This window comes from Dreissena polymorpha, chromosome 5 (genome assembly GCF_020536995.1).
Source record: "Dreissena polymorpha isolate Duluth1 chromosome 5, UMN_Dpol_1.0, whole genome shotgun sequence".
NCBI classification, from domain to species: Eukaryota; Metazoa; Mollusca; class Bivalvia; order Myida; family Dreissenidae; genus Dreissena; species Dreissena polymorpha.
The window spans coordinates 49,886,782-49,943,919 of NC_068359.1; the positions used below are offsets into that span (position 1 = coordinate 49,886,782).

Consider the following 57,138-nt stretch of genomic DNA (forward strand, 5'->3'; position numbering starts at 1 on the left):
ACTACTTATACTGCAGCTGCCGCTACTGCTGCTACTGATGCTGCTTGTACTGCAGCTACTTCTACTACTTTTACAACAACTACTACTACTGCTACTGCTGCTTCCGCTACTGCTGCTACTGATGCTGCTGCTACTGATGCTGCTGCTACTGCTGCTTCTGGTTCTACTGCAGCTACTACTACTACTTATACTACTACTACTAATACAACTACTAAAAATACTACTACTACTACTACTGCTACTACTAGTACTGCTGCTACTTCTACTACTGCTGCTACTTCTGCTTCTAATGCTACTTCTACTACAATAACAACTACTACTGCTACTGCTGCTGCCGCTACTGCTGTAACTGATGCTACTGCTGCTGCTGCTGCTGCTACTGCTGCTGCTGCTACTGCTGCTTCTGCTTCTACTGCAGCTAATACTACTTCTACTACTACTACTACTATTACTTCTACTACTACCACTACTACTACTACTACTACAACTACTACTACTACCACTACTACTAATACTGCTACTGCTGCTGCTACTGCCGCTTCTACTACTACTTCTACTGCTTGTATTGCAGCTACTACTACTACAAAAAACTACTACTATTGCTACTATTGCTGCCGCTACTGCTGCTATTAATGCTGCCGCTACTGATGCTTCTGCTGCTGCTTCTGCTTCTTCTGCAGCTTCTACTACTACTTCTACAACTACTAATACTGCTACTGCTGCTGCTTCTGCCGCTACTGCTACTGCTTATACTGCAGCTGCTACTACTACTACAACAACTACTACTACTTATACTGCAGCTGCCGCTACTGCTGCTACTGATGCTGCTTGTACTGCAGCTACTACTACTACTTTTACAACAACTACTACTACTGCTACTGCTGCTGCCGCTACTTCTGCTACTGATGCTGCTGCTACTGATGCTGCTGCTACTGCTGCTTCTGGTTCTACTGCAGCTACTTCTACTACTACTACTAATACTACTAATACAACTACTACAAATACTACTACTACTGCTACTAGTACTGCTGCTACTTCTACTACTGCTGCTACTTCTGTTTCTAATGCTACTTCTACTACAATAACAACTACTACTGCTACTGCTGCTGCTGCTACTGCTGTAACTGATGCTGCTGCTACTGCTGCTACTGCTGCTGCTGCTACTGCTGCTTCTGCTTCTACTGCAGCTAATACTACTTCTACTACTACTACTACTATTACTTCTACTACTACGTCTACAACTACTACTTTTGCTACTGCTGCCGCCGATTCTGCTGCTTCTGATGCTGCTGCTACTGCTGCTGCTGCTACTGCTTCTGCTGCTGCTACTGCTGCTATTGCTGCTGCTGCTGCTACTGCTGCAACAGCTGCTACTGCTGATGTTGCTATTGCTGCTGTTGCAACTGCTTCTACTGCTGCTGCTGCTAGTGCTGCTGCTGCTACTGTTGCGACTGCTGCTGCTACTCCTGCTGCCGCTACTGCTGCTACTGCTACTGCTGCTGCTGCTGCTGCTACTGCTTGTACTGCAGCTACTACTACTTCTAGAACAACTACTACTACTGCTTATGTTGCTGCCGTTACTGCTGCTACTGATGCTGCTGCTACATATGCTGCTGCTACTGCTGCTTCTGTTTCTACTGCAGCTACTACTACTATTACAACTTCTAATACTGCTACTGCTGCTGCCAGTGCCGCTACTGCTGATATTGCTACTGCTGCCGCTGATGCTGCTACTGCTTCTAATGCAGCTAATACTACTACTACAACAACTACTACAACCGCTACAGCTGCTGGTGCTTGTACTGCTACTACACTGCTACTGTTACTATTACTACTGCTGATTCTGCTACTACTACAACTACTTCCACTACCACCAGTCCAACTACCACAACCACTACTACCAGTCTCACTACCACTACCGCTACTACTACCACCACTACTACTACTACTACTACTACTACTACTACTACTACTACTACTACTACTACTAACTACTACTACTACTACTACTACTACTACTACAACTACTACTACTACTACTACTACTACTACTACTACTACTACTACTACTACTACTACTACTACTACTACTACTACTACTACTACTACTACTACTACTACTCTACTACTACTACTACTACTACTACTTCTACTACTACTACTGCTACTGGTACTACTACTACTACTACTACTACTACTTCTACTACTACTTCTACTACTTCTTCTACTACTACTACTACTTCTGCTACTGCTGCTACTGCTGCTGCTGCTGCTACTACTGCTGCTGCTTCTATTGTTGCAACAGCTGCTTCTGCTGCTGCTGCTGCTACTGCTGCTGCTGCAACTTCTTCTACTGCTGCTGCTGCTTGCTGCTGCTTCTACTGCTGCTACTGCTGCTGCTACTACTGCCGCTGCTACTCCTGCTGCCGCTACTTCTGCTCAGGCTGCTGCTGCATCTGCTTGTACTGCAGCTACTACTACTACTACAACAACAAATACTACTGTTACTGCTGCTGCCGCTACTGCTGCTACTGCTGCTGCTGCTACTGATGCTGCTGCTAGTGCTGCTTCTGCTACTTTTGCTTCTACTGCAGCTACTACTACTTCTACTACAACTACTAATACTGCAACTGCTGCTGCTACTGCCGCTTCTGCTAATACTGCTACTTCTGATGCTGCTGCTGCAACTACTACAACAACTACTACTACCGCTTCTGCGGCGGTGCTGGTACTGCTACTACTTCTACTACTACTGCTGCTACTACTGCTGCTTCTGCTGCTGCTACTGCTGCTGTTGCTACTGCTGCAACAGCTGCTACTGCTGCTGCTGCAACTGCTTCTACTGCTGCTGCTGCTACTGCTGCTGTTGCTACTGCTGCTACTGCTGTTGCTACTCCTGCTGCCTCAACTTCTGCTACTGCTGCTGCTTCTGCTGCTGCTACTGCTTGTACTGCAGCTACTACTACTACTAGTACTACAACAACTACTACTACTACTGCTGCTGCAGATACTGCTGCTACTGATGCTGCTACTGATGCTGCTGCTACCGCTGCTTCTACTTCTACTGCAGCAACTACTACTACTACTACAACTACTTATACTGCTACTGCTGCTGCTACTGTCGCTACTGCTGATACTGCTACTGCTGCTGCTGCTACTGCTTCTACTGCAGCTACTACTACAACTACAACAACTACAACAACCGCTACTGCTGGTGGTGCTGGTACTGCTACTACACTGTTACTGCTACTATTACTACTCTTGATTATGTTACTACAACAACTACTACTACCACTACCATCAGTCTCACTACCACTACCACTACTACCAGTATCACTACCACTACCGCAACTACTACTACTACTACTACTACTTCTACTGCTACTATAACTACTACTACTACTACTACTACTACTATTACTACTACTACTACTACTACTACTACTACTACTACTACTGCTGCTGCTACTACTACTACTACTACTACTACTTCTACTGCTACTACAAGTACTGCTATTACTACTACTACTGCTGCTACTTCTGCTACTACTGCTACTACTGCTACTGCTGCCACTGCTGTTACTCCTGCTACAGCTGCTACTGCTACTACTGCTGCTACTGCTGCTGCTGCTACTGCTGCTACTGATGTAGTTGTTACTGCTTCTACTGCAGCTACTACTACTCCTACTACAACTACTATTACTGCTACCGCTGCTGCTACTGCAGCCACTGCTGCTACTGCTGCTACTGCTTATACTGCTGCTGCTGCTTTTGCTGCTGCTGCTACTGCTGCTGCTGCTATTACTCCTTCTGCCGCTACTACTACTACTACTACTACTACTACTACTACTACTACTACTACTACTACTACTACTACTACTACTACTTCTTCTACTACTACTACTAGTACTACTACTACATCAGCTACTACTACTACTACTTCTACTACTACAACTACTACTACTACTACTTCTACTACTGCTTCTACTTCTACTAATACTACTTCTACTACTACTACTACTACTACTACTACTACTACTACTACTACTACTACTACTACTACTACTACTACTACTTCTACTACTACTTCTATTACTGCTACGACTGCTGCTACTTCCACTACTGCTAATACGGCTACTACTGCTACTGCTGCTTCTACTGTTGCTGCTGCTTCTGCTGCTACTGCTGCTATTGCTGCTGCTACTCCTGCTTACGCTTCTGCTGCTACTGCTAATGCTGCTGCTGCTACTGCTTGTACTCCAGCTACTTCTACTACTACAACAACTACTACTACGTCTTCTGCTGCTGACGCTACTGCTGCTACTGATGCTGCTGCTACTGATGCTGCTGCTACTGCTGCTTCTACTTCTACTGCAGCTACTACTACAACTGCAACTACCACTACCACCAGCCTCACTACCACTACCACTACTACCAGTCTCACTACCACTACCGCTACTACTACTACTACTACTACTACAACTACTACTACTACTACTACTACTACTACTACTACTACTGCTACTACTGCTACTACTACTACTACTACTTCTGCTACTACTACTGCTACTACTAGTACTGCTACTACTACTACTGCTACTGCTGCTTCTTCTGCTACTACTGGTACTAATGCTACTGCTTTTACTCCTGCTACAGCTGCTATTGCTACTTCTGCTGAAACTGCTGCTGCTGCTACTGCTGCTACTGAAGCTGCTGTTACTGCTTCTACTGCAGCTTCTACTACTTCAACAACAACTACTAATACTGCTACTGCTGCTGTTACTGCCGCTACTGCTGCTACTGCTACTGCTGCTACTGCTGCTGCACTGCTGCTGCTGGTACTGCTTCTACTGCAGCTACTATTACTATTACAACAACTACAACTACTGCAATTGTTGGTGGAGCTGCAACTGCTACTACACTGCTACTGCTACTATTACTACTCCTGATCCTGCTGCTACTACAAGTTCTACTACCACTACCACCAGTCCCACTACCACTACTACCAGTCTCATTACCACTACCGCTACTAATACTACTACTACTACTACTACTACTACTACTACTACTACTACTACTACTACTACTACTACTACTAGTACTACTACTACTACTACTACTACTGCTACTACTACTTCTACTACTACTTCTACTTCTACTAGTACTACTTCCACTACTACTACTTCATGTACTTCTGCTACTACTACTACTGCTACTACTACTACCACTACTGCAGCTACTTCTGCTACTACTGCTACTGCTGCTACTCCTTCTACTTCTGCTACTGCTGTAACCACTGCTGTTGCTGCTACTGCTGCTGCTGCTACTGCTGCTGCTGCTACTGACGCAGCTGCCACTGCTTCTTCTGCTGCTACTACTACTACTACAACAACAACTAATATTGTTACTACTGCTACTGCTGCTACTGCTGCTACTGCTGCTACTGCTTCTACTGCTGCTTCTGCTGCTACTGCTGCTACTGTTGCAGCTGCTGCTTCTGCTGCTACTGCTGCTGCTGCTGCTGCTACTGCTGTTATTGTTGCTACTAGATGCCGCTATTTTTACTTAAGCTGAAAAAGTTACTTTAACACCTTGCTTGCAGATGAAAAAATTACTCCCACACCGGTCGACAAGCGACAATTGCGCTATATTGGCTCGATATATCGTATTGAGCGTCGAGAGAATGTCGGGGTGTCGACCTATGGGTTTTTAGGTCGACAAGCGACAATTGACATGACGCCTTATCAGTGATCGCTCCGCCCACTTAATCACGTGGCTCAGCGGGAAGAAAACCTAGACAAGCTAACACCAAAATGGCTTCTTTGCCTATAGACTGCATATAGATTTACGCGATATTCCGGATGATTTTATGGACTTGTTAAACACCATATTGCACTTGTAAAGGGATTGATGCCATTTAGTTATTCTGCAAATGCAAAAAATATACGATTAAAGAGAACATCAGCTATTTATAACGGGTAAATCGGTACATAAAACACGCTCTCAAACGCTTGCGCGCTTACCGAAATCGAACCCGTTATTACGTGTAATGGTGGTATTTGCAATAAATTAACACTTCACCGGTATTTACCCGTGTTATTAACAAAATTATTACCGAAACATTCCCCCTACCCGTGTATTTGACACGAAATAGCGCTTTATAACTGGGAATTCGGTGAAGTTTTACGCGCTTTCTGACGCCGGGTGGGTACCTCAATCCCACATGTTATTGCGTATAAAAGTGATATTAATCATATTAAACATTGCTTATGGGACATTTATCAATCACTATAATTTAAAGCGCAAAAACAACACAGTAAGTCTCGACATTGTCTGATATAAAATTAGCGTTGTACGAAATGGAATACGGTCAGGCTATTATAAATTAATAAGGCTACCAATATCAGACGCTCGCGCAGGTACCGACTTCCCCGAAGTTACCGCATTTATTGGTTAACTAATATCAGTAATAATAACTCTTTTACAATAGCATTTATCGATACGTCTTCATTAAAATAATAACAAAATGGTTTTCACTTGTTTCTGACACACACAGAAACGCGATTTTTAATGGGGATTTCGTAAAGTTACACGAATTGGGTACCAAAATTCTCAATTATTTTACATGCACACGTGACATAATACATACTTAATAATGCTTAGTTATTGCCTATATGACATTTCAAGTTTGTGAAATAAATTAATGTTCTATAAAGGGGATCTCGGTAATTCTTGAAGCTTCCACTCGCTCTTGTCAAGACCGCATTGCCGCGTTGGAAATGGCATAAATTTAATTTATCTAACTTATCTTTCTGGATACCAAATGTTAGAGTTGCATTAACCCTTTTTATACCGTTTTTGCCATATTTCATTTTCGTTTTTTAATCAGAACAAAATAAACGAAACTCGTTTAAAAAATGAGATCTAGGCATTCGAGCTCCTAGTGTGGATTAAAAGCGTTTAATGGTGACACCACATGAGTGCAAATGTGTAGATACCGTTAATAAGATAATATATCACATGTCACCTTTAAATAACATGTATGTTGTCAATTAAGTGCATTACTATTAGAGTAATAAAACACAGCATGAATTAGGCTTCATGCTGGGTTTTATTTCTCTTTAAGTAATGCAGATGAACCTCGCTTCTGACCTAGTAACTGATAAAACTATTTTTTTTAAAGTGAAATATTATGTGATAATCAGATCGATAACATAAACTATTTAAATCTGCTAGTATATCCGATAAAAATATATTATAATTGTCTTTGACAGTGTTGACGTTCAGTTGTTCGTGGTGACGACCGCATGTATTTATACATCTCTAACACTTCTCAAGATCTCTTTTCGGCTTTGGAAACGATATAAATTAAATGTCATCAACTAATCTTTCAGGATATCGATTGTCCGGGTTACATAATCCCCATTGACACCGTCTAACCATTTTTAATCGTTTTTTTTTTAAAGAAGAAAACAAAAGAAACTCGTTGGAATAAAAGTGAACCTAAACATGTAGCTTGTCTAGAAAATGGCGGACAGGTCGTTGCTAACGAGTGCGCCCGATTAATCGATCGCTGATTGGTGGATCAATTCTAGTGGGCGGAGCGATCATAGATAAGGCGTCATGTCAATTGCGCGATATTGGCTCGATATATCGTATTGAGCGTCGAGAGAATGTCGTGCGTCGACAGAATGTCGTGTGTCGACCTAGTGATTTTTAAGTCGACAGGCTACATTTTCGCGATATATCATATTGACTGTCGACTGATTTGTCATGCGTCGAGAGAATGTCGAGTGCCGCGAGTGATTGTCGCATGATTGTCGCGCGTCGTATTGAGCGTCGAGAGCATGTCTTGTGTCGACATAGGGGTTTTTAGGTCGACAAGCGACAATTGCGCGATATTGGCTCGATATATCGTATTGAGCGTCGAGAGAATGTTGTGCGTCGAGAGAATGTCGTGTGATTTTTAGGTCGACAGGTGACATTCTCGCGATATATCATATTGACTGTTGACTGATTTGTCGTGCGTCGAGAAAATGTCGAGTGTCGCGCTCGAAGGTCGACACACGACATTCTCGCGACATTCAAGCGACATTTTCTCGACGCTCTATACGACAAATCAGTCGACAGTAAAGATTTTCTGCGAATTTTTTTCTAAAACCCAGCGCGGTATGCGACACTCAAATATTGATTGTCGCATGATTGTCGCGCGTCGTATTGGGCGTCGAGAGAATGTCGTGTGTCGACCTAGGGTTTTTTATGTCGACAAGCGACAATTGCGCGATATTGGCTCGATATATCGTATTGAGCGTCGAGAGAATGTCGTGCGTCGAGAGAATGTCGTGTGTTTTTTAGGTCGACAGGCGACATTCTCGCGATATATCATATTGAATGTCGCGCGTCGTATGGTACGTCGAGAGAATGTCGAGAGAATGTCGAGTGTTGCGCTCGAAGGTCGACACACGACATTCTCGCGACATTCAAGCGACATTCTCTCGACGTTCAATACGACGCGCGACAATTCAGTCGACAGTCAAGATTTTCTGCGAATTTTTTTGTCTAAAACCCAGCGCCATATGCGACACTCATATATTGATTGTCGCATGATTGTCGCGCGTCGTATTGGGCGTCGAGAGAATGTCGCTTGAATGTCGTGTGTCGACCTCGACGGTCGACACGCGACACTCAACTTGGCCCTATCCGGATTCCGTATGAATGGGATATAACTGACACAGTTCATTGCATAGATTCGATAATTGTATAGCTGTATATGTAATTTTAATTTGAGAGCTGAAATAAATTATCAATAGTTTCTCTCCATGTACTTTTTTTATGTATCTACTTAATATAAACATTACGATTAAGTGTATACAAATTTGTTTTATTATTACAACTTTCTGAAAAGGTTTTTTTATCTTTGTTCTGTTAAAAATTCTGTACGTCATTTACCATCTTTGAATATATTAGGTTGTGATATGTGTGTACTAACGAGCTTAAATCCTAATGTATGTTGAAATAAACAATATCATGCTTTATATTTCGTTTAAGGTTAAACCTTCAAACACATAATTCGTGCATAAACTATCCAATTACTAGGTTAACTACATATCAAACATTTTCTTGTAAATAATAAAAAAAATAAAAATAATTTTATCAATACTACAAAGTTAACGTTGATTAAGAGTTACAATAATTTTTTAGATATATTGGTAATTTGATATTGGTCGTTTTGTTGAAACCGATAAATGAATTAAGAAAATGCATACATTTTACTAAATGTTCGTCATTTAAACTGTGTACAATGTGCGAATGTTCTTTAAACGATACATACTAAGGAACTGTCAATACAACATTTTGTTTTACATATTTACAGGGGTAAACTACTTGGATGTTTGGTGTGTTTGTTTACGATACTATGCGCAGACATCATTACATGTACATAGCTAATCTATGTATTCCATTAATGTTGGACTTAATGCTTTGCTATATGTTCCGAACAGTCACAGTAAAAATTAGCGTAAATGGCTCTTTATTCTTACCCAGTATGAATTATATAAATAAGAAAAAAATCGCATCACGGGCGAACGGAATTTGTGATCATTTTAAAAATTACAACAATTACATTAAATGCCATGATGTGAAGCTATTTACGATGTTATTAGGTTCGAAATTTCATAACTTTGTTGCATCACAAATTCAACTCAATTTGACAAAAATGTTTAAAATATATTAATGCTATTAGAAATTTTAACTTAATTTCATTTTAGCTCGAGATCCAAAAGCTCGGTCGATTTTAAGTGCATGCCAATGTTAATAGGAAGTTAAAAGTTAAAGATTTAGGGGTTTAGAATAGCGTTTGACAAACAAGGTAAGCCCTTTGCACTAGTTGTCGTTTCCTGTGATAAGGACAACGAGAATTATGTTAGAGTCTCATTTTGAGGTCAAAAATTATCTTATCATTTAGATGGTCGGACGTCTACCAATGGTTCAGTGCATTTGTAAAATTCGCACTATGGCTATTGAATGGTTTTTAAATAATTAAGTATATTATAAATTTAATAACAAACGTTTTAATGACACTAAACTTGTCTTGCTCTTATTATTTATGTAGCTTTATTTAGTTTTTACTTTTCAATTAGCCGATGTTTCCATTGCGTATTATGTTGATGCCTTGCCTTTTATAATGGTGTACTAAACGTTGGAACCAGAATAGTCTTTTAGCGAATAGCCTCTTTCAATGCGGTAAAAAACTTTCAAAGTCGCAGTATACTCAGTATCGTCTAATCGCCTAATAGAGTTGTAGATCATATTCAGTCATCTTTCGTCGCTGTATTGGTGTATTTCACTTAGTCGCAAGACTATGATCAAAACGGAAAACTTGTAATTTAATAATTATTAAATTGGTTGTTAGGGCCAACAACATTCAAACTAAAGAAATAATAATAGTTAAATAAGGATACATATTTTGAGAAATAATATAGGACCTATTTGTCTGCGCATTTAAACATGTTGAATGAGTTCGCTTAATTCATGTTACCAACTTAACGCTGTCAAAATTTCTCAAGAAGGCAATATGTTTACGTTTGAAATTGATTGTCAACAAATGAAAACTTATAACGTAATGAGGTGAAAGATACATTTGACGAATCGAAGATGTATGCACATAAAATAACGACTCATTTGGTCAATTTCGATCAACACGAGATTAAATTTGCACAGAAAAAAGGCTTCATATAACACATACATATGTTTTCTTAATGTTTTAAACAATCTGAATTTATTTTCCTTCAGCCAATATACACAACGTTTTGTTTATTGGACGACCGTCAGAAAAGTTAACCCATTTATGTCTAGCGTCCTGAAAAAAGGACATTGCAAACAGCGTAGACCCAGATGAGACGCCGCATAATGCGGCGTCTCATCTGGGTCTACGCTGTTTGCTTAAATGAATTTCTTTATGAAATAATCTAATTATAGAAATAAATATACTTGACAACCCTAATTTTGGAAATAAATTGATCCAATTTAGAAGGATGGGAGAGTTTACTAGGCATGAATGGGTTAAATACTTAACGATTTCTTCGTGAACATATTGTGATTGAAAACTTCACATTTTGTTAACGTAAACGCTACACTAGGACATGTGCTACGTGTAACATTACCGTTTGCTAAAGCATATGTATTTCATGGGTCTGTTTTATGATGGTTATAAAAACCACGCCTATGTTGATGAAGTAAAGATCTTACTGTTTATTTAGTTATAGTTTTTATATCGCATGAAGATGAGCGCAATCCCACTTAAACATATAATTTAATATTGTGCATTGAATTATAGCTTTTAGCTCTTATAAAAATAAGCTAAAACCAAGTTAAAGATATACTGTCAACTTCAATCTTAAATGGACGGTCTTCTGCGAAGTCAAAACCCTACACTGAAGTATATTTAACCCGATTTTTGGAAACAAACTAGGCATGCAATCAATTTCAGGTCATGATAAGGCGTTCCGTAACCCACTTTTATATCTGCCGACGATCATTTGTCGTCGGAATTCGGCAGTTATAAGTAAGGTATTATAATGTTTAAATTCCTAGTGTTCGTTCTACTATCAGTTCCTTTTTCTTTTTTCTCAACTGTTTTGTCGGTTTCCGCTTAAGTTAATTTCCTGAAAAGTGTTTGTTAATAAATGCGTTTAAATATGAAACATAATAAAATGTTATTAAAACTTAGTTCATGATATGTCATGTTTACGGACTAGTCACGTTCGCTTTAAATCATTTGATATTATACAATATTGGTCTATGTATATAAATTTATATATTTGGTTGTTGCTGCTGCTGGCAAATCTGCTAATCAAAACTTTATTTTTACAAAGGCAGATTTCATAATATGTATATTGGAATTATAAAGGTAACAATTTTCATAACAAGGAAACGTGGGCCATAAATCCGTAACTTAATGTACATAGAAGACAACTTGGCGTGAAGTTATATCTCTAAAAATGTATACGAATAGACTAGGTAAACACGTATTTATTCGGAACACGACACACAAAATTAGGCCCAATACGCAATACGCATGCAAGAAGAAGTTACCTTAAATAAAAAAAAAAAAAATATGCAAATATCCCTAAGTCCGCTATATAAGGATTTTCGTTCACATAGGCTAAATGTTACATCAAGTTTTCTGTTATAGCAAACGGATAACTTGAGTGCAATGCCAAAAGTAATGTAAATCAACATCTATACACATAAACTAGATTATCCTGGTAACCTTGAAAACTAAAAAGATAATTAACATATAAATCCCATTTTACAATACTCATTTGGTTTTTTGGAATGTATGTTTATTTTCATTTTAATTTATTTACATAGGTATGGGTTTTTTACACTGATATTTATATAACACTGGCCGAATCTTTGTGATAAATCAATGTGTTTTTATCACCGATCGATTGTCTGTAAATGCTATGTAACCTGAAATTTCAATATCTCATGATTGAATGCTCGAATATTTAATGAACATCAAAAGTTTGCGCCTTGGATATAAGATCATCTCCAAGGATTGACGACAAACACTTGTTTCCCCGCCTGAAATAGTCGAAAGTAGGATTTTTAATCCATGTACATATATCAGAACAGTTCGAACAAGATGCACGCTACAAAACTGTTTAAGAGGTAAGCTGATGATCCATGTTGGAAGTTAAATCATAATTTTACATGAAGTGTTGTTTCACGACGTCTTGTGTTTACGTTTTAATAAACATAACTTAGTTAACGTGTTAAACTCATTTCAGTTGACGAAACACTGTTGATGAAATAACAGACATGCTTCCTCATTTGGTCATCTTTGTGAGCGTCTTTGTTGCGTCCAGAGCCATTCCTACAACAACCAAGCCGCAGCAATGTTGGTGCATCGACCAAGCTGAACAAAAGGATTTGTTCAGGTTTGATGGTGCATTAACAAAGTTAATTTATAAGAAAAACTCGTTCTGATTTCACCTATGGTATCATATGTAAACATGCTATGCATGTTAAGTTGAAACATAGTTGCTTGCCAAAAAGAACCCAAAGGATTTGTAAAGCATGTTTTTACAACTTTATTTAGAATTTTCCAGATCAGCTTCCTTCTTTTTACGTAGTAGGTAACGCACAGTTATGCATAAAAACTTATTAAAAGTAAGTGAACCGTTATTAATGGTCTAGAGTGAAATATCTTCATTTTTCTAAGATTTTATCTCGGCTGGTTAAATGAACTGTTTCAGAGCATTTGATCACACCGCGACCACAAATTTGAAATGGCTGCAAAATTATAATAGCAAAATAACACCATAAAGTTGGGTTGAATTAATGAATGATTAAATTCGGCTTGTGCTGTACTAATAGTGTTGCATATTTGTCATTTAGTTTAGTTTAAACCTGTTTATGTTGGCTTGATTTCATCGAAAGTCTAGGGCCTCTATAAACGTTCTCGAGACCGTTTCCTGGGCCTAGTAGAATCGGTACTTAGTGTATTTGGGAGAGATCTGAAGAACGTTCCCAGAGTAGGGATCGAACCCGTGACCTCTCGGTCGCTTGGCGGACATCCTTCCCATTACATCACGGCGACCTCGAATATTTGTCATTTGTACAGATGCCCGAGGGAAGGTACAGCCGTTGGGACCCTTTACGGAGACATCTTTGACGACCCATGCATTCTTCGCGAAGATGATATCAATGTTCAAGATCCGGTCTGGGTTGTTGGTATTTCTGATGACAACCAGGTTATATAATTTATAGCATTTACCTTATATTAAATTAATATTATATATTATTTATGTGAACCCATATAAAACAACATTGTGCGAACGTCCAGACAAGCATGGTAGGACATTGTTGAATTGATTTCATTAAATAAACTACGCAGGATTCAGCTGTCTGGTCTAGGTGACCAAGAGGTCAAGGCGTAGGCCATTTACTCCGGTAGACCATGCGTCATATACTGGTGTTCTTTCATTTAAAGAAAACGCTAGTCAGGTTATAATTCGTTTTAAAATGGATGCGTGTATATTTGAGTTGAGCTTAAATCGATCAATTAAAATTCATTTAATTACAAATGCAAAACATGTGTGAACAAACAACTTTAAGACCCTTAAATATTGACGTCAAAGAATGATATTTATTTATAAATTGAAACAGTGTAGTCTAATAGCATCCCGTAACTTGTATTGAAATGAACAATGACAATTCCTGAAGCAAGCTCGTTCATAAAAAATAAGATCGACACGTAAACACCTTATATACATTATTATATCCACCGACTTTGTTACCAAGTGCAAAACCAATGATAATGCGAATGTAAGTATAACCTGAATCATACATAATCTACTATAAAATTAATCCAGTCTTTGTTTATTTAGGTTGTGTACATTAAACACGATTATTCGGTTGTCCCAAAGACGTGCCTCTATCCGAAATCGCGTGGTAAGTCAAATGATTGTTTTGTCAAATAAACTGAGGCTATGCTAACACTAGATATGATTGCTAGATAAACGATATGTTACGCAAATTTTGTAATATTGATATACAACTTTTATATATGAGGTTTTACCGAAATAAAACATATTTATAATGACAGATTAATGACATATTAAAAACAATTACGATCATCCTGCTCCACAGAAATTTCAGGTTGATTGCATCCCTATACGGAAAGTGTTATCTATTCAATTAAGATGAATTCCACAATGATTTCAAAACCTTACAAATATTGCTTTGACGACAATTTGGATGCGCGACGGGGATGAAATCGCGTTGACAATCGATTTTCCCAACTTTAATTGTCGTAAAATGAATCACATTTTTTTCCAAGATATGTTTATTTATAAGTATATGTTATAACTTTAGATTTAAGTACTTTTGTATGCACACATTTATGCTTAAGTCTTTTAAAACAGGTAAAGTAACTTTCGACCCCTCCTGCCCTCCGGTCATGTTAAACGGGGCGACGCTTAGTAAGTATAATTTTATTATCAATTACAGCTCTCAGTGGTGCTTTTCGAAAACAATTGGTTTGAATATCTCGTTATTTTTAATGCATCTATATCATAAAATCCAAATTCTTCAAGATCTCATATTATAATATTATGCTTTGTTTTTATCAGTATAACGTCAAAGTTTTATCCAAATAATGTGTATAACCATGTCAACAATTTTTGCGTAGATGTTTACATTCCATACCTAAATGATTTTTAAAGGGTTAATAATACACAGGACATTATTCAAAACTGTTGAAAATAAAACAGCGTTTACGATCATTAATATTTATAACTTACATAAAGATGAGCAGTTGTCGTTTTTTATGATTTTATTTCAGACCCAACAACCACGACCACTACCACCACCACCACAACAACAACGACGACCACACCCAAGCCAACAACAACTACAACGCAAAAACCAACTACAAGTATATTAGAGTGCCTTAAAGATATCATTTAAAAAATAACTAGATATATTATATAATTTAACTTTAAACATATAAGATATCACACAGGTACTAAGCTTTAACCATCACTACAAAGCAGTCGGAATTGAAAACAGAAAAGCTATTGTCAGTTCTACAGTATTCTCTATTGGTATTCACTTCTACAAAAAACAGCTGGATTTGTTCAAGTATTCATCAGTGAATCAATCTGATGTTTGATGTACTCAACATAATTACATGTTGTTGTTGGTATAGTAAAAGTAATCACAAACAATTATCTAATACATTTACTCTTAAACAATAATGCAAACAAACATACTCATGACCTTTCTGAGACCTCGTTATTTACTCGTGCTTACCGACACCGAGGAAAGTAATATATGCCTACATGTAGCATGAAAATACATTCGACATATACTTGTGAAACACAAAACACAAGTTTGTGTTGGTTAGCACACTTTAAAAACGGCTAAACGACTAAGTGAAGTAAGGAAATATGGTGAATAAGGAATGACCATAAGCATTAACTTTGTTAGTAGAGTTGAAGCAATGCGATGTTAGCTATAAACACGGACAGACGAATTGTGTGATATCATACAAACGGACCCGAATCATATTCCTCGTGACAGAGGCATAAAACATTACATTTAGTTTCTGACAAGTCCATGCCTTTGGATTAAAACCAGTTTTTTAATATACCGAACCTTAAATTAATTCATCTCACAATACATATAGCATCGTAGGGGAAAATTATTAGAAATGACAGAGAAAACGCATTCCAGTATTATAACATTTAATTGCACAAGTCAAATTATAGTAAGTCGATATGGTTAAAATATTTTCATATACCGGAATGTATCATGTATAATGTATTTGTTTATAATTTCAAAATATTGACACATATTCAATCTCGGAATCGTGGTTTAAAATATAAGTTTTTAGACTAATGATGTTACTGTGTAAAATAATTATGTTACAATTCGTTACTTTAGGCACAGAAGAGTATATTATATTAATCATATGTTATTATATGTATAGTTCTTTCAGACATAAGTATTACAATGTAATATCATAATAATTCATTTTGCTTGTTAAAGGGCACGTGTTTGAAACGTGTATATATTGTTGCAGCCCAACGCACTATCCTTGTGCCTGTAACTCCTGTGCAAAGTAAGGGAACACTTAACTTCGTCTTTATTTATGTAGAATTTCGTATTGTGCATTTTTTTCTGTTTGTGTTCTATTGGTCGTAAATGTATTTAAAGTGGTTTGATTTCAAAGAATATAAGATTTAATTTTATTTTCTATAACTACAAATAATTTTTATTTAGTCAAATGTGAGTAAAAAAATAAACTGGCAAAAATAATCAAAATGTCTCTAAGCATGCTATTGAGGAACAGTTACATGCATTTTAAGTGTATTTAATCATATAATGAAATTCCTAGTGAATTAAGGGGCTAGTTCACGTTGTATACAATTTTATTATGTACGGATATGATTTGGGACTTTTCAGCTTCGCCCAAATGCAACTACGCCAATATTCTCCAAGCCATCCAACAACAGCTGTCCGTGCCCCATGCCGACGCTCTCTGTCCCGGGGGACAAGGTGGAAATCCATCGGAGGCGCTGCTGTATGCACATTGTATGGCGGCTCCAGACCACGATGCCCTTACGTGGTCGGCTCTTGATAAGGTTTCGTTATGTTTTCAAGCACTTCTTTGTTTTCAGTTTCCGAAATGCTGTGTTTGCCATAGGCATAGCCTGAATGGAGTATTACAACAAAACACGTTTTGTTATTTGATTGAAAATTTGAATATCAATACAATCTATGACAGACACCTTTTTGTAGCATCTTTTTAACTAATATGTTACCAATGTTAATTTCATATGTCAAGTAACACGGTAACAATCTGATATAAAATGCAACTTAGGAATATCATTAGCCCTGCTGTTCAAATCGATATCTATGTAGACATTGCAAAGACCATGCCCAGAACAAACAGCTGCTGGCGTGTTTCATCTATAGAATTGTTTTGGGTATATTAGAACATTATGTTTCATAATCCAAGCTCCTTCTTTTTTATTTTATAAAAAAAATGGTTATTGCTTTTCGAACTGCGATGGAGCCTTAGTAAAATAAGCCCAGTACATTTTGATCTATATTAAATCGTTCTCATTTTTTTAACGAACAAATACAATCTCAACCCATGTGTTTATATCCTTCTACCATTAACTCTATCAATGCTGGAACCGAATTTTGAAGGCCTTTGCAAACAGTGTATATCCAGATGAGACGCCACAGAATGTGGTGTCTCATCAGGATCCAAACAGTTTGCTATTCTGATAGAATTCTTTGAAAAACAAATCAAAGACAATGCTAATTTTAGAAATTCAGCAGACGACACTTTAGCAGAAGACAAATTCCCCAGCATGCAAAGGGTTTACATCCCCATGCGGATGCTTTCGGAAATACGAACTATGCGTGTTTTTATCCATCCAGGTTATGGACGTGTGTTCAACGCTCCCAATAGGCGAACCCATCGGAGCATATCTTGGCAAAATCCCGATGGCTGGGTCATATGGAATATTTCTCGGGTGCTTTGGAAACTCTTTCACGGTTCGTTTTTTTTTATCTAAATAGACACCTGTAATAAATGGATAAAAATGTTGGTCTATCGGATCATGAAAAAATGAAACACAAGTATAAGGCAATAATTTCTTGTTACCATCAGTAAGTGTTGATTTAAGGCAAATTTGCGTTAATGTACAGTACTGGCCAGTAAACGATCAAGATGCATTAAAGAATTTCTTCAGCATACGCACTTGATATCTATATGGTAAGTTGTATTCGGTTGCTCTGTGTACAGTACACTGAAATCAAGGGATTTTGAGATCATGATTAAAAATAGGTTGTTTTAATAGGTTGTGAATCTTAAAAGACAACGTAAATTTATGACATTTTAATATTGGTTAAAATTCACATGAAACATGAAGCAACATAACCCATTCAGGAAATACAGTATTGTTACCATACCTCAGTCGTGAATAAAAGACCTATGGCGTGCATGCAAATCACAAAACAATGTTAACAAACTATTCAGAACAGTATTTGTTTAGCTTACGCTATTGATATATATGGTCAGTTGTATGATGATGCGCTTCTTACTGTCGACATAATTCAATGGATTTTCAGAAACCAATTACACATGTGTTGTCTCGTTCATTTTAGATTGCCACCCAAGATTGTGGAGCGAACTCTGCGGTGACAGCCAAGGACGCTATTGCCTTGACAGGAGATGCAAATCTGTTCTTCACCTTCGACTGGTGATTTGTAGTCAAATGTGCGAAACTGACAACCCATTTAATCTTCGTAATATGTGTTGCATAAAGACGTTAAAACGAAAATCATTGTGTATTTCCCAGACAACAAAGGGTTGTTGACAGCGAATTAAAAAAAGAAAAAGTACGTTTCAGTCGCAGCAAAACACTTACAGTAATACACCCTAATAAAAGCAGCCCTGTGACCACTTATGAGAAATCACATTAGCCAGCGAAGCATTAAACACGTGTCAAAATCAGTCAATCGATGGTCTCTTACATTGCAATCAATACATTCATAACATATATTCCACTTTAAAAAGACTCGCAATCCAATAACCTTATATAATCGTATAACCATAATATTGCAATGCAAAATCTTAAAACACGTTTAGTATATATCTACACGGAGAACAAGTTTAAACACTCTAATATATGCTAAAAATCTTCTTTAAAAGTGATGTTTACTATTATTTTCGGTGACATACGATGAGAAAAACTTACGCTTAATAATTTACAATTTCTACTTTAAGGTTCGTCGAAAATTAGAAAAACATTTAAAGCGAGTCAAACTTTACTCTGATAATAATAATAAATCATTGTAGCAATATTTTCAGAAATTATAATATCGTGTTATGATTTAAATTAATAATCAAAATAAGTTTTAAAAACGAATTAGTATGATTTATTTGTATAAATAGTTTGATTACACTCTTTTTTAACTTACCTGTAAAAAATACTATACTAATACTATCGGGTTCGAATCCCACTCGAGGAGCGTTCTCTAGATCTTCTCCAAACACACCAAGTACTGGTTCTAGGCCCAGAATACGGACTTGAGAGCGTTTCTATAAGCCTAAGGCGTTCGATGCAATCGAGCTAAAATACATAGGTTTAAATTAAAATACTCATTATTATACCACGGGTTTATCCTTGAAAAGTGCGTCGTCTGCGTCCGTTTTTAATATGTGAGTCATATTACTCTGTGGGCGAAGCGATCGGCGAGTGGAGAATTCGTTATCAGTAAATACTAGAAATGAACTGGAAAATGTAAGATTCGAAACTTTTAAAGGACAATTTTTTTATTAAGTTGAAATGACGCTAAGTCTGCTGCTGTAGCAGCTGCAACTTCTTGTGGAAATGCAGACGAAAAAAACGAAGAAGAAGACGAAGAAGAAGAAGAAGAAAGAAAAAGAAGACGATGATGCAGCTGCTGATGAGTATGATGATGCTTATGCAGCTACAACGGCTACTGCTAATGCTGTTGATGCTGATGCTGATGCTGCTGACTTTGATAAAGCTGCTGTTTCTGCTGCTGATGCTGCTGATGCTGATGATGTTTATCATTCATTCCTCATAGTCTATTACAACGCAATAAAACTTATATATAGCTTACCTACATATTTCCATTAGCTTTATCGCATCTTCAAATTGTAAGTTATATCTTTTGAACGAATAATTTTTCTATGCAGCATAAGACAAACATTAGGGTAAACTTGCATATTCTAGATTTAAAATGCATATATTTCATTATTTATACGAATCAGTTGTAATCAACCAAGGGAAGAGAGATATCGTTTGCAATGAAAGCTGTCATGATTTAGCAAGAACTGAACTGCCAAAAAATATTTAACATGCGGCGCTATTCTTTGTTCAGAAATCCATGCGCGATACTTTCCCCTTTTCGTAATGTTTTAAAAGGCAAAAAAGGCAGTTATAAGCAAAGTTTTATTTCAATTATGATGGGTCATATGTTTAATGTATTTTTATTAGTGGACAAATTATGCGGTCTGTTGTTTTCCACTTTTTGGGGGGAAAAATGTTGATCGCATTGAGGTGTCTCTTGTTTTGTCAGGTTGAACGAACGGTAATCAAGCTCCCGTTGTGGTTACCACAATAATAATGATGAAGACGTTAGTGATGATTGCAATTCTTAGGTGAATGATGGTGATGATGATGGTTGTGGTAATGATTGTGATGGTAATGGTAGTTTTGGCATGACGATGATAACTATGTTAGTAGAGGCCGTGATGATGATGATGATGATGATTATGATGACAATGATGACATTTACGACAATGATGACAATGGTGATTATAGTTATGATGGTCATGATGATCATGATGATGGTGGTGGTGGTGGTGGTGATGATGATGATGATGATGATGATGATGATGATAATGATGATGATGATGATGATGATGATGATGATGATGATGATGATGATGATGATGATGATGATGATGATGATGATGATGATGATGATGATGATGATGATGATGATGATGATGATGATGATGATGATGATGATGATGATGATGATGATGATGATGATGATGATGATGATGATGATGATGATGATGATGATGATGATGATGATGATGATGATGATGATGATGATGATGATGATGATAATGATGATGATGAAACTGAGAATGATGATGCTACTGAGGATGATGATGATGATGATGATGATGATGATGATGATGATGATGACGATGATGATGATGATGATGATGATGATGAGGATGATTAGGATGATGATGATGATGATGATGATGATGATGATGATGATGATGATGATGATGATGATGATGATGATGATGATGATGATGATGATGATGATGATGATGATGATGATGATGATGATGATGATGATGATGATGATGATGATGATGATGATGATTATGATGATGACGATGACGACGACCACGACGACGACGACGACGATGATGATGATTATTATGATGATTCGACCTTGACATCTTCGCCAAACAAATATTGAAAGTCATAAAGCCTCAGCTGTCAGTGTAATATCCCAAAGGTACGTGGCATGTCCGCTGCTTAATTCAGTCATGTTCTTTATGTCGATGTCAATTTCTGGATACTTGACTTACGGGTGCGTAACGTCATTTTTTTGTCGTGATTTGACAAGGATTGTTTTTCTACATTTGCAAGAGTGGATCTTTCATAGAGATACAATGTCACATCGATGCAAATGACAACCATATGGCATCATCTGTTAGAGAATTAAACATGTATGCATGACTTTCTTGCACAATTATGCATACTTTATCATATAGCGTATTTATAGTGGTGGGTTATTTCCATCCATTACACTTGCAATCCTGGCGATGTCTGGATGGTACGTATAAATAGTTACAGAACAATTGCTTTTTTATTTATTTTGTAGACTCATTTAACCGATAAAACATCATATCCCAAGCTTTGCCTTAATCTAACTTTTTTTATGAACGAAGTTTCATTACAATTACTAAAATTGTGATTAAGAAATGAAACCAAATGCATTTTCCTATTTTGGTGATAGTGACCTAGATATCGAAACTGCTTTTCCAGTTCACTATTGAAAGGGAGGAGTTGATACAATGTATATTAATATGAAGTTTAATTTAAATATAACAGGTATCTCTATAGTTTTTATCTACAATTTATAAATTTAAAACGACCTTTAAATTGAAAAAAACTTGTGCATACGGCGAATAAATATTTTAAGTTTTAATACAATCCATGCCTGAAATGCTAGCTTACATAATAATTTCAGAACGCTTTTTAAGATTATATTTAAATAACATTAAGTATAAAAAGCAAAAATATGTATAACAAGCTATATCAAAATGAAATATTGATCCGTCAAGTCAATGATAAGAAAGTATTTACCATTATTTATTACTTATCAGTATGATATTGATTTGTTTAACCCATTTATGCAAAGTGGACTCTCCCATCCTTCTCAATTGGATCAATTTATTTCCAAAATTAGGGATTTCTAGTATACTTATTTCTATATTTAGAATATTTCTTACAGAAATTCCGCTGAGCAAACAGCGCAGGCCCTGATGAGACGCCCCATCATGCGGCGTCTCATCTGGGTCTACGCTGTTTGCCAAGGCATTTTTTCTAGACGATAGGCTACATGGGTTTAGAATGTGTCCACAGAAAGAAATGCATTTTTGAATTCGGATAAGACATCACGTAAACTAGCATCCCGAGCAAGCGTCATCATATTTGATAAGTATTTGATTTTAAGAATGTTCAATAGGATTCCCAATAACCATATAAGAAAAAAACATCTGACGTCATGTCGTTTAACATATCGAACTAATATATATAATACTTGATTGCTTATGTTTTTGATGATCGTTAAAAAGAATGGTAATGTCGACTAGTAGACATCATCAGACATTGAAACCACCAATCGTAACATATTGGCTAGACAAGTCATGGTAAACAACAAAAGAGTATGTTCTTCTTCTCAAACGTGCACAAAAGGACCAACTTAAATCCTTAAGTTCATTTTCCAATATTTAATATTAAAATAACTAAGACATTAACTCGTATTAACACATTTATGTTTACATAAATGTTTACACTAGATTTTCAACTGACATGATTTGCAAATGTTCTATGAATCAATAGTCCGTGTTTATTATATATATTAACATAAACGATGTGGTATGAAGTCGTTTAAAACATCGTGATTCATAAAGTTATGAAACTGAAAAGTTACAACACTCACATGTGTTTATACATCAGTACTTTAGTGTCTTGTAGTGCATTGTTTATAAAACCAAGATTAATATATATAAATAGGGAACTACAGTCGAGCATATAATTCTATTTTCGAACAATATTTGTTTGTTTTTTATTAATTTCTTCGAGTTACTTCGTCGGTTGTTGTTGTTTGGTGTGTTCGTATGTTCGACCTACTATTATATGGACTTTTAACTTTTCATTGATTAGTTACCTCGCGGTAATTTTAGATGTCCCGTTACTAATGGATGTACGTGAACGAGAGCACTCAGATAAGCAGTGACATAAATTCCCTCTCATACACGCAAATAAAATTGAGTCGACAGTACGTGAGTGGTATGTACACTTAAGTCTGCATTCTTGTAATTTACGCCTTTCCATTAATTTAAATTCACTTAATTTTATGGACTGTATCTTTCATTTGTTTAAATTTAAATAGTTACGATTACATCCAATTAAAAACATAAGCTTATATATTTGCTCCAAATAAGCATCGCTTTTCAAAACTGGATTTATAATTTTTGAAACATGATTATATTTTAAAAGTACATCTTGATAAACTAATTGGTTTCATAGGATTTGTATCGCGTATGTATCCGTTTTTTCATGATGGTTTTTATATCCCGGTGGTCCGATCTTTAAAAGAAACAAACTGTTTTCTCAATCATCTAAATATTTCAAAATGACAGTCTTAAATCTCGTCATTGTGAATGGTTTGGTCCCCGGTTTTGTTTACATGTATTGTTTAATGTTCTTACGTGCGTACAGTTTCATAGTGACCGTAAAGAGTCATTAGTTCATGTAGCTGTTAAAATGTTTCTTGTTAATAGGAATAAAATTAAGATAGTAAAAATACGCGTAAAACTTGTTTTACAAGGCTGTTTTTTGTTTAAGAAATGTCTTTAGATACATTGTAATAAAAAATAAGAGATAACATGTTATTATTAAAAGTTTTAATAGACCCAATCTTTAACAATTGTTTTATCAGACTTGAATTGGCATTTCAGAAATGTACCTTGCTCTCGTTGGTTGGTTATTTCTTTGCCTCGAGTCAGGTAAGTGACCAGTTGCAGAAACAGTGCTTGCTCGTGTTTGTTGTATGTCCGTTGTTGTACGTTAATAATTAATGATGATTAAATATCGCGACTATCTAACTTAACCATGATGTTTAACCCGTCTTCTTTTCAACTCATTTGTTAACTGATGAGACACAATGTGTCTCGTTATGTTTTAAGGTTAAAGCACATTTTGATCTTACTTAAAATTTGAAAACATATCGAATTTTACCGCGACTGAAGTTTTTGTGTATTTCAATCAGTTAACAAGACAAGTATTGATGCATAGCATCGAAGGGCGTCGGGAATTTCAGTGTAAAAGGCACTCAATGAAGTTACAGGGAACGATTTTTTTTTCTACTCTAAATATTAATATATTGGCCGATTATTTTAAACCAAATAGAAAAAGATACTGGTATAACCGTAATCTATGATTTTGTGTTACAACCCCAAATAACCATTATCTATGATGTTGTGTTATAACCCCCAAATAACCTTTATCTATGATTATGTGTTGCAACCCCCAAAAAATTTATAGTTCATTATTTACATTGGTTTCCTTTTTTTACTGGCATCCGTGCGCAGTTTTCATTAATGGAACAGAACTGTGTAGGTTTTAAAAAAATCTGCGTCATCTTGTAAGCGTAATTTAATATTTTTCTCAACTTCAAGGGGAGATGAGTCTGAACGTATTCTTACGTTGCTCATTTTCGATAGGGGTTGAGTACTCATTGATATGAAAACACAGTACAAGTTTTAATGTGTTTACGAACCCTCCCACCCTCTCACACATATATTTCATGGGCATAATAAAAGCAAAAAAATGGTAACAATAAAACATCATATTTATTTAAACTAAAATGTCTACATCAAAATAAAAATTAACATAGAACACAAATAAAATAATTTGATTCTACTGGGGCTCGAACCTTGGACCTCTCACATATGAAGCGACCGTGCAACCACTACACTACGGAATGACCTTCTAACTAAGATATTAATACGTGACTGTAGTGTAACGGTTATCAATAAAGCAATCATTCTATGCAAAGATGGTGACGTCACTACGTTATTGTCAGTAAGACCGGTGTGTACCTAATGATTAAGCAATAAACCGTGTAATCGCTGTCGTCTTGTAAAATTGAAGAAAATACGCGTTAACCAAAACTTGAACAGCAAAAGTATGCGCTATTGTTAGAAAAACCACAAAATAAATATATTTTGATTATGTTTTGTTTTTATACAAAACCAGAAAGTTTCACCGGTTTGCGTATATGCACAGTCCCTGTGATCTTTTATTATTGCCCAGTCTCTGTGATCATTTATTAATTAAAAGAATTGGCTTTGCATTATTGGCAATAAATGTTGTAGTAAATGTAATAGGCACAAATGCAGTACTTATTAACACTAATTTACACAAAAAATCACCGCTATACAAGATATTCTGACAACAAAAATATATACATTGATCCGTAAAATAACTTCTCCTCCCATAGGCGAGAAAAAACGAATTACATACTAGTCGCCGCACTTCAGTGCGACGCCAATAAAACAAACAAACTCTGACCACCCACTGGCTTATCACACATGCCTAAGTCCAAATTAAAGTCAGGCTATTAACACTCATATTAACGGAAAAAACAACATGGGCAAAGGACAGGGCGGTTGGACTCATTTTAGAAAGCAAGGATTTAAATCACACTACCATGAAGCTGTTGTAGTATATCCGGTTATACTATAAACATATTTATAATTCTATGGAAAATTGTAAGCGTATATTTACCTTTTTTGTTATGCCCCCGGGTGGAAAGATCGGGGGCATATTGTTTTTGGCCTGTCTGTCTGTCATTCATTGTGTGTGTACCGAAACTTAAGCTGAACCTTTTGAGTGTTGAAAGGTCAAGGTCATCCTTCAAGGTCAATTGTCAAATATATGTCTTCAAAGCGGCGCAAAATGGGGGCATTGTGTTTCTGACAAACAAATGTCTTGTTTAAAATGTCTTTATTCTATACACTTGTTTAAAGCTCCAAACTCTGATTTCATGTACGTGCCTATAATGTAATTAAGTGTTATTTTACTTCCATAAGCTCTCATTACAAGAACACAGATAAAGCCTCTCCAATAATATGTTAAGCATGCATTCGTCCGATAAAATTGTATACGATTCGTACGTGACAAAACTATATATTTTTCATAATAGCGACTGCGAACCTGTGCTTAAATTGTGCACCAACGCCTACCAGTTTCCCATGTCTTACATCCAAAACCTGCTCCAATGGGCAAGTATGTCGTGCAACTCAATTTATAGTATTTACATTTTTTTCCAAGGGTTATGGTTTTTTACATTTGATATTTGTATTAAAATACCGTGGTGATTTACTTAAGGTCAAGCAAAATATGTTGAAAATAACTGAGTAAATCGTTTTGGTTTTCAGGAATGCTATGTCAAGTACGTGTTGAAACCTGATTTTACGGTTATGTACGAATTCGGTTGTCAAGATACTCAGGTATGAATGAATCTTGATTTTTGTAATTCTGTGTTCATCTTTAGTTTTGTATTTTTTATATTTAAATAACGTCTAAAACAGATGTACGCAGGCCTTCTATGAACGTGTAGATATCAAAAACAGCCTACTGTATGAACTAACTTGGTTAAAAATTAATTAGTTGATATAGGAAATACTTTATCATTAAGTAATAATAAAAGTGATGAAAGCAAGTATTGTAAGTATTTCCACAAATTGAAGATCCATATCTCAGAAAAATCATTTGCATTTACTCAAAAGGGTTTCATTCACCGTTCAAAGGCGGTTACCCCAGCTTTTATCATTATTGTATGATAGTCCTAATTTATTTATTGCCGTGAATTGTGAAGACAATGTTTATTTGCCATAACATGAACACTTACGCAAAATAATGCATCTCTGCATGATATGTGTTGAGTTTCATTATTCATCTTTACTATACTACAGACATGCCCTCGACAGATAGTTACCCCTGCTATAATTGGCAAGCGAAGCACCGGCGACACAGAATTGTGCTACAAATGTTGTGATGGAGATATGTGTAATCAAGGCACACTTTGTACAGGCATGAGTCAACCTAAATTACAATATATTTTTAGCAGTATACCATCCAATGCAAGTAACAAAATGAACTTCTAATGGTCTTAATATATATAGGAATTATATAAATTGAGTTAACATACCTGTTTCCAGTTAGTTGAAGACGCCTGTTGCTTTTTGTGAAAACAAAACTAAATGTAGTTTTATTTCACTGCTGTTATTATAAATACTTATTTAAATGAGAAGGATCGACTCGTGTTCTTTTTTAATGATGATTTCTTACGAAAAATAAGTACAATAACGATAGAGCATTTTACAGTCCACACGTTGTGTATCCTTACACCATACATATGACGTCATACAGGATTAAAATATTTATATCAAAGTGAGAATTGTAACTCGTTGTGTGCGTCTTTTTGCTTCAGTTTTGTTGACATTGCTCTTGGCACATTTGGTAAAATGATAACTGTTAGGCTTTCAGAAATTCAAATATATATTTTACAGAAAAGCATGCAAGTGAAAAAGAAAAATTCATTTTCAGGACCTACAGCATCTGTCACGCCCATCGTGCTTCCTACAACTTTATCAAGTAAGCAACACTAAATAATTTAATAGAATGACACTTGTGTCTGATAATGTCTAATTATAAGAAATTCTACCATCATCATCTGAACACATTTTCTTTCATACGGTATGATATCCATCAACATGATAAAGATGCAAGTTTAACACCTCTTTTGAAAAGGAGAGAATAAGTAATTACTTGTTTAAGTTACTAACGAATTTCCTGGACGAGTTTTATAAAATATGGTATGATGTGACAACGAGTGTCAGATATATTTAATCACATGCTTAAATGAGCAAATTAACTAAATATTTACGCAAACATAATGATAAATCCCGAATGTTGTTTACATTTCGTGACGTCATTTGACGTTTCAACATCATTTCAGCAAAAAAAAATGCGATTGGTCAATAAACGATAAAAATGAAAACGCTTAAAACTGTTGTATTACACACATGTCATAAAAATATGCAATGGTTGTATTACATGGGTAACAGGGTATATTATTTGATAAAATTAGTGTATATAATTTTTTTAAGTTACTGACAAAGGCTTGAGATTGTTCCACTTATTTATGACAATCATTGTGTGTATAATATAAATAATAACATACATACACAATTCCTGAACTCGTTTAATAAAATATGGTATGATATGACAACTCGTTTCAGATCCTATATATATGCAAAAGAAAAAAAGTTTTTTTGTCTGACAACAATTTTAAATCATGGGCTAATCGATCCAAAGCACCTATGCCAAAGCGTTTTGTTGCTTAGAAACAGCATTGGACACGCTTAAACAAATATGTGATTTAAAAAAAACGAAAAAGGGAGCATGCCGTTTATTTTCCAAGCCTTTCAACAATTATAGAGATATTAGTTGCCCTTTTGAATCATCTGAAATGGTTAATCAAAGATGCGTATTCGACCTGAATTGCGTTACTTAAGCGCCATTCATAAAAGGTCGAGATTGTTTATTTCGTTAACGTGAGAAAATGGCAGATGAAAATGAACAGAGACCAACCAGATATTTTAATAGGACATGTTGCGAAATAGATAAGTGTTTAAGACCATGGCTGACAATTTTAAAATTTTATAAATGATATGAAGAATTGGATTGTCAAAAAGTAAACATATACAAGTAAACATATGCAGGACCCGGTATCATTATAGATTTCCTTGATTTACTTGTATATCAAAAAGAGCAATCGGCAATGAACGGAAGATGAACTAGTAAAAACAACGTGTTGTTTGTTGCTGGAGCATTAAATTAAAAACGAGTCCACAACAGCCCTTAAGAAGACACATAAGATTGTGTACCTTGATTTCATACTCTCTTTCTCTCATCATCATCATCATCATCATTATCATCATTATCATCGTTTTGCTAGCCCCTGTGTGCGTGGTTCCTTTTTCAGGCCCTTGTGTGCGTGGTTCCTGTTTATCTAGCCCTTGTGTGCGTGGTTACTGTTTTCCTACCTCCGTATGCGTGGTTCCTGTTTTTCTAGCCCCTGTGTGCATGGTTCCTGTTTTTCTAGCCCCTGTGTGCGTGGCTATTGGTTTCCTATCCCATGTGTGCATGGTTCCTGTTTTCCTAGCCGATGTGTGGTTGGGTCAAGGTTTTCCAGCCCCAGTGTGCATGGTTCCTGTTTTCCTAGCTTATGCATGCGTGGTTCCTGTTTTTCTAGCCCCTGTGTACGTGGTTTCTGTTTTCCAAGCCCCAGTGTGCATGGCTCCTATTTTCCTAGCCCCAGTGTGCATGGTTCCTGTTTTCCTAGCCCCTGTGTGCGCTGTTCCTGTTTTCCTAGCCCCAGTGTGCATGGTTCCTTTTTTCGTAGCCCCTGTGTGCATGGTTCCTGTTTTCCTAGCCCCTGTGTGCGCTGTTCCTGTTTTCCTAGCCCCCGTGTGAATGGTTCCTGTTTTCGTAGCCCCTGTGTGCATGATTCCTATTTTCATAGCCCCAGTGTGCATGGTTCCTGTTTTCCTAGCCCCAGTTTGCATGGTTCCTGTTTTCATAGCCCCTGTGTGCATGGTTCCTGTTTTCCTAGCCCCTGTGTGCGCTGTTCCTGTTTTCCTAGCCCCTTTGTGTATTGTTCCTGTTTTCCTAGCCCCCGTGTGCGTGGTTCCTGTTTTCCTAGCCACTATGTGCATGGTTCCTGTTGCGTAACCAACGGGAACAATCTAACATTTTTTTCACATTTGTCACAGCGGCTTCACTGGCAAGGATTGTGATACTGTTTACTAATATAAAAACATTTTAAAAAACTTTTTAACTCGTTTTTAAAATTCTCCGTGGACATTTATATTAGCCGATGCGATGAAACAATATACGCGTATATTCTATTTGGTTACACACTTGTTTCCGAATTCCAAATCGTTGAAAATCTAACTATGTAATACATAGACCTATTTGAAGATGTATATCTCTGTAAATGTGTAGTGTATTTGTACAAAACAGTAGAAAATCCATTTTCAAACAATATCGAACAAGCAATATCAATTTACTGTTTTTATTAAATACTCATGTGGCAACAATTTATTGAATTACAAATGTAGACGTGTTGTTTTTACGTCAGTCAGCAAACATTTGGCGATTTAAATTACTGGATCTTGTTAAATCCAATCTTTTCATATATCAATATAAATTATTTAATGACAAATACATGCCAAGATATGTGAAAAGCACCCTTTTAATTCAAAAATAATTTATTAAAAAAGAGGTATTATTGTTACGTCGGTCACCCTTTTGCATATGTATTTATCAAAACCAATGCCGATTCAAATCCTGCGTGTTTAAATGCAACGCCACCCTGATTGCTTCAGGCACAGCTTCAACTACTGCAAAGACAACACCGATCCAAAGAACAACAACAAAAGGTGTGAGTTCGATTTCTTAACTTATTTTCTGAAAAAGAATGGACACATTTTCAATATGTCTAAATAATAAGCTGGGCGAAATATTAACAAAGTAGGTCAGGGGACATAATATAAAGGTCTCAGTTATCGAACCAATCCTCTTATTTGGAGTTTTCCGGCATTTTTCGACACTGTCGATTGAGTCCATACTAAAAACATAATTTATAAAAGCAAAATATTAATCAGGGTGGATATCTAACACATCTATCAACATGAATTCCAGATCGTTGGGAGTCTGACTATGCAATCAATTGACATATTTGAAGGTGTATTTTTACGTAAAGGTTACTCATGTGTCAACAATTTATTGAAGTACAAATGTAGACGTATTGTTTTTACGTCAGTCAGCTCATGTCATGAGTACTTATCAGAACAACTGGCGAATTAAATCCCGCGAGTTTAAATGCAATGCGCCGTCCGGACCTAACTTTGTCTTAACTTGCTGCAACTACTGCAAAGACGCCGATTCAAACAACAGCACCGACAGGTATATATTTAAATTTTGTTTTTATATTAATTTATGTTAATAGAATCGGCGCATGTTCAAGAAGGGTAATGGAAATATGTGTATAGCCACTATCACGCTCACCAATACATACGGCTACTGTATTATGCTATATAAAAACATTCGACAACAAGTATTACCATACGATGGTTAATTACAATAGGAAGACCCTAAAAACAAGTAACATTGATGTAAAAACGTTATATTACAAGCATTCGGCAAGTTTTAAGCATCTAAATCTAAATATCGTTCCACGATGTAATCTACTTTCGCTTTCGAGTCAGGATCGGATTCATTCGGGTTGCGTTCATTTGCATAATTTATACAAGCCATTTTCGCATTCGCTAAGTTCCAGTTACCAAAAATTCATTTTGATTTTACAGAATGATTATTCATGAGAGGTACGTCATGCTTCCGACGCTTACCGTATCCAATCTCGTGTTCGCCCATAAATGTTCGGATATTTCACGGGAGATATGAATGGAATTATTTGTGGCCACAAAAAATAAAAACGAGCATTTTGTATCTCGTTAAATCAATTCTACCAGACAACATCTAACGTTGAAATTTTGCATTTTGCTAAAAGGAACATTGATTTTTTTATAGGTTAGCTTTATTTATAGAAATATTCGATATTTTTGAGCGTGATTGTTACTTTAATATTTGCTGGTCGAAATATTAACAAAAACAAATAATGAAGTTAAGTCATATTGATTATCAGTCTCAATTATCGAACCATTGATTAATTACTTACATAATCAGATGCAACAAGATAAAACAACGGATGTGTAATTCAAAAGCACAGAAAATCTGACAGTTCCATCCATCGAACATTTCTTCTTAAGAGAAAAAATAATCGAAAAACAAGTATCGAAGTCTCAAGCATGTTTTATTGATATTACACTCAGAATTCAACCTCTGCTCCTCGAATCCCTGTTGGCCTGGGACCTGCCACGACTTTACCACCTGGTACTTCTGTCTCTGTCCGGAAGGTCGCAAAACACAACATAATTGTAACAAGAGTTATTTGTATAAAAGGAACTTGTATTTTATTATCTGGAAAACACGAATTAAGTGATATTTGTTTAAACATGTGTTTTCGTTCTCATTAAAACTCGTTCAGACTCTAAACTATAATTCATTGACATATTTGAAACTGCAAATGTACATTATTATATTTGTACAAAGCTTGAATGAGAAATTTTCAAAGAATATAGAGCAAGTAATTACAATTCTTCATTACTAAAGGTTTTTTATTGTTTTATTAATGCGAAAACAATATATAAAAAAGAAGTATTTTTGTTACGTCTGTCAGCCTTTTGCATATGTATTTATCAAAACCAATGCCGAATCGAATCCCGCGTGTTTAAATGCAACGCGCCACTCTGATCGTATTGCTTCAGGCACTACTTCAACTACTGCACAGACAACATTGATCCAAACAACAACAACAACGGCAGGTATGATTTCGATTTTTTTAACTTATTTTCTGAATATTATGGGCAAATTTTCAAGAACAGAAACGAAAATATGTCTCTCAATATAAGCAGGGCGAAATATTAACAAAGTAGGTCAAGGCACATAAAATAACGATCCCAGTTATCGAACTAATCATATTTTTTTAAGTTTTCCGGCACTTTTCGACACTGTTGATTGAGTCCATACTAAAAATAATTTATAAAAACAAACTTTTAATCAGGGTGGATATTTAACACATCTACCAACATCGCTTCGCATTATCTAATGGGCAATACTTCGTTTCAGTTCCGACAACCCCTGCCAATCCTTGTTCCCCAAACCCCTGTGTGCGTGGATCATGCTATATCGGCAGCGGAAACAATCCCACATTCATCTGCGTGTGCCCATCTCGTTACACTGGACTGCACTGTGAAATAGGTGATAAATATAAAATGAAACGAACAGTATTTAAACTGATCGGTTATTAACACCATCAGTTACAACAAGGTAAAACAACGGATGTGTTGTCACTTTACTGGAAAGCTATTACATGTTATACATATATGTATCGTCCCTTATTAAAAAGCTCATTCAGCCTGAATGTTTCATCCAGCAAACGTTGTATAGTTTAGTAGGAGACATAAAATAATTACAACCTCAAACATGTTTTATTGATATTACTCTTAGAAACACCCATGTTCCCCTAGTCCGTGTGTGCGTGTGTCCTGCCTCGGAAACAGCGAAAACAATCACACATTCTTCTGTCTCTGACCGAGCGATTTCACCGGGCAACGTTGTGAAATGTCTTTAATTGTTTATTAATTTGCAATAAATTCAATTTTAAATCTGTATTTTTATGTCAACTGATTTATTAAAACCTAAACCCCTTGCAATTCCGCGTGTTTAAATAAAGCACGCAACCTACTGCAAACACCACGCTGATTCAAACACAAACAACAACAACCGGTCGGTTTTATGTTTTCATTTGCTTGTGAATTTATGCTTGACATGGGATAAGCACATTTTTAATAAGCGTAACGGAATGAGTTAAATAGAGTAAAATACATGTTGAACAAATAAAATAATTATGCAATTCAAGTAAAATTTCGATCTCATTTCTCACCAACTTTCTACTTAAGAGTGCACTTTCTCCTTGCGATTGTTTGGTGTTGTAAATAATGGAGTAATGAATATGTATAAGCGGAATTTTTTGCTTTTAACGAAAGCAGATCTAGCCCAGGTCCCAACACATAGCTCACTTTGAACATGTACTTATTACATCAAAACTTATGCATCTCGCCTGTGTATCGTAGAGTGTATATAACGCTGAACTTTGTTTCAAACTACACTTGTTATTGTGTAGAGCGCATTTATCACATGCTACACATTGTGCTTATGGCATATCGCCATTACGATTATGTGTATTTGAAACATATGTAATAAGACTTTTATACCATTGTCATTGGCTACTTTTCGTTTGACTAACCGAACGCGTAACGTTATTTTCGCTGAAATGAAGTTGCAACGTCACGCAAATGATAAAAATTCTGATTTTATTATCACGTTCATTTTAAAATTGAATTTAGGCGCCAGGTTAAAGCATGTGAAAAAAAGACCTGACACATTATTATTTATAAAAATATATACAATTACTTATGTTGTATCGAACACAACAGAAATATAAATCAGTTATGTTGAAGTAGCCTAGAACAAAAAAACAAAATAGTTGGACATTGAATAGAATTGTATTAAATATTAAATTTAATTTCAACCAAGCAGCTTGGTCGTGGTAAGCAATAAATGGTCGGTCATGGGACATCTTCTGACCGTATATCACAAGCTACAAAGACTCCATACAATTATGAAGGTCAAGCGCCATTGTTATTGCACATCGACATTGAATTATGACTTTGTCATTTTGCCTATCAACAGCGGCCAAAATAAATGTTTCAGATCGCACAACAACAAGAACAACGTCAACGACCACGCCTTTTTCGAGGCCAACTACAACACCGAAACAAATTACAGATTATAATTCATGAAACGAACTCATTAGCACTATTATACAATAACTGTCAAAAATACTCACTCAAAACAAACATCTGTATTTGTAGTTGTATTTGTTAAACCCAAAAGACATTTCAGTGTCGCAATTTTAAAGCGAGGTTGAAGTCGAAGTTGATTTGGGTGATACGGTGTATACCGGCCACTTAAATTATTATTTTTTAAATCGTGTCAAAAAATTAGGATACGAAACATATATAAAAATTACAGGTGTCCGAAACTTTAAGACAAAACAAAAATTAAGGTGTCCAAAAATGATGGTGATGATGATGATGATGACGATGACGATGACGACGACGACGACGGCGATGGCGATGGCGATAACGATGACGACGACGACGATTGCAACGACGACGACGACGATGATGATGATGATGATGATGATGATGATGATGATGATGATGATGATGATGATGATGATGATGATGATGATGATGATGATGATGATGATGATGATGATGATGATGATGATGATGATGACGATGATGATGATGATGATGAAGATGATGATGATGATGATGATGATGATGATGATGATGATGATGATGATGATGATGATGATGATGATGATGATGATGATGATGATGATGATGATGATGATGATGATGATGATGGATTCATGTCAAAAAGCGCAAGTGTGATAAGTGTTGGTGGAATAGAGGAAAACAACATTGCTACATATTTAAATATAAAGCACAAACGGGGTTGTATTCATGTTGTAATGATAAAGGTTTGTTCTTCTGAAAGTGGTTTGTTGAATAACGTAAAATATGTTGACAAACTAATAAATTGAAAATCAAAATAAATTCAGATACTTGTTCATACATTTCGTGTTTAACAAGAAATAAAATATGCACAGAAACAGCTTTAAAAATAAACAAAAACCTTTTACTGAAGCATTATGTGATATGGTTTTGGTTTGTTGCTGCGTTAGTACAAGTCGGAAATCAAACCTGTCCGTTAAATTTACTACCAGCCAAACACAATTGCATCAGGGAATGAACCCGGGCTGCTTTTGCAAGATGAATGTGTTTAAATCACTGCTCTGACCTGACAGCCTGATTGCACTTTGGCATCGAGTTAAGCGTCAAATTTTAAACAATCTTCAAAAACTACGGTTTTCACTTCATGAAGTAACATGAAATTAAATTGGATTAATCTTTAAGACACATTAATTTTCCTATGTACTAGGTAAAGGTGTATGCACAGCTCTACACATGCATTTGAGATAAACTGATAACATATGAAAAATTATAAAATAACTGCATGTCTTAAATCAATAAGCGTGATATTGGAATTTTTAATTTAAATTTTAAATTGTAATCCTTCATTATAAATGAAACAACGAACATTTATTTTAATAAATCATTTTTTATGCACTTAAGGGTGATATTTGTTACTATGCATAGAGACATCCGTGTCTTTGAATGAAGTTGTTTGTACAAAATCATAGTGGTTAAACATCATAGAAACACATGTTACTGTGAAACCATTTATTTTTGTCAGCACGAAATTTCGTCATAGTAAATTTCATAGACAGATTCATTTAATTGTTTCAGAGATGAAACTTAGCTATTATTTTTAAGAATTGGTTGTACGAGTATGCACTAAAGTATCTTTTGTTTCTTAAAGTGATTGCATTTTAAGAGTGTGTTATGTATGACATTGAAATCATTATTGTTCGTCTCACTTATATTAGTCTAACCATTTATGACGTATGAGCTTTAACAAAACATATCGTGTATGGAATGAATAACAGGTAGACGTTAGATAGTTTGAAAAGGGCCAAGCATAAATATCTTACTAGAACATGTAGATTGGCAGCGAACGTTCGTGTATTTTGTTTTTGTACTGTTCGTTATCAGTTTGAATAATTGTGTGAAATTATTTGTATATGTATATTTTATTTTGCTTATGCTGATGTTGTGTTTTTAATAGTTATTTAATTATTAATTATTTAATTATTAAAAAAGATAGCTATTATTAATTATTTAATTATTAAAAAAGATAGCTAAGTTTTATTTCATACAAATTAATTATAGAAAAGCTTTGCCACCTATGCTTGCAAACATTAAGACTTGCTTTCACCTTATCAGTGCACGGCCGACATTATTGCAGCTCTGTCTCAATTTCAAATCTAGGTCGAGCACGAGTGTCGAAAACATCGACTGCAAATAACTGAATGCTGTTCTATGATTTACAATGAAATGCAAAATAAAGTAAGGTGTTTGATGTTTTAAATTCATTTATTTACAATTCAATTCACTGTAGAACATATTGTTTGAAAAAGTAATAATTCAGCAAAGTTAGTTTATATCATTAAATAAGTTAAACTTGTTAAATGTTTATATGTTATTAAATGCTTGAAACTTTTGTCTTAGATTCCCTTTTTGGTTTTGGTAATATGCAAATTATTTCTTGATATGAAGGTGATAGCTGAGGTAATTAAGTGTTTAAGAAAATATCACAACCATTGGTTTGATCGAATGTGTTTGGTCTTCAAAGAGGCTTCGTGTAAAACTACCGTGTACCATGTATGTTGTTTGTACGAGCACGAGCATAATGCAAAAGTGTTTATTTGTACATGTTGCCTTCATGCATCTGTCGTATTAACTTAAAAGTACATATACACTCATAAACAAACTTAAGAACCAAGAATACGTACATAAACATATAACCAAATCCCACTCAGACCTTGTATAGACAGTTATCGGCTTTCAACTTATGAGATATAGAAATGGTCTCTACAATGTATATTTATTAAAGAAAATAACTTATTATTTCAGGCTCTTCGTTTTCGATATTGTTCTTTTATTGAGCCAGTTTAGCACAAGTGATGCAGACTATGAATGCGTGTGCAACTACGATATTTTACAAGCAGTACATCAACTGGTACGACTTTTTATACACCAATACAAGATGTAATTAATCAGCTATTACATGCACAAAGAAATACCACATTAAACAAATCACAAGTGCGCATTATATATATTATGAAGGGTTTTGTGTAAGATGGCGAAACAAGTACTAAATTTTCTTAACAAAACCTGCCAATCACACGAGATACATCAACTACCATGTTTTGGATTCAACTTACGGATTTGCTGGATCAAAATATAGGAAAAATTACCTCCTAACGACGGTATAAACACAATACCAATTCAATTGTTGAAGAACACGTTAATAATTATACATATTTTCGTATTACGGTAAGATAAATGTGTAACGTTGTTGCGAGGTTCCTTTTTTATGCTCCCCCAAAAAAATTTGGGGGAGCATATAGTCGCCGCTTCGTCAGTCCGTGCGTGTGTCCGTCCGTGCACATTTTTTGTCCGGGCTATTTCTCAGCATATAATGACCGGAATTCAATTAAACTTGATGGAAAGCTTCACTACCAAGAGGAGATGTGCATATTAGCAGCCGGTTCTGGTCGAATGATTTTTCACAGAGTTATGGCCCTTTGAAATTTTCCATTAACTGTACATATAGTGCAATTCTTGTCCGGGGTATTTCTCAGCAACTAATGACCGGAATTCAAGAAAACTTTATGGGAAGCTTCACTGCCAAAAGGAGATGTGCATATTATCAGCCAGTTCTGGTCGGATGATTTTTCACAGAGTTATAGCCTTTGAAATTTTCCATTAACTGTTCATATAGTGCAATTCTTGTCCGGGCTATTTCTCAGCAACTAATGACTAGAATTTAACGAAACTTTATGGAAAGATTCACTACCAAGAGGAGATGTGCATATTATCAGCGGGGTCTAGTCAGATGATTTTTCACAGAGTTATGACCCTTTGAAATTTGCCATTAACTGCACATATAGTGCAATTCTTGTCCGGGCTATTTCTCCCCACCTACTGACTGGAATTCAATGAAGCTTTATGGGAAGCTTAACTACCTTGAGGAGATGCGCATGTTATTTGTGGGTTCTGGTTAGATGATTTATTTAGAGAGTTATGGCCCTTTGAAATTTGTAAGTTGCTAAACCATCCATCGTATTATTTTGTCCAAAGTTATGCCCCTCAAGACGTTTCCCTTTTATCTGAATATATAGTGCAATATTGTGACAAAAAAACCTTTGGGGAGCATCACCCGTCTCCGACGGTTTCTTGTTTCAATATGCGTTATAACGCGGTGTTTCAACCTTCGCACATCTTGCTGGTTCCGAATTAATTATCGAATCCCTTCAAATCCCGCAATAAAAAAGCTCGTCGAGTCATGCGATACAACCAACATGCGGAAAAGAACAACAAAGACAATGAAAGTGTAAACTTTTCGAAAATATGTGAATATTGTAAAACTGGCAAATGCATGATTCGGATTAAAGAACCGATATCTATTTCATCCATCCAGCAATTTATTCGAATTTTTAAATATGTACATTGACATAAATATGAACAGATATAGTGTGCTGTTTGCAAAACCTGCGATGAGCCAATGCCGATGGGTCTGTAAAACGTATACATAATTTAGATTTAGAAACGTTATCAACATAACGAACTACAATTCATACAGTCTTCTTCTGATTCAGAATATGAAAAAGACAAGAAAACCCAATTTCCAGATACTTGGTCAAAAATAGCGAGTAACATACATGGCTTAATCTATATGTGAACGGATCATTATATTGCATTGATATATACATGTTGCATGCTAATGCTTATAATTTTTGTGACATCATACGGATGAATGTAAAAAGATGAGATGTACACTAGTGATTTTCCGTGAAATCCGTTCATAATCGGTTCCTAATCTTAATTAAGATAGCACATAGCGTCATGATTCATATTTTATTAGAACTGAATACGTGTTTTTTGCGTGTATAATGCTGCAAAAACTCATAAACTTAATAGCATAAAAGTAACAGGCAGGTAAACTACTGCGGTTGTCGGCTTCGAGACTCAAACTCATTTTTTTAAATTTGTAACAACGTGATAATTATCTGAATGAGATTGAACGATGATTTTGAGACACTTATTTGTAAATAGTTGCGTTGACACAAACTTATGTTTGACTTATATTAAAACCAGTATTGTACCAGTTAGACCATGCATGAATGCGCATGCAAATGTTTTGTTTTGTTACTTGTAAACACAACGCTGCCTTTCATTTTTTTGCAGGAAGATGCCGGTTCATCTTTGTTTGGTTATATGTCTGAGTTTGACTGCAAACCGGAAGCACCAAATGTTCAGTCATCAGGTGGATGGTATGCTGTCATGTACGAACACAACGTAGGAACTATTTACATCCCTATCTTTTTATCTCAATAGCTCACAAAGTAGACACGTTGGGCTTTTGGGGCGCATTTGTACTTGTGTGAGTACTATGAAAACTACTCAAAGGCAACTCCTCTCAAAATACTAGGCACATAGGTTTAATATTTGTTGTGTAGCATCAGTAAATAAAAACCATCAAAAGCGAACCCATTGGTTCAAATTTGCCACGCCAAGGGGTTACAATGTTTGAAACAAACTATTTTGTATACTTAAACAATATTGTCGTCTTAAACCGCAAGGCTCAGACGTTTAATATTTGGTTTGTAAGAGGACAATGTTCAACTTTTATGTTTGTTCTAATCATGCCCGTTGAATAAATAATGGCTTCATCACAGGAGTCAAATGGTTCATATTGACAGCAAAACTTGCAAAATTATTAATGACATAAAGTCTGGAGCTCTGCTATTTTGTATTCAACATCATATATTGTTCCTGTAAAATGTTCGTTTAAAGCCAAATTTAAATATATACTTTATTTACAAACACATCTTAATATGTTCTTTAAAATAACATGACTTAGATGTATTTTGCACGTACCAGTTGTTCAGACAATGACGCTGGGGCGAAATTGGCCCGGATGAACATGTTTTACAAGGACTTTCTCAGAAAAATAAATAAACAACAACATTTTCGCGATTTATCCCCATCATAGCCTTCTTGTGGCCTTCTTGTCATATTTTAAAGGGTTAACAACGATTTTTTTTTCAAATGAGATAACAATAATTTTAAGGATATACAATATCATACGAGTTATCGATTCATACCATGATTTTCATTTTTGTAAATTTGGAATGTAATTAACACAACAGCACACGGGTTTGAAACATAGTGACCTTATTTAATTCATTTGTTTTTCACATTAATTCACAAATCAGTTTCAAAACAACCAACGATTGTTTTGCATGCCATACAACAAGAATAACAGATCATTATTTCCTTATATATTTGTTATGAACAACCTTAGTTTTATCATGCAAACGATTATAACACTAAACAAAAAAGTTTAAAATGAAATAAATGTACAAAGCCAACAAAACACAGCGTGGGTATTGTGATCAATTCCGATAGTAAATGACTTTTTAATTATTGCCTTGACATTACAGCATTTGGCAACCAATATTTTCGTTTAAACGGTTTAATGTTACAATGATTGCATCATTAACTGTTTAACCAAAAATACATACTCTAAATTGAAAAAGGCTTTAAATATCAAAGTCGAATCACATAAATGCACACTGCAGCGGTCCGTTTTCTGAGATAATAACTTTAAATTATATTTTGAAAAAGCAACACAACTTTTTTTAGTTTAAAATGTGTTTCCTTGCCATTGCACTCTTTATACAGCTGGGATTTGTTAAGGAAACATCCAACGTCCAATCCCTGACATGTCCCGGGATCATTCCAGCAACAGATATGTGTAAGTAAATTTCGCCATTTTATAAAATAGTATTTTTAATGTTCTTCAGACTGTGAGAGGACATTAACAACTATAATACCCTATTCAAAATTGTTCCAATTATTAACATAAACGAGTTTGATTTGGGCAGAAAATCGAGTATACAAATAATTTTAATAGTTGATCAAATTTGATAATCACCGTTTATTGCATAATGTAGCGTGTTTCTTGCTAATTGTACATAATTGCATCAAACAGAACCGATGAGACTGAGAAGGTACTTATACACTAAATTACGAACGACTTAACTAAAATATCTGAATCAAAGTTTCCACTTGAAAATAGCCCTACGAAAAAGTACGAAACAACCTCCAGTCAACTTTTATATAGAGGCCAAAATTACCACTTGTACGTGCGTTAAAACACAAATCTTAACCGTGGGAACTACCCGCAAATGACGACTAAACAATTTACATGACGTGAAAAATTTAATGGTTTTTTGTTTCTACCAAAAACAAAAGTACCCATACAGTTCCGTGTAAGGGCGAACATTAGAGCATTCAAAATTATAGTTAAATATCGACAACTTCATCAACTACAAAACCAACAACTGCCTATTCGCGAACACCATAACTACATCTACATATACTACAGCAAAATCAAGTCTTTAAAAGCAACGAATACTACAATACCAACAGCTACATGTGCTACCACACCAACGAATACATCAACTGCAACACTAAAAGCTAACTGTTTTAAACAACAACAACTGCATCAACTACACCAGCGCCGTCTTATTTACAAACAGCTACATCAGCTATCACACCATAAATACAGGGTACATGATCAACGGGTTTCACAGGGGTTTGAACACGGATTGGACAGAATGTAAACAAACCTTTTATATCTTTATTTTTGCAAATATCCCACGTTATGAAAATACATTTGCAAAAACATAAGGGCATAAAAGACAGTTTTTCTTGCGGTTTATGCCGATATCTTAAGATTTAAGAATTAATTATTTAATACGTCTGACATCGGTGCCAAAAGTTCACGTTGCGTGCAGCATAACCGTGGAAATGAATGATGTACACATTGCAGTTTTGACCAAGAACACTGGCTTATTAAATAATGTTGATGTATTAATCATTGTAATAAGCAGCATTACAAACTGTCTTTTATGCACTAGTTGAAAGCAATACTTATCGGTGTGTTTAACTCTGAAAGTCACGTGATCCTGCACCCTGAATAACTACATCTTATGAACACCAACAAATGCATTTACTAAAACAACTACCTTTCATCTACTATAGCAACAAATGCTTCTTCAACTACAACAACAACAGCTAGAACTTAATCAACTACATCTACGACACCAACCACAACGACGACAAAAACTGCAACAAATACTACTCCATTATTCCAATCATTAGGTGCTATATTGACTTGCTTACCGGCGTGCGATATCATCACCAAAAAGCTGCGATGAATATCGCACAAAAAGTGCATACAAATGTGCTTGTACTTCAATGAGTTGGGTTTAAGAAAACACTAACATGTCATATAAATTTGACGATTAGCAAGCTATAACAATGCAAAAGCAGCTTCAAACTTTATTTACTAAAGTTATCATCAATACCAAAGATTCTCAATCTTTTCCTATATTTTGATAGCACGACCTACCACTTTTCTTACCAAAGTCGCTGATTTGCTAACGAAAGATTAAATATTTTGCATTAATTTTCCTTTTCATTCTGGAAAGCATTTGTATTAATCGTTTCGTTAACATGGTGTATTTTTTCTATCACTGGGAATTGGAGTTTGGTTTCCTGTTCTCTTACAAAAAGGCGCACCGTACAACCAGAGTTAACAGCAGTCGCCTGCGACGACAATTTGTAATTACTTGCGAAAGTGTCTTTATCAATAAAAGTCAAAACTACTTTCCACTTCTAATTTCTTAAAACCTTATCTTATTTTAGACCGACTTACTTATGGGTGAAAAAGAATGTGTTAATATGTTTATATTTAACCTAATTATTTCAGATGGATCGACGAGCCTTCTGTATCCTCCAGGTATTGTATGCCGTCTTGTTTTATCATTTAGTTCTGAATTATGTTATATGTAATATATTGATCAAACTTGTTCATTTTTGTCACCGTTATCCCTATTGATGTTTTCATTATTCATTAACATATAAGTATATTTTATAACAGAGACAAACATTCAATGCAAGGCAGACTTTTATCTTAAGGACAACAATAAAGTATATTTTGTTCGATTTACTATCACTTGACAGTAGGGATGTTGAGCTATACACTGCATTTTTGTTAAATTATATACTGTGATGATCTCGGTGTACTCCGTTGTACTCTAATGCTGCTCAGCGGTATTTGTTCATATATCAGTATGAAGCCTCTAGCTATATAATTACGTTCCATGACGTATGCACCCGTGACCCATGGCATGTAACCCTCAGGCCTACAGAAAAACTTTAGTGCTCCTCTTTCAACATCATCGACATGTCGCTCAGAATCGCGATACCTATTTATACCCATATCAATACTTTTGATGTTTCTTGTCAACATTACTTTTTCTCCTACTGAAGTAGAAGCGATTGTGTTTTGCTCAGGTGTAGATTTAGAGACCGCTTGTGCACATTCGTTTTTTTCTGTCGAAGAAACTCTAATTTGCCCTTAATATTTTTTTTGTGTATCAATTATTTGATAAAGAAAACTCACCGTTTAAGTGAACAACAACGACGAAATGATCAGTTATGTTCACTGTTTGAAGACAAATGTGTAAACGACTTAATTATCTTGAGATTCTGACGTTTTGATTGTGACTAAACATCCATTTTGATACTGGAAAAAATGTATTTATTTAACAAATATATCTTTCTCTGATTATTCGTGAATAAAATATTAAAATCGTTTTTATCAATGCATGTACATAAATGATCAGACGAACAATTTAATATGTATCGACAAAAACAACAGAGCGACTCAAGACGCTAATTGTATGATTCTTTTCACGATGCAGCCATATCGTTTCTTAAGAGGCTTTAACATATTAAATCATATGCAGACATTTATTTAAACCAACTGATGCAGAAAATTTTATGTTATTTATGAATGCACTTGTTTTTATTTAAAAGTTCTCATTCATAAAATCATAAAGTCATAGAATAGGTCATCAAAAATAGTTGAGCCTCGTTCTATAAAAAGGGGGTTAAATGAATGTGCGTAAAGTGAAGTGACAGATTACACTGTGCAGCCCGCACAAGCTAATCAGGGGCGACACTTTCCACCTAAACAGGATTTTTGCTTAGAAGAGACTTTCTGTAAACGAAAAAAATCATAAAAGCGGAATGTTTCGTCCCTGATTAGTCTGTGCGGACTGCACAGGCTAATCCGGGACGACACTCTAGGCGCATTCATTAAACACTCTTTTATAACTTTCCGCATTCTTGTGCTGACTATTCAGACGTCTATATTATCTAAGGTAATAAGGTAAATTTGTCAGACAACAAATGTATAAATGTGTTGATTAAAATGTTTCGTTTCATTACGTATGTTAAACATTTAACTTCAAGTTGTGTAAATGATATTGAATGGCGAATAACCAAATACATTGAATCTATAATAATGATGATTGTTTCATACTGAATTGATACTTTTGTTGTAGTCACGACACATATGCCAATTCCAACTACAACCAGAACAACTACCTTCAAGCCAGGTCAGTTTAATTATATCCCATATGGAAGCATTGGCTAAGATATGCCAAATGAATAAATATATTATTTATAACAATTTAGAGTAGAGTATTTTAGTTGTGCAAAGAAATGAATACAACTAAATTAGTAACTTAATCTATGTTTAGTTGTCTAAAAACATCGATTTTGATTATGGTAAGTCCGGGTTGGTGTTTTATGATCGAAAACTAAGGCGTCTTAATCAGAATATAAAAAAGCCATCTGGCTAAAACTGGGCTTTTGTGGCGTTTGCATGTATAAAGTCGTTTCTTAATTACTAACTTTCAATGGTTAACTTTATAGTGGTTACTTAAAACAGTTAATTTACTCTACAATAGTGGAATTATTTGCTTGAAAAAGTTAAGTGACTATTTGAGAGATGAATAACATCGAACAATATCAGTTATTTTCACTATTTAAAAGAGCATTTGAAAATTGAACATTATTTTAATATTGTAACACAAATTGTCCCTTGATAAAAGAAAAATGTTTATATCTATGAATCATTACTTGTCCTTATTTTTCCCGTTCAATATATTTTTCCTCGTTTGTAGTTATTTGGGTCGAGGGCATCCCACTCCACACCGTTCAGATTTTATAAATATTATATGCATATTTCAACGCACATTTATACATGTGTACAATTTTGGCCTTTACATTATAATTCAAACAATATTTGTCATAGAGATATTTGACAATAACATTAATTATCTTATCTTATCACAACTACTACAAAAGAGGTAACAATAGTTCCTATTCATTACTTTCACGTATATCATGACCATAGATAATTTCGTTTAGAAAATTACATTGAAAGGACAGGTACGATTTTGATGCTTTAAGAGTGGATCTAGTTGGGTTCATTTCACAATTATAAATATACATTTTGATCAAATAAATATAAGGTTTAATGGTCCAATTGTATTTGGATGTCCCAGTATTCATGAAGACTCCAAAATATTTGTTAAATGATTACATCCAGAAAACGATTTTACTACCAATTAAATTGACGTTCTTACATTCCCAAAATAAATAATCCATAGTTTTACATTCAGTTTGTCAAAATGTGTTGTTGGCTAAGTGTCATATCCAATTTTATTAAAAAATAAACTGTATCTATGATTACATGTAAACCACTGTAAATTCGTATCTCGAGTAATCAGAAAAGGCATTTTAAACATATATCGCAATTATAGTGTTGCAATACAATTAAACAAACATATTCAACCATGTATTTATGCACACTGGCGAAGACTTATCTATGGTAATTATTTCATACGTAGGTTTTGTATCCTTTGTGTTTACTAAGATGGGCCGTAAGCTAGTGGGAATAAAGGGGTTCGTACAGAAAGTGTCATTAAAAATGTTGAGCTTCATGTAACCTTTAAGTACATAAATAATTCCTAAAAAAAGTAAGTAGTTCGGATTGAAGTTTTATACTTTGCAAGAACCGTCATAACGGTACAAAGTTAAAAGTTCGGCGTTGTGCATCAAGTCACCGACAAAATGAACGCCATAAGAAAACGTCCTAAAGGCAAGGCTCTAATATAACATAACATACTACTATTAGTACTACTATTACTACTACTACTACTGCTGCTGTTGTTGTTGCTGTTGCTGCCTTTATGACGTTTTCATTGGCTGATTAATTTGAGGGAACAAGATAGTATTTGATTGGCTGACTAACTCGTGGCCACGAGTTAGCTAAGTCGGGATCTCGAGATAGAAAAAAGAGGAGTGCAATTTAAAAAAAGAGGAGTGAATGTCACCTCTATGCCACCGTAATTAGGGTTCCCATGGGAGAGTATTTTTGTTGTTTTATGTGCTCATTACACTTAATTTAATAATGACATCAACTATTTTAGATTGATACTTGTAATAATGGTATTACATATCTTAAGATCTATAACGTTGATTACGCATAAATATTACCTGATCAAATAATTATATAAATTCGTCTGTATTATTCATGAATGACAATCAAAAACCAACCGAAGCAAAAAAAAGCTGATATTAAAACAGACAGCTCAATGTTTTTAGACAAAACACCTTACACCGATTAAACGCTTGTTTTATTTTTCATGTATTTCATGATTGAGTCATGCTGTTTATTGTTAATCGGTCAAGGACATTTATCAAAACCGACAAATACACAACGCTTTATTAAATTCATTAAAGCACAAGTTTTATCTAATAACTTTGCTTCATTCTTAAAACAAGCAGTACAACTCATCATTAATATTCATGTGTGCTTACTATTCAAACTTATTAACTGTGATAATATGGTGAAATGGATAGCCAATTAATGTATTATTGTTTACATTGTGCCGTTTTATTGCGTATGTTTAACATGTCAGCTTTTGAAAATGTGCATATGTGATTTCACATAACCATATACATTGAATATATGAAAATAAGTATTTTCTTTTGCTGACTTTTTTACATTTGTGTAGTCACTACACAACGATCTATTACATCTACAATAAGAACTACAACCTCAACGCCAGGTCAGTGTTATTTTGTACCTAACGGATGTATCTTCTAAGGAATATAAAACAAAGAGATACATTATTTTACATGACGAGTAATGGCATTGAAAATTGATACTTTTGTTGTAGTCACAACACATACACCTGTTCCAACTACAATCTTCAAGCCAGGTCAGTTTTATATTATACCAAACGGATATTCATTAGATATGCCAAACAAAGAAATTTATTGTTTAATTTGTGAGAAACAGAAATTAAAAAATTTGTCAAATTATATTGATCGGTTTATAAACATCGATTTTGAATTCTAATGCAAAGGGATCGATCCAAGAAAAGCAATAGTTCGGCTTGTTCGGTAGTCACAACTCAGACCGACACGTTTTAATTGACCGAAATATAATGCTTCTTAATGCGAATATAACAAAATCCGTCTTATTATCAATGTATATTTCTGTCGTGGGAATTTCACTTAGCATGTTTAGTGCTAAATCAATAGTAAATATAACAGTCTTTTCTTAATTGTTGATCGAAAGACTTGCAAAGGCTTTATTATCTTACCGAGTTTGATTTGATAATTATCCATATTGTTTTTAACTTGTTTTTCTTTGTCAGGAGCGTCGGTATACTAGTTGAATAAGAATGCATACACTGTTGTTTTAACCTTTGCCATTGGTTTGAAAAATGTCAAAACTTATTTTGTATTGAAAGAATTGAGCACAACTTATTGATTTGAAAAAAACTGTTTTGTCTTGCAAAAAAAATACTAAAAAGTACTGATTATTTATCGGGCTCATATAGTTCTTGTTTTTGTTTTTTGAGTGTCTAAATATTAGTTATTACATTTTGAAAACAAGTATATGTGGCAAACGTTATAATGTCAATGTTATATTGTGGCTGTTTCGCATGGCATTTATATTTCTCAGTAAGTCTGTTTGATTACAAACCCTGTTGATAATAAAACGATTTTTCAAAACGTAGACATTCTTTTAACCATTATTTACAACTGTTACAGTTTTACCAGTGATGCAATCATTAGCTCGACTTTTTGAAGAAAAATGAGAGCTATACTACTCGCCCCGGCGTCGGCGTCGGCATCGCCGTCGGCGTTGGTAAAAGCTTTTTATAAAGTCAAATAACTTTAATACTATCAAAGATAATTAACTCAAACTTTGAATACTTCTTCATGGCAACAAGACAATTGTGTATGTCAAGTTGCATAACTCTGTCAGCATTATTGCTATCATACTTGCAACACTTACTAACTATCATAAGGGGACTGTGCAGGCAAAGTTATGTAACTCCGACTGGCATTTTGACAGAATTATGGTCCCTTTTATACTTAGAAAATTTAAAAAAATGGTTAAGTTTTGTGTGTTGGTCCATTTTACTCCTAAAGTATCATAGCTATTGCTTTCAGACTTGGAACATATTGACGGAATTATGGCCCTTTTTTGACTTAGTAACTTTGAATATTTTGTTAAATTTTGTGTTTAGATGCACTTTACTTCTAAAGTATCAAGGCTATTGCTTTCAAACTTCAAATTCTTTCTTACTATCGTGAAGATACTGTAACTGGCAAGTTGAATTTGACATTGACCTTTGAAAGACCTTGAATTTTGAGGTCAAATAAGTAAAGTTTGCTTAAATTGCCATAACTTCTTTATTTAGGATCAGATTTGGTTCATACTTTGACAAAACAACACTTACCTGACATACCACAATCGACTCCACCCAAACCATCCCCCACGCCCCCCCCCCCCAGAATCCCCACCCCCTCCCCCAAAAAAGTTTGTTTGTCCTTTTCATGCCCCCGGTAGGGTGGCATATAGCTGAACTGTCCGTCAGTCTGTGCGTCCGTCCGAAAACTTTCACATTGGTCATAATTTTTGCAATATTAAAGATAGTAACTTGATATTTGGCATGCATGTGTATCTCATGGAGCTGCACATTTTGAGTGGTGAAAAGTCAAGGTCAATGTCATCCTTCAAGGTCAAAGGTCAAGGTCAAAGGTCAAATTTTGCAATATTGAAGATAGATACTCGATATTTGGCATTCATGCATATCTCATGGAGCTGCACATTTTGAGTGGTGAAAGGTCAGGGTCATCCTTCAAGGTCAAAGGTCAAGGTCAAAGGTCAATTTTTTCAATATTGAAGATAGCAACTCGATATTTGGCATGCATGCGTATCTCATGGAGATGCACATTTTGAGTGGTAAATGTCAAGGCATCCTTCAAGGTATAGGTCGAAGGTCAAATTTTGCAATATTGAAGATAGCAACAAGACATTTGGCGTGCATGCGTATCTCATGGAGCTGCATATTTTGAGTGGTGAAAGGTCAAAGTCAAGGACATCCTTCAAGGTCAAAGGTCAAATTTTGCAATATTGAAGATAGCAACTTGATATTTGGCATGCATGTGTATCTCATCGAGCTGCATATTTTGAGTGGTGAAAGGTCAAAGTCATCCTTAAAGGTCAAGGTCAAAGGTCAAATTTGCAATATTGAAGATAGCAAATCGATATTTGGCATGCATGCGTATCTTATGGAGCTGCACATTTTGAGTAGTGAAAGGTCAAGGTCATCCTTCAAGGTCAAGGTCAAATTTTGCAATATTGAAGATAGCAACTCCATATTTGGCATGCATGCGTATCTCATGGAGCTGCACATTTTGGGTGGTGAAATTTCAAGGTAATCCTTCAATGTCAAAGTTCAAATATATGGCTTCAAAGCGGTGCAGTAGGGGGCATTGTGTTTCACGAACACAGCTCTTGTTTTTTCTTGTTTTTGAAATATCATCTTATAAATGACCACACACCCACATTAATCCCCCTCTCCACCCCTCCACAAAAAACACAAATTTTTATTATTTTATTTTTGAAAGACCGTCCAACCATCCCACCCAAGCTATTGCTATCAAACTTGAAATATAATCTTATTAGTTTGTTTTATGTCTTTACAAATGTTCAATAGATTGTGGGAAATATACCTGAACTCAGAATCGACTATAATGTCCCACTTCTTTAAAACATTAGCGATCACTATGTTTCAATTATGGTCCTCTTCCAGTTAAAATATGACTATATTACCTTGACCTTATTGAATATGAACAGTTTCCTCATGATACTGTCAAGCACTCGAAAAGTCGAACGCGCTGTCTTCTGACAGCTCTTGTTTTATATGAAGTGTTCGAAAGTTGTGCCTTCCAAATGACCCATCTAAGGTAACCACTCCTTTACCAATCAGCTTGTTGTCAGTATGCTTTAACGTTCAAATAATAAATGCTATATATTGATTGGTTGAGCAAATGTACCTTAATCGACCATGTGTGTATGTTTACAGTTTACTGTTTATTCATACACTCAACACATTACATATGTGGTAAAAGGTACTAGCATGTATATATAATGTGTATATGTGTTAGATTACTAAATATGGTTATGTAAAATAAAGCTTTTAGGAATAGAGTGTTGAAAACGTACATTCAAACACATGAAACAGTCTGTGGTAAGGCATTGCTTTTAATTATTAAGTGCTCGACTACACGGATGCAATACAGCCGTTTCATTGGTAAAAGTAAAGAATATATTCTAAATAAATTTAAACTATGAAAATACGCATTCCATAATAATCAATGTTGAGTATTAAATCCTCAATTCTTTTAAATTGAGCTTTTCCATGATGTTTGCTATAAAGAAACACATTGTGTGTGCAACACAAATGTATGAACCCAGTCGATGCAGTCAATGTAATTGCAAAATATTAACAACATATCTAAGGCATGACTCCATGGCGAATACGTCATTTAAAAATGTACAGAGTAAGTTATCTACAACTGTTCGATTTTGTCGTTTGTGCACATTTGTGCTCGATAATGAAAGTATTTTTTAAATCATTTATTTAAATTTAAGGTATGAATGATTCAGATGGAAAGGGACAACGACAACGAGCGATGCATTGTATTGTAATGCGCATTGGGGGGGGGGGGGTTAGAGGGTTAGGGTAAAAGTTAGGGTTAGGGTTAGGGCTCGGGTTTGGGTTAGGGCTAGCCTTAACCCTAACCCTAACCCTAACCCGACCACTGACCCTAACCCTAACCATAACTCAGGGTTATCTTCCCTATTCCAGGCCTCGCTCGTTGTCGTTGTCCGCTTCCCTGAGTCAGACTTAATATTAATTGTAACATGAATTTGTTGGTTTCAAGTCGAATTCTTACGTTCCTAGTTTGCTTAGGTTTCGTTTCAGTTGTTCGTTGTTAATGATGTGAATGTCTTACAGACGGGGAGAAGTTACAGAAGTTTAAGGATCGCAGGCGGTTTAGGTCGAGCTCATTCAGCGGTCTAAAAGGTTCTCCGGACACCTTCACTCAATCTTATGACGTCCGGAAGTCGTTTTGTGCACCGATGACCAGTTACAGTTTTGAATTCAATATGTAGAAATATAACAGCAAATATACATGTAAACCGCATAAAACGTGTTGTTCTTTCTTTGTAAGTTATAGTTATTAATTTGAGAATATTTTTTCTCGATACAATCGTTAATTATAGTATAGATTTTAGGGCTGTTTTTGTTATTTCAGGAGGGAATATTTGTCTTGCCTGTACGGATTCTCCTCGGACCCAAGAATGCCTCTACACTATGACATGTGAAACACACGAGGTACACATTTCAAATTGGTAGGCTAATACCTTACTTCACTAAATTGTGAAGCTTTCGTCACTTATCGCCGTGTCAGATTATTAATATTTTGTTTAGCACAATATCTTATATTGACAGCACATTTTGTCTTTTGTTAAGAAAAAATAAATTTTGTTTACTTTGATCAATTTTTATTGCGGCTTGTATGTTAAAAACCATTATTCATCTAAAGTCGTCGAAGTAAGTGAACGTACCAATCCCCTATCCGTATGCTTAAAATTGATATTGAATACTGATCTTAATGTATATTTTTGTGTTTTGAAACTAAAGAATTGCTATACCGACGCATTCGAGAATCCAAATGGTGACATCATTTTCAATATGGGCTGTCGTGATAATCAAGTAAGTATAGATGCCATTTAATGTTCATTTTCTATTTTTAACGTAACCCTTAATGAGACCTACATCGAGTTTTTCTGTATAAGATAACCATAGTGTTAAAAATGATACCTTTTGTACTTATTTAATTGTGATCGATGGTAAGATAGTATCTGCATATAGGTGACTTGACATTGGCGTGGTCGGTTATCAGTTTTCGTTTAAACACAATGCAAATATGCAAACTTTGTTTGGGAATATGCCCTGAAAATCGCTCGAGAATACCGGTTGTTTGTGAAATATTCATCGGGTTAGTGCTTTTTTGTTGTGCCATTTTGAGGCCTAGATATTTCATTTAATATTTCGAGTTTAAATATAGTTCTGACATCGTCCAATAAGATTTAAATAAAGAACTTGCAGGTTTAAGTCTGAATTACTCCCATGGATGTTTATTTTCCCTATATATTTGATAATATCTAATGAAATTCCTCGCAACTAGCTTTTTTATTTCATTTGTTATGTATTTTATGTTATTTGAAGTAGGAAACGTTATGTTATATATAGTTTAATTACGATTAGAATAAGTCAAATATAAAGCATTATGCTTAAGTGTTGCTATACATATTTTTATTAATGCACTGCAACTATTTTCACCGTATGCAATGACACGTATCATTTTCACAAGCTCTGTGGATCTTCCGGCAAACGAGAAGTGGTTAACAGATCATCCGGTAATACGCTGCTTTGCGCAGAGTGTTGCACTGAAAACATTTGTAACGCTGCCCTCTGTGGACAAACTGGTATTACAATGACTCCAATTTGCTTTGTTTGTTACGGCGTATGTAATGTATCTGATCTTTCATTTGATTTTTTTATATGTACTATTTGCAACTTTTTTGCTATGAATTCTCGTTTAACAATTACTCCAATGTGCTGTCTGTGTCCTGCGTTTATAACAGCATCTGCCGTAACTTATGCAGTTTATGCTATGCAGCCCGTTATTACAATGATCTAAATTTGCTGTTTGTATGACATTCTCGAATAACTGCATCTGATATTATGTATGCAATTTACCGGTATTTGATGCATTCTATTTCCTAAGTTGTAACTAGACAATTGAAAGATTGAACACAAATCGGTATCGATCCGTTTTAAATTTACTTGATTTGAGACTTATAATTGACAACCCGTTGCGTGTTATTTATCATAAGTTCACCTGTTCTGTTTTCATTTATATCTGTTTGACATTTATTCTCTCGTAACGATATTATGAACAAATAACGAACTCAACCGTACACACGGGCCTTATAACATGACCATCAAAGAAGCCTAATATATATAACTTTGTATTATATATATCTAGATACAAAATAACGACCGTGTGCAATTTGTTTTCCATGCTGGTGTCAAAGTCTCTTTAATGCACTGTTCATACATCCAGGTCTGCCCTATGTTGGCCCCGTGTGTTTCAAGTGCGATCAAGCAAGCACGCCGAGTTCGTGCAACCAGATAACACTCTGTGGACGGGATGAAGTATGTCTTATTCGCCATGGTCTCAGTATTTGAATTGGTGTTAATCACATACAAGACTGTTTAAAAAAATATAAACGACCAATTCACATAAATATATAGCACATTACATAAGGTTGTGGTCATAGTGGAGTTATCCTGTTTCATTGCGCATTTCAATTGAAAGTACAACTTAAATCATTTAATGGTGTGCCTTAGAATTTAGAATAAATGTCCTTTTCAACACACTGATAACTTTAAATGGTAAGGACTCCAAACAGCTAAAAATATCTGTATATCTTTATTTCTAATGAGAATTTCAATGTTAAGATATCGTTAATATATTTGTAGTACAGTACGTTTCAAATGTCCCGCACATAGATCGTAACTTAAACGTCGCAACCGACTCAGTCATGCTTAGTTTAATTTTTTATTAAGTATGCGTTGTTTACAAAAAATATTGTAACAAATTAAGATAAATACTACATACGTTTACTTACCATGTGTTTCAACATAAATTTGTGCACAGGTTTGCATCGTAGAGAAAATCATCGGTTTGCTGACCCACGCTACGCTATACAAGTCAGGCTGTTATCACAAAGCAGTAAGTAACCCTGTACCACTTAGATAGTTACGTATTTTTACGCATTTGTTGTCCCTTAGAAAAATAAATTTAATAAAAGATCTTTTTTCCAAGTTTTAAATGCTTCATTTACAACCATTAGACCCTTAGACTAAGCTTATATACTGATGAGCAGCAAACAGCATAAATGCTGAACAGCTTGCGAGTTATTCGCGGGCTATTCTGGTTTTATGCTGTTTGCAAACATAGTCATTTTCACTTTGCTTCTGAGTGGGAAAGGGGTTCGCAAACTAAACTTAATATTTGACGCGCATATAAGGTAGATGTTTATGTTCATTTGTTTCATTTCTATAAGTGTGATGTAATATTTTGGCATTGTTATATTTAACCATATCATTATTATACCTCCCCCACGTGCATAAAACCTTTCAATCCACTTATAACTACGAAAAAACTGTTTGAGCAAATTATCCAAAATACGTTTTGACAACATAATTAGGAAAGTACGCATGGGGCTTAACTAATTCATCGCTTAAACCACCACATTTTTATTATTAATATTAAGGTATTTGTAATGGTTGTTATTTGTGTTTTTATAAAGTGAACGTGTTCTTGTTTCATTTCTAAAGCAATGTGATAGGCACGCCCACAACCTAAGTTTGGTTGGACGGAAGAGATATGACAACACACTTATGTCAGGTAAGATTCGATAACACAAGAGTAATAACATATACACTATACATTAACACTAATCAAGTACTATTTGAGCCTTAACGACAGATTGCAAACATATGAGTTTATATGTTCACAAGTAAACGCTTGGCCAGTTACCAAATGGCATAAATTCTAACAACGAAGATACGCTGTATGCGAATATTTATGAAAAAGTGAGAATTTTAATAATTTTTTCTCAACTTAAAGTCTTTAAAACGTGAAAAAATAACCCAAAAGTTGTTAATAGATTTATATTTTCACAAATGTGGAATATTAATGATTTCAGGCTTTTAGTTATAATAACGCTGACGTGTATAGTACTATCAGTTGTATTTATAACTTATTATTTAGTTCTTCTGTGTCAGAAAATGGTTCGTTGCGTAGCATCAATGTATTAGTATTTTACTAGCTACATTACAGTAAAAACGCTGTTGACGCAAAATAACATGTTTTTGCTTCTTTATTTCAATACGGAACGTTTTGCAAATACAGTGTTGTGACTCTTACCTTTGTAACCATGGACACGCCTGAACCTTTTCCGGTAGGGTGTTGGCGACTGGAGCAGTGGCGCCAAAACATTAATTGACAAAGCATTAAATCCAATTAAATGTGTATTTGTGTCAAGACACGCGTTTGTCATGTGTACCCACGTAACAAGTCATACATAATTGCTATTTCTGACAATAATAGAACGCCAATGCATGATTGTTTGGTGTGCAATACCTCAATACACCGATAAACACAAAGCGTCTGCACATGCACACACGAAGTCAGCTAGAGTAACCGGACTTGAAATTTCGAGAAAACAATTGAAAATGGCACTGACTTGCTCTGTGAAAGATTGCAATTAAGAAACCGTTAGCCGCGTCTCTTCATGGTAATATATTCAAACAAAATGGTATACGTGTATAGTCGTTTTGATACGGAGAAAACCTCGCTATTGGATGGTCATTCATTTTGAAATGAAACATAAGCAATGAAAATATCTGTAATTCGAACGCAATTTGGTGATTTCCAAAAACAGACTCTCAATCATGTGCATAGTCATATAAATAACCGCATGTCCATGATAGTATAAAATTATTTCATGGATGCACGGTGAACAGTCAAAACTGTTTCCCAAGGTATCAGGAATGACTTTGGTACTGTTGCCCGAGGCCAATAGGCCGAGGGCAACAGTTCCAAATGTCAGCCCTGATACCGAGGGACAACAGTTTTGACTGTTCACCAAGCATCCATGAAATAAGTGTTTTATTACCTGATCGAATTTCCAACATAGAAATAACAGCAAACTAAATTTTTATTTACACACAACAGTAATCGATAAAATAAATAATTTTGACTTACTGTAAAATGACGTCATTTTTTCGACGAAATGACGTCATTATTCCAGCGGGCAACAGTTCAAACTGTTGACCGGTCAACAGTTCGAAATTCAC

General features: G+C 35.2%; 3 protein-coding genes across 15 annotated transcripts; all 3 read left to right on the forward strand.

Annotated features, from left to right (window-relative positions):
- The first annotated feature begins 11,488 nt into the window (after window positions 1-11,488).
- On the forward strand, window positions 11,489-18,869 carry LOC127831744 (uncharacterized). 2 transcript variants are annotated; one of them, XM_052356780.1, is made up of 10 exons: window positions 11,489-11,568; window positions 12,795-12,944; window positions 13,631-13,760; window positions 14,397-14,460; window positions 14,934-14,990; window positions 15,353-15,445; window positions 16,595-16,633; window positions 16,978-17,156; window positions 17,965-18,081; window positions 18,694-18,869. In XM_052356780.1, the coding sequence occupies exons 2-10, from the start codon at window positions 12,826-12,828 to the stop codon at window positions 18,790-18,792; spliced, it is 897 nt and encodes a 298-aa protein (XP_052212740.1). In that variant the 5' UTR covers window positions 11,489-11,568; window positions 12,795-12,825; the 3' UTR covers window positions 18,793-18,869. The 2 variants fall into 2 exon arrangements, with proteins under 2 accessions (XP_052212740.1, XP_052212739.1); XM_052356779.1 differs by having other exon boundaries at window positions 11,489-11,563.
- Window positions 18,870-21,910: 3,041 nt separating this feature from the next.
- Window positions 21,911-33,746, forward strand: LOC127831999 (neurogenic locus notch homolog protein 1-like). Of its 5 annotated transcripts, XM_052357128.1 has the most exons (12): window positions 21,911-21,927; window positions 23,564-23,669; window positions 24,341-24,388; window positions 26,590-26,672; window positions 26,825-26,896; window positions 27,362-27,479; window positions 27,996-28,043; window positions 30,842-30,895; window positions 32,348-32,452; window positions 32,843-32,899; window positions 33,204-33,335; window positions 33,585-33,746. In XM_052357128.1, the coding sequence occupies exons 2-12, from the start codon at window positions 23,582-23,584 to the stop codon at window positions 33,602-33,604; spliced, it is 825 nt and encodes a 274-aa protein (XP_052213088.1). In that variant the 5' UTR covers window positions 21,911-21,927; window positions 23,564-23,581; the 3' UTR covers window positions 33,605-33,746. The 5 variants fall into 5 exon arrangements, with proteins under 5 accessions (XP_052213088.1, XP_052213087.1, XP_052213089.1 ...); XM_052357127.1 differs by lacking the exon at window positions 21,911-21,927 and having other exon boundaries at window positions 23,551-23,669; XM_052357129.1 differs by lacking the exon at window positions 21,911-21,927 and having other exon boundaries at window positions 23,551-23,669; window positions 32,348-32,431.
- Window positions 33,747-36,774: 3,028 nt separating this feature from the next.
- On the forward strand, window positions 36,775-56,323 carry LOC127882407 (uncharacterized). Of its 8 annotated transcripts, none has more exons than XM_052431032.1 (14): window positions 36,775-36,790; window positions 37,103-37,180; window positions 37,785-37,853; window positions 40,085-40,182; window positions 43,680-43,709; window positions 45,322-45,375; window positions 48,010-48,051; window positions 52,457-52,536; window positions 52,846-52,917; window positions 53,579-53,693; window positions 54,335-54,426; window positions 54,932-55,006; window positions 55,615-55,684; window positions 56,192-56,323. In XM_052431032.1, the coding sequence occupies exons 2-14, from the start codon at window positions 37,164-37,166 to the stop codon at window positions 56,197-56,199; spliced, it is 822 nt and encodes a 273-aa protein (XP_052286992.1). In that variant the 5' UTR covers window positions 36,775-36,790; window positions 37,103-37,163; the 3' UTR covers window positions 56,200-56,323. The 8 variants fall into 8 exon arrangements, with proteins under 8 accessions (XP_052286992.1, XP_052286993.1, XP_052286989.1 ...); XM_052431033.1 differs by having other exon boundaries at window positions 40,085-40,170; XM_052431029.1 differs by lacking the exon at window positions 36,775-36,790 and adding an exon at window positions 41,585-41,657 and having other exon boundaries at window positions 37,097-37,180; window positions 37,748-37,853; window positions 40,085-40,195.
- The last annotated feature ends 815 nt before the right edge of the window (window positions 56,324-57,138 follow it).

Coding starts and splice junctions, on each gene's coding strand:
- LOC127831744 (XM_052356780.1), top strand. CDS start 12,826: ATGCTTCCTCATTTGGTCATCTTTGTGAGCGTCTTTGTTGCGTCCAGA. Junction 16,634..16,977: donor GCCTGTAACTCCTGTGCAAA/GTAAGGGAACAC, acceptor GGGACTTTTCAG/CTTCGCCCAAATGCAACTAC. Junction 18,082..18,693: donor GCTTTGGAAACTCTTTCACG/GTTCGTTTTTTT, acceptor CGTTCATTTTAG/ATTGCCACCCAAGATTGTGG.
- LOC127882407 (XM_052431029.1), top strand. Junction 43,710..45,321: donor GAGCCTTCTGTATCCTCCAG/GTATTGTATGCC, acceptor CTTTTGTTGTAG/TCACGACACATATGCCAATT. Junction 52,537..52,845: donor TGACATGTGAAACACACGAG/GTACACATTTCA, acceptor TTGAAACTAAAG/AATTGCTATACCGACGCATT.
- LOC127831999 (XM_052357128.1), top strand. CDS start 23,582: ATGTACGTGAACGAGAGCACTCAGATAAGCAGTGACATAAATTCCCTC. Junction 26,897..27,361: donor TCGGTTGTCAAGATACTCAG/GTATGAATGAAT, acceptor ACTATACTACAG/ACATGCCCTCGACAGATAGT. Junction 27,480..27,995: donor TCAAGGCACACTTTGTACAG/GCATGAGTCAAC, acceptor ATTCATTTTCAG/GACCTACAGCATCTGTCACG.